Below are 71,144 nucleotides of genomic sequence, written 5' to 3' on the forward strand. Positions count from 1 at the left end.
TTTTGGTGACATGCGCCTTTGTAAGACTGAGGTCTTCAAGAAGAGTGGGGGTGGGTGGTGGAGAATGTTATTTCAGTACTATAAGGCTGTTGAGTCCATTGCAATTGGATATACCTGGGAATCTGTAGTTCTCGTCCTCAGTGGAGGAGGTGTAAACTTAGCAGGATCTGGGAATCTTTAAAAAGCCAACAAACACATTTTTCACCTCCCTTTTCTCCACAAGAACCTATGAGAAATGGGGTCAGGTGATGGCACTGGATGGATATGTTGAAAAAACAAACTTCCCAAGTGATTCTACTTCCTCCCCTCCTTGAGCAACACTGACCTGGGGCGACTCATCTTTGTTCTGGTCTGTCACAGAGCATTAATTAGACATGAAGCAGCTTAGAATATTCCCATTTGCTCATGATTTCATGTGTATTGGAAAATAGCGCTCACATCAAATTCCACTGTTCTTGGGGCGCCTGGGTGGCTCAGTCAGTTGAGCGACCGACTTCGGCTCAGGTCACGATCTCATGGTTTGTGAGTTCGAGCCCCACGTCGGGCTCTGTGCTGACAGCTCAGAGTCTGGAGCCTGCGTCTGATTCTGTGTCTCCCTCTCTCTGTCTGCCCCTCCCCCACTCCAATATAAATATCCAATATAAATATCCAATATCAATGCTCTCTGTCTCCGAAATAAACATTAAAAAAAAAAAATTAAAAAAACTCCACTGTTCTTGCCATCTCTCCCATTGGCTTTGATGAAATTGCAAGCTTGTAACTTGTTGCGATGGTGACCGGATGGATGATGCATGCAAATGTTAAATCACTGTATCGTACACCCGAAACAAATACTACGCTGTATGTTAACTACCTGGAATTTAAATAAAAACTTGAAAAATTAAAATTTTTTTGAAAATTAAAAATAAGTTACAGGCCTGTAGTAGTAGCCCTGCCTGGAGACTTGGGGTCAACTAACATGTTGTCTGCTGGGTCAGTTAACCCTGGTCTTTGATAGAGCGTGTCTTTGATCAGACTTCCTTTCATGTTGGAAACCTGCTTGTTGTTTGAGGTCAACATTTTGTTGCTACTTTTTCCGCCCAAATATAGAGCCATTTGGAGAATAGAATTTTTTTTGCCGGTTGTTCAGTGTATCCAGGACAGAGTTCTGATAGTTAAAGTGTACAATACGCTTGTATACCACAATGATGGCTCTTTTTAAACATTAGGGTAATTTTGAAAAATTGCAATAAAGTCATTGTAATTCATAGAGCATGCTATAATGCAGAGATACGTGTAAAATACAATCTGTGTACCTGATTGCAGGTAACAGAGTTAAATGTGCCAGCAATTTCAAACACAGTTTGATATTTCCTATAATAAAATATAATGCAAAAAAATTAAATATCCAATATCAATGGATTCTAAATGGTTCTGATATTTCTTTTTGTCCTTTCCCATGAAGAGTAATTTATTTCCCTTTTTAAAGTGTGGGCAGAGTGATTACTAGCGCACTGTAATGTAATTGTGTTGCATTGATAAAATAAAAATTGTCCTTTATCTGTGTCCTGATAATGTTCAATTTACAGGCTGGCTTCTCTGCCACCTCTTCAGTGCTTTGAGTATTCCAGCTCTCCTCCCTTCCTGCTCTGAGAGCGCACAGAACTGTTTGAAATCCACTGGTACAATTGTCAAATCAATTATTCATTCTCTGCAATTATGCTCGCACAAAGAACATTTTGCTGGTCTGAATGATGATTAAATTAACAGCTATTCCAGCTGCCTGATAACATCTAATAGAATATTCATAAGCCCAAAATGGAATGAATTATCTCCATTAACTTCATCATGCTCACTTAATTACATGCTTGTTATTGTATTTACACCTTGTTAGATACCGCTGAAGCTGATCCAGTGGCTGGCCGGGAATTGGAAGCGTCTGTCATGGGGCAGTTGGAGCGCGTTTTGTAGGAAATGCTATTTATTTTAAATGCTCCACCTGCTGGGAGCCGAGGTTAGTCAGCAGCACTGAGATGAATTGGGAAACGGGGTGTAAAAAGAAATAATGTGCTTCTGACAGGCTCCGTGGCTTTTAAGTTGCTCTCATTCAGCCACTTCACAAAAAATTATTTTATTCCATCTCTCAGTGATGATGACATGATTGCTTTTGGGTAATCATTTACCATTCTGATTTTATTTTTTGAAGTAAATTGTCTGAAGTAATAGGTTCTTGGAATTACAGCATGCCTTGCTTTTTTCTTAGAACTTTATTTAAGCTTGTCTTCCAGCATTTAACCCGAGTCCCCTCTTTCGTTTGATCTTCTAACTTTATTTATACAACAGTGCTTAATGACCCTGCACAATGTGTTTTTTTTTTCCCTTCTCTGCACCCCCCCAAAAAAATTCTGTCCAGTGTGGTTGACAGTACTTTTTATAACCTCAGCAAGGGGGCTGCATGGGCAATTTTCTTCCGACATGACAAATACAAACACCCCAAACCCAGCCCTGATAGAATCACTTCATCCAGTTGAAAGGAAATTTTTGATCTCTTTCAAGGTGACTCTTTCTCCACTGAAATATGGTAAGGGGTACCACTCTCCCCTTCTATTTTTCGCTGTAGAAGTGGCATTCTTTACATTGGCTTGCCCTGGCTCCTCCCTTCTCCCATCACCCTCTGCTCTTTCCCACACTTGCACTGACCAGCCCTTCCTGGTGGGGGGCCCTGCAGCACCTCAGTCCTTTTGGAGTGTGAAGGGTCACTGTTCACCACCACCAGGCTGTAGCAAGTCTGTGTTTATTGAACATGAACCAGACCAGTGGTGGAGAGAATTATAATCACACTTCTAAATACTTGTCAGATCGGCCTAGTAGAGTACTTGAGCTAAACCATGGATATTTTATTCTGTTTAAAGGCTGTATTTTGGTATCAACAAAAAAGAAGAGAAAAGGAAAACTGGAGATAATTACTTAGAAGTAGGAATGGAGCTGGATAGGGGACTAACAGACTCTTCAGCCCTGAGAAATGCGTTCGCGTCTAACATGTGATTTAACGGGCGAGAATGGACCTCTAGGCGTTGGTTAGTCAGTAAATGCCTCATACACTGAGTGTGCCTGGCATTGTGCCCTGTAAAGTTGTTTCTAAAGAACTGAATGGAAGATGGTATTTTTTATTTCTCGTTTTGAGAAGTGTTTCTATACTTGTTATTTGGTTTGGGGCCCTGAATGTGTCTGTCTTTGAAACATGGCTATCTCCTGAGATCTTTCAGATACCGTGCGTTGCCCAGACTCAGATATCGATTGATATTCAGGAGAGAGCTGGCCAGGCCAGAGGCTCCAACAGTTCTCTATAGGTTGGGTGGTTTTAAATCATGAAGTGGCTTTCTTTCAGACTTCCTAAAGCTTCCGGGGCGGCCTTCCACCCCCCAAGGCAAAGCTCACGGTGCACTGAGGGAGGGAGGGAGGCTATGGATTAGAACCGGTTGGGAAAGCTGAGAACTGTATAGTGGGAAGCCATGCAATTAAAAAACTGACTGAAATTATTACCTGATTTCATAATTGACAGAATATTTAATTCAGATATAGTAAATTGACACACCTCTACACAGAGACAATTATGACTGACTGTATAACACCTGACAGAATCAATTATAACTGACTGTTGTTTGATACCTTTGCACGGAAATAAATGAAACAGACATTCAGAACAGAGACGGCTGCTGCCTGTGTGCCTAAGCCTGCTTTAATTAAAATAAAATAATCAGGAGGCGATGTTAAAATGTCTTTGCCTTGTGGTTTCTGGTTGAGTGTGTTTCCTTAAGTGCAGAAGGGGTTTTACAAAGAGTACAGCCGAAAAGAGATGTTTGGTTTACTGACAGGGAAACAAAATATCCGAAGTAGACACGGTTTCCTTAGATGGGAGAATACTCCCATTTTTTCAGACAGTTCTAACATGTGACTGGATCAGTTAACTTGCAAATAAAATATCTAAAGACAGGTTCGACTGGCAGGTGATGATCTAGGTCATCCCAGATAGAAAATACTATAACTTGCCTGGTTTTGAGGTTTTAGATTCTAATCAGTAGAAACCAACTTTTAAATTAGCAATTCATGTCAGTGTCTGATAAAATATTGTGTGAATAATATCTGGGCTAACTTGTTTTTCATTGTTTTCTTAGGAGTGGGGGCAGGAGGTTTTTGGTAATCAGCATATAACCCTAAGGAATCAGCATGTAGAAAGGACCTACAGTAAGCGTTATTCCCCAGGAAAAGGGGATTCGCTTTGCGGGTGCATTCGGATGAGTGATTTCCGGTGACAGCGCAGCCCTCTGGAGCATATTTTGCTGATGCCCTTGTGTCTAGGGAGAGCATTTCCTTCTTTAGTCAACGAAGGTTGGATTTTTTTGTGCTGGTTGTTGAGACAGCAACAGCCACGGCCCCTGGCATCTCTGTGGACTGGGATGAGATGATCTTCTCTGCCTCTTGCCTGATGGCCTCTTGGAATCTTTTAATAGTTGTCGTCACCGCATGCCTGATGTGCAGTGACTCTGCCCGTGGCCTCTTTGCCGACTCCCAAAACCAGAGCACGGAGAAGGAATCCAATTTTGCTGGCCACATTAACTTGTTTCCACCATTTAACACCGGTATTTCCCCTTGAGTTCTACAGTGGTGGGGGTAGCAGTACAGGAAACAGGATAGTGGTTTCAGGTGAAGCCTAATGCGGGGGGCCTAGGTGCCTGAAGGGGGCTGAGAAAAACCACAAAGAAGGGGCGAGCCCTTTTCCCCCCTCCGCACCCCCGTCTGACGCGCCTGTGCCAGCTCGTGCAGTTCTGTTTCCTAGAAGACCTTCCATGTGTTATTGATTAAATTCTCTTTGGGGAAGCAAGCGGGAGCTTTTATCTGCATGTCTAACTGGCGTGCAATGGTGCCTTGGCCGTATTGACCGGCTATGGGATATGCTGGCGGTCACACTTGTCTTTCACGAAGAAGAGCACCGAGTGACGCTGGTTGTCATTCTAACTCTGCTGTGTGGCAGCGTAAATAGTCCCCTATCTAACCAACCTGGTGGGAAAAGTCAATATCCCATCAGCAGAGGAGGTAAACACATCAGGAGCGATGCCCTCTCCCTTCCTCCCCTGCTCCTTATTCCGGCAGCTCTTTAAATGTGCTCCCCAGTCAGCACCTGCGTTCGTGTCATTCACATGCGCCGGGTGCCGGCCTGCTGCTCTGGCCTGCAGGGAGGCGGCCGCCGCTCCGGGCCATTGTTGTGTATTCCCAGACTCTCATAATTAGAACTTTCAAAGTGTCTTTCTGTAGTCGGTAGTCGGCTACTAATGCCTCCCCTCTCTCTCCTCTCGCCTCTCTTTTTCCACCCCCTTTGGGCATTTAAATCCTCTCCACCAAACTTTTTGCTGTTGTTTCTTAAAAGGCACTTGACGTAATTTAGAAAAGGTTGTGGAGGACGAATGTGAATGTGGAGCTAAGGAACAAAAATCTTGAGCCCCAGCTTTAATCTTGCGGGTGTTCGGTAGATTGCAGTGTTGCTCTGTTGTTTCGGTGGGGTTTTTCTCCCGGTGGTTGACGAGTACTCCCTTCCTCGATGCCTGATGCCATGCTCACCTGTGCCTGTGCCTGTTCCGGGGGCACCGGGGAGGGGTGACGGTAGGGAGAGGGGGCGCACTAGGGTGCCTGACCTTCGAGTAGGGGCTCAGGGTTCTGGCCCCCCCCGGACTCGCATGTCCCTGTCACACATTTCCGGCTCTGTGACCTCGGGTGAGTGGCTGGACCTCCCAGTCTCTTCAGCCAGCAAACGGGGGTTAAAAAAAACAACGTGGACTTCGCCAAACACATCACAGGGTTCCTGAGCAGCTGTGAACCAAAACTGTGTCGCCTTAAGCATCCTGGGCAGGGCTGCCTCCCCTAGGGATCAATCACCCTTGTCCTCAAAAGATCACACCTCAGTGTCTTGGCCCTGCTGCTCCTTGAACCAAGTGTGCAAGTAGCAGGCTGTGGGGCAGGAAAGGAAGGACCTTCTGTGCGGCTGGCAGTGCCCGTCTCCGAGTGGGCAGGCCAGGCATGAATGGGTAGAAGAAGCAGGAAGCGGAGGAACGGCTGCCGCATGCCCGGAGTCCACAGGTACACGGTGTGGATGGAGAAGAAAAAGCAACCTCGCCACCGGACAGGTGCCCTCCAGACAGCCTACCCCTCACCTCTTCCAACACAGGAGTCTTGAGTAGCAGAGGGACACAGACCGGAGGGCCTCAAAGAAGCCGACTAGGCCCAGCTGCTCCTGGGAGTTGACTCCGGGAGGCCCTGGCTTCTTTTGAGACAGTGTTTCCTGCCGCATCCATACTTTGCATTCAGTTGCACGCATATGCTCGACAGCGCTGCGAGAGTGGTGGCTGCAGGTGGAGTTCACCTTGGCTGCTGCACGTGCATGCGCACCTGCAGTTCGCATCCGTGGAGCGTGGCCCTGTCCCCCGCCCCCGGAGTCAGCTAGGTGCTGGGAAGCGGCGCGCAGGGTAGAAGAACCAAGGCTTCCAGAGAGGAACCTAGGGAACTCACCCGCACCCCTGGCGTGGGACTGGCCCCTGGTGTAGACCAGCAACGGGGCACCAGGAGGACATCTGAGACATGGAAGTGCAGACAGGATCTGCGCCCTCTTCTCTGGTGCTTGAGGGATACTGAATGGTCTCTAAAGACGCTACCTCTGAGACTTGTAATCCTTTTATTTTTATTTCTTTTTAGATAAATGGAAGAAGCAGTTTTTTACCCCCAAAGTTCGTCAGGACTACCAAAAACTCAAGAACACGGCAGAGCAGTTCTTGTCCCGAAGTGGCTACTCCGAAGTGAACCTCAGCAAGCTCTTCGCAGATTGTGCCGTGAGGCCCTGAGGGAGCCTGCGATGCAGGCAGCAGGGTGGGCGACCCCACCGCCTCCACCCCTCCACCGGGGTCCTGACGGTTCCCTCTGGCATCGCTTTTCCTTTAGGACTGCGTGCGTGCGTGCGTGCGTGTGTGGCTTGGGAGGGGAATTACTGAGGTGGGGGCGAGTGCAACAGTATTTCATCTACCAAATATCAGAGCATCATAAGAGCCTTCCTATTACAACGTATCATCTACTGCGGAAACACAGCCTAGAGCCAGCTGCGCATCTGGGACTCGATTTCTAGGGGAGAGGTCCGTGAAAGACAAGAAATTAATTGAGAGTGGCTGGAACGCAAGGGACCCCACGCTTTGCCCCAGGGCCTTCAGCAGAGGTGCCCCCAGAAAGAGTTATGAAGGCTGGTAGGAGTGCTAACATTTTATTTTGCCTTTTCACATGCCAGTTAAACCCAGTCTGAACCCCACTATTGCCCCAGTCGCTGGCTCCAAGAGTGGCTGTCCTTTTTAGTCCGGTCTTTTATATAGGTAGCCGAGGGGTGGGGTAGAGAAGCCTTGCGTCTCCTAAATAGGTGAAACAGAGCCTACTTGTTTATTGAATTGCTCCCGCATTGCACGCGCACACGTATACTGGGCAGGTGTTTTATACTCGCATTCCTTTTTGTCCCCTTAAGTAGAAAATCCAGGTAAAGGTTTCTGCAGACAGAAGCACATTGAAAATAATTTGATATCCTATAACATATCCTTTCAACTGTGTAGAGTTTGGGGCAAGGGTCATTGTGTTGTATTCAGAAGAAATTGGGAGGAGGTTTGGTTAATTGGCCCTGGTGCGGTTGTGTGCGTGTGTGTGTTTTCATTTCTTCGGAATGGTGCCCTCTTTGCCAGAAGCCACATCTATTTCAGTATAGCAGCCTTTCCATTCTTACATTATATGTAAGGTTATACTAACAAGATATATTTCCCCTGTACACTATGCTATATTTTTTTAAAAAGTCTACCTGTCTGTTTTTCTAAGAGAAAAATATGCCATGTGTGGTTTTTTTTTTTTTTTTTTCCTGCTTAAATAAAGATTTCTGAAAGGAAAGCAGTTCCACTAAATCTCCATCAGGTGTGAAGAGCTGGCTAGAGGTGGCAGCCCGGAGTAAGGGGTGACCGGAGGCCATCCCCTTCCCAGCCCTCAGCCTGGCTGGAAACCAGCTCCTGGAGGCCCCAGTGGTGTATGTCCCAGTGCCCTGAGCAGCATTCCGGAGACTTCCTGTGGACTTAGGGTCCTTTACAAGATGAAGTATGGTTTCTCATGTGCTTTGCTGACTTGGACAGCCCGAGAGCTAAGCCAAGAGCCCAGTGGTGTCTGTTTTTGGAGAGACTAAGACCGATGGCTCCTGGGAGAAAGGCCCCCCATCAGACCAAGGTCACCCAGCATGGACCCTAGTGAAGGCCGCTTGTTAAAGCAATGCAAATGAACCGTCTTCCATCTTGCTCTGCTTTTTTCTTTTCTCTCCCCCACTTTCTCCTTTGTCTCTTGTATTCAGGTTCTAAGTGGAGACACTTTGGGTGTGGGGCCCTGGGGGTTAATTAATGAATGCCTTGGTACCTCAGGCTCCACCACCTGTCAGAAGTGGAGCAGCCATGTCGCTTCAGGGAACTAAGGGGGTTGTGTGGTTTTCAACGTTTTTATCACATAAGGTTTTAGAGATAGTTCTCTAGTGTGTGCTTCCGGAGCCCGCACCCCCACGTTGCTTTCCAAAGAGAAGGCGTGTTTTATTTGGTTTCTGGAACCTGGGGTTATGGTAAATACAGAGAATTATCCTTAACTTAGTCATCAGGAAACCACGGGAGACTCAGATCACTTCTGACTGCTCTGTTTCTCGTCTCTGCGTCGAGCTAGTAAGCACTGTGAGGGCAGGAACTGTTTCTGTAGATAGAAAGTCCAGCGTTTCATGGTCCAGCCCCCCAAAAAGAGCTCATGCAGCAGTTGATGTGGTCTTACTCAGATTTGTCACTCCAGGTTACTGAAGGGGCTTTTCTGGGAGGCACATAGAGTCCAGAATTTCATACAAAATTGAAACTGCAACTTTCATGAAGAATTCCCATGGGTCTCTCTGTCAGAACGTTGGCACATAGCATACTCCCATTTCTCTGAGAAAGGTTTCGACTCCTTGAGTTTTGTCAGTTGATGGGGCATTGGTTGGGAGGGGTGCAGAAACGCCACCCACCTCTCTCTCAAGGGGAGCCTACCCGAGTGTCTCCGCAGGCTCCCGGGCATGGATCCGAAGTTCAAGTGCTAAAAGTGAACGGCTGAAACAAGCCAGGTTCACACTGAAGAGTGGCAGGGACTGTCCAAAGAGGGAAGAGGCTGCCGAGGGCTGCTGGGAGGGATGGGGCCCAGGGTGGCCACACAATCTGGTTATCAAGAGAAGCCAGGAATCCAGATACTCCATAAAGCGTCTCCATTTCTCAACTTGGCAGTGAATTTTTTAGCATAAAATTTTGAGCACTGGGCCAGACTGACTAAACCTCCGGGCTAAGTTTTATCTGGGCCAGTTGGGAAATGGGGCCCCGGGAGAACCCGGCTCTCTCACGGCCCCGTGCCTCTGCAAAGGGCACCTTTCCTGTTGAATGTAAGCAGGATCTGCCTCTAACAAGGTGCCCATTGATCTCGGACACCACTTGCTAACCCTCCACTCTCTTTCATATAAAGGGGCATAGGGGAGGTCAGAAGTTGAAAATCCTACACAGACCATGTTCAAGATTTTAATTTATCCGGGAAACGGACAGAGTTAATCTTCTGACTCTTGCCCAAGACATGGGGGGCTAACCAGAGTTCACAGATTGGAGTTTGGGAGAGGATGTTGAAAGAGGATGAATCCACTGCCCTTCACCACCACCCCCCTCCTCTTCTCTCCAGCACACAAAACACACACACACACCTCAACACGCTTTTTCGAACGTGTCCTACAATTAGTTTGGTAGGAGGTGCAAACATAAGGAAACTCGAAAAACAGATTTCCCTATCTTGTTTTAAGAAAAACACACCAAGCCCCAGATCCTCTTGTCAGAACCCCCCAGCCCCTCAATTCAGTGCTCCCATCCCAGACTTCAAGCCACCTTGCCTTTCCCTCCCTTCTCTCTCTCAATCCCTCTCTCTCTCTCTCTCTCTCTCTCTCTCTGTCTCTCCTCACCTAAATATTTCTTAATTGAACGGTTTGCTGTGGAGCTTCCTTATAGCAGTTTAATAGATTAACTCATCTGAGCCAGCCTCAAATTTCAGATTAAAATTCCTTCATCCCGAAGGCAGCATTATCAGGTTGTTGGAGGCTGTTTTCAAACCTTGGTTTTGAATAGCAGCGGCTCTGCATTAATTTAACCACTAAGCTAATAAGTAGGTTTCGTTTTGTTATGCTAAGCTTTATTGCTTTTCTTTTGATCAGAATGGTGTTGTTGAGCAAAGCAGCAGACAAGGCATTCTTTGATGAGGGAATTAGCGCTCCATTCTTCCTCTATTATTCATAGCACAGTGGAATATGTAAGTACCTGAGGGTGTCAAAGGAGTGCAGGTTCTATTGCAAAGTGCTCGCCTTGTTTCTCTCAATAGCTGACTATGAGATGATAAACCGCTTAATACACTGTGCTAATTGGATGAGAGCAAAAAGAGATGGGAATTAAGGCGAGGCAAAAGCAGAAAGTGCAACCAGCCTTCAATTCAGTCTTTCACCACTTTACCAGCACCAAAGGAGGCACAAGCTTTCTATAAGCAGACTAGAGGTTTTGTGCGGAGATAAAATGAACGTGTTAGTGGATTCAAGTAATACACTAATTATTGCACAGTATAAATACCACTACTGGTTTTATAACAGGGAGGTAAACTTCTTTTGAGAGGGTTATAGGATTGCTTGGCAGTGGTGTAGAACCTAATAAGGGCCCAGAGTAATAACCCCCTGGATTAACAAAATTGCTGCTTGTAGAAGTATGATTCAGGCTTTTACGAAGATTTCCGGAGAATGAATAAAAATGACTGAATGACATTTCTTAATGTATAACTGGTAATCGCTCTCTTTTCTTTAAAGGGAAAAAAATGTATGCTTCAAACTGGACAGTTAACAACGTCCAGAGACAACACAACTTTTTCCTCTGAAAAATGCTTTTTCCCCTTGTCAGGCTGGCAGCCCCCCCCCCACCCCCGCTCCACCCCCCAGCCAGCCTGCCACTGGCTGTGAAATAACACAGTTGCTCCGCAGAACTCGAGTGTCTAGAATCCCCTCTCCGACCCCGTTGAAGATGCCCTTCATCCAGCCACACTCGCCGTTGTGTATACACGCGCACACGTGCTCACATACACATTATTTCCTCCAAGCGCAAGTTCACCTAACCCGTGTGTGATTTCCTTCCCTCTAACATCAGCCCCCACTTCCCTTCCAGCAAGATCTCCTCACTCAAAACGACACGAAAAAGAGAACTGCGGGTGCCTTGTCCCTCTGGGTTTTACAAATCCAAAACAATAATAATCAATGTTTGCCCCCATTACGGAGGGCGAGGGGGCTACTAGAAGACGACAGTGGGAAACTGACCGGTGCCACTACCCGTGACTTGACGTAAAGTCTCAGTTTCAAGTCCCGAGTCATCCCAAACCTTCTCCGGTAGTCCCTCTCTCTAGCTCATGGACCTCCTGGCTGCCCCACCGCAAACCTACGATGCCCGCCCTGAGTGTCCGCAGTCCAACCCTGAGTCGTTGGTGACAACACAGGGACGTTAGTAGGCCAACTGCTCCCTTCTTGCGTTTCCTTCCAGGGCCTCATCCAGATCTGGCTAGCCTGTCTGAAACGGAGCAAATTCACTTTCCCCTTCCCCTCATCCTTCCCACGGAGGCTCCCAATCACTCCTCATCCCAAGACACTGTAGGGGTGGCCCTGGGAAAGCAGGTGGTGGGGCATTGTGCCCTCAGTGTGCAGGGGACAGCTATGTCCCCATCACAGGGGCTCTCCTGAACTCCCCTGGGCTCCGCACGTCCTCCTCCCGGTGGAAGAGGTTTGCTTAAGGTTGGGGGGGGGGGGTCAGCCGCTCCCAGCATTGTGACCTCGTTCCCAGATATTGGGGCCAAATTGGGTTGCCCATTCATTAATAATGCTCACAATAAGATTAAATCATTCTGGAAAATCTCATAAAATCCCCCTAAGTACGCTCCAGTGGCTCTTTCCAATCCCCATCATTCAGCACTTGGGGAGGTTTGGAAGGAGAAGAAAATTGGTTTCTTTGCTTTTAATGCTGCTTTGAAAAGATACTCAGAGTTTGTCATGCGTGACATGTCACATGTTTAATGTGGACTTGCTGGAAGTCAGGGGTCTTTAGCGTGTGATATTTATGGGGAATATTAAGTGCAGAATGAGGTCCCTCCAGCTGGGGAAAGTTGAAAGAATAGGAGGCCCAGGACCGGGCTTGTTTGCGGCATCAGAATGACATAGGATTAAGAGTTTGTAAAACAAGGCGAGGGGTTCTCATTGGCCGGTAATAAATGTAATCCTTGGAGGTAATTTCACGCAATTTGCTTCTGCTCCATGGAAGGGTCAAATGAGAAAAAATGACTTAAAAAAGAGTTCATTAACAGGAAGAATGGTACTGTTTCTCGTATACCGTCCAACCGGCAGCCTGGAGGGGGAAAAAAGCCGTACCTAAACAAAAAGCCAAAATCGACGGAAAATTGATATTGACCACCAAAAAGAAGAAGAAGAAGAAGAGAAAGCCTCTCCCTCACGCTCTTCCTGCATTCCCCCATCCTCACTTCCCAACTCCAGTGTAACCCTGCCCACCCCCAGGAAAGGGCCTTTCGCCACAGGAGATCCTGTGGAGCCTGGAGGTTTGAGACACTCAGATCTTGGGGCTGTCCTCCAAAGTTCCCGCCGGGCCCGCTGAAGTCCAGGAAGGAGTATGTGACCACGACGGTCGACGAAAGGTGTTTGGCAGCCTGCTCCCCACGCCCCAGGCAAGGAGGGCTCCTGCTTGCCAGCGCCCCCCCCGCGCGAGTCCAGAGCCGGAGCAGGGTGGCGGTGAGCCACCCGACGGCCAAGGGCCGGAGAGCAGCCTCGGCCCGTGAAGCCCGTGAAGCCCGTGAAGCCCGTGGGCGCGCTTCCCAAAGTTCCCGGCAGGCGGGGTCTCCGGCTTTCCCGGCCGCGTCGGCGAGCGGAGGACGCCAGGGCCTGCGCGCGGCAGCTGCCGACCGGGTTACCCACCCCGGAGTTGCCGCCGACCTCTACCCGACCCCGCACCTGCCCCTCGGCCGCGCACACTTGCGCTCCCGAGCCGCACGGGGACCGGCCCCCCCCTCCCCTTCTGCGGGGCGCGGCCCGGGAGCGCGCGCGGAGCCCGACGGCCGGACCGGAGACGCGCCCCCGCCCCCCGCGGCGCCCGACCGGCCCACGGCCTGGCGGGGCGGCGGGCACCCGCTCTGCGAGCCCGGTAGTCACGCCGCGGCAGCACCCCTCCCCCTCGCCTGCCCCTCTCCCCAAAGGTCCGGCGAGCTAATTACTACAAATTGAAACTAATTAAGCTTCTCTTCCCTTTCCCATCACCCTGGGAGCGTCGGCGAGACCCAGCCCCCGCGGGCGGGCTTACCCCGCGGTCGCCGGGAGTGGCGCGCGAAGGGTCGGGGGGGGGGGGCGTCGGGGGGGGGGGGAGAAGCTACGGTTCCCCGCGCGGGGAGGAGTGCGCCAAGGGGGTTACAGATTGCAAATCTGTTCTGGTCTCCTCCGGAAACCTGAGTTGTTTAGATTTTTTTCAAATGTATACATTTCCCAGTGTCTGGATAAGTGATGTAATGACATTTGTCGAGTTAAGATCTGCCACTTGGATACCCCCTTGCTGCCTTTCCATCACTGTTTCTGCGTTCTTCTCCTCCTTTCTCTCTCTCTCTCTCCTCTCTCTCTCTCTCTCTCTCTCTCACACACACACACACACACACACACACATACACCCTCCTCCCCGAGGGTATACCTTGTATACCTTGGAGCCCGCCCCCCTCGGAAGCCAGCGCCTCGGCTTCTTGCTCTCGCCATTACCTGTCATCTCGGACCGCGCACTTCCTTGCTACGTGGCACTTTCCACGAACAATTTCCTTCGCCTTCCTAGCTAAGACTCCCGCTCGCTTCAAATTTCTGTCTCCACGATCAACAACGCCTACGGTACGGCCACCCACCCTCGAGTCCACCCTACGTCCGTAGCCCGGGACCCTCGGCTCCCGCTGCGGAACGACCCGTGGGAGCCGAGACGCGGGAGGAAACTGCGGCGGCGGCGTCCTTAACTTTTGCAGGAAACCCGAATCCCTTTGAGGATCACATTCAAACCAAGGGCCTCTGCCAGGAAAACGCGCATGCAAATAAACCGAGGAGGTGCCGGAGCGCCAGAGCACCCACCCCCCCACCCCCCCCCCCCGCCCCCGGCCTCTGCGGGGACCTGTCCGCTGTCCCCTCAGCGCTTGCATAGAGCATTCACACTTCCTTTTGTTAAACATATAATTTTTTTTTATTTTGAGCGTGACACTTCTCCACTAGATAGCAAGGAAAAGTGATAACAATTACACATTACACAAAAGTACTGTACCATTGCCTTTATCTTGAAGGTTTCGGAAGCCTCTACAGTTAATAAGTTAAATAAAGGGCTTGAGTACATAAATATTTGTCTAGGAACCCTACCGTATCTACAACACAGTAAGAATCTACAGGAGGACAAACTTTTACCATACCACGCTGAGTGCAATTGCGTTATAACATTTCAAATATACAAAGCTCTGTTCTTTTTTTTTTTTAATAACAATGGTATGTACAGAATCAATAATCACAGTTTGGTGACTTCAACAGTCCATATTCTAGCAGAGTATTTCCCTTTGGTTTGATATAAAAACCTTGGTTGGTGTATGATAAAGAAGAGAACAAGAACAAGACGCCCCTTTCCGTTAAGTGCACTGTTAGCTATCTTACAGATTCGCATTCGCTTCCCTGGCCCTGGCTTCACACCGGGGCCCACGCTGGGGGGATCAACTTAGAGCGCCAAAATGCTATTTAAGAAAAAAAAAAAAGCTAAGTGGGGTGTCAGGAGGAAGAGAGGTTGGGTTTCTTAATTTTTTAACTTCAATACCAGGCGTCTTGGAGAGAAAACCTCCCCGATATTTTCAGTAAAGTAAGAGCGAGAGAGAGTGGATGTTCAGAGTCGGAGCGAGGTTGGCAGGGGCAGGGGCAGGGGCAGGGGCGGGTGGACAGCCAGCCGAGGAGGTGCCACGTCCGGTAGCGCCAGGGGCTGCCTTGCCCGCATCCGGGCTGCTGCGAAGGCGGCCGCGCTCTCTCAGTGCCGTCTCGGGAGTGTGCTGGTCCTCTGTTTCCATTTGGTCTTGAGTGGTGCTGAGTGAGGTGACCTTTCGGGGTGCGCCCGGGGCGCGAGGGTGGAGGGCAGCCTTTAGCACACCTCCTTGCCCGTGCTGGTGCCCGGCAGGATGTTGAGCTGCGTGAGCTGCGCGGCGTGCTCCTTGGCCTTGAGCCTCAGCGCCGCTATGCTAGAGGCGCGTCTGTCTGCGGCCGCGGTGGCCGGGTCGGCCAGCGCGCCCGACGCCACCGCGCCCTCCACGGCCGGCGTGGGCTGTCTCAGGAGCGCGGCCGCGGTCGACGCGCTGGTCAGGGGGGCCATGGTGGAAAAGAGCCTGCAGGGAGAGCAAACAGCGCGGTCACGGCCTCGGGAGCTGAGCGCGGCGCCGGGGACGGCGTTTCCCGCCGCCTCTCACCGGGGGAGCGGAGGGCCACAGAAGGACGCAGACGGGCGCCGCCGCAGAAGCCCGGAGTCGCAGGGCTAGGGTGGGCCACGGGCTGGGGAGCATGGGCGCTAGGCTGGGGTGCTCTGAGAGGCCTTTACTAGAGCAGGGAACCGACGGAGGGAAAAAAACAAACAAAAAAAGGCCATGGGGCCAGAGAGCCTGAAGGGAGCAGAGCCGGGGCGGAGGCAGGTCCTGCGACCCAAACCCTCACGGCCCAGTTGCTTGGATTCTGTGGTTTCGCCTAAGAAAGGGTTGTATTCCCAGACCCGGAGCTCCACTTGCCAGAAGAGAGAAGAGAGACAAAGAGAAAAAGAAGAGGAGAGATGGAGGAGTAAAAAAGAGAAAGAAGCGAGAAGGTGGCATTAAAACTGAGCAAGACCTAGGCTGCAGACCTTGTACTCTTCCTAGGGCGCCTTCCGGCCGGGGACTCCTTTTGCCCTGGGAGAGCTGGCCTTCTTTGTCGGCCTTCCCGCCGACAAGGCCGCCCTCCCGCGCCAGACCGAGCTGCCCGTGCCCGGCCAATGACCGCGAGGTGGGGGTGTGGGGCGCCCGCCTGTTGATTTCCGCTCGGTAGGCCGCTCGGACCCGCCCGCCGCCCCGCGTCCGGGTGCAACGACACCCCTTCCCCATCGCCCTCCCTGTGTCCTGCAGCCTCTCGCCCCAGAGAGCCCCCCGAACCCGTGACCCCCGCGGGCGGTGCACGGCGACGCCCAAGCCCGGGACCCTAGTCCGTGCCACCGCCTCCAGTCGGCGCCGGGATTGCTTCTCGCGGCGCCTCCCTCCACCTCCTTCGCACGGCACAGCGGTCCTGCAGCCGAGACCAGAGCCGTCCCCGGCCACCCCACCCCAACTACCACCCCAACCCTACCTGCCCCCCCTCCTCCGCCCCCCCCCCTCCGCCCCACGCCCATGGTTTTGGCTCTGGGCTCCTGCAGGGCTAATTCTCAGTTTCCGTCATTAGAAATGAGCCCACCAGGATTCGAGGAGAGCCTCCCGCTTCTCCCAGGCCACCTTCTACCCCTCATGCCACCCCCACCGCACTCCTCTTCCAGCCTCTCCAAATCTCTCAGGTGCTCCAGCCGGGGTCTGCCGGCTTTTATGAGCCACTTGTCAGAAGGGAAAGGTGGGGGACGCGAGGTACACAGGACTTAAAATTGTTTGCTGAGAAAAAATAAAGGGTGTCCTGGAGGGGGCGTAAGATGCTCTGGTTCCACTAGGTAAACTGAGTCACTAACTACACACTTCGGTGCACTTGCTGTTTATTTTATCGGTTTGTTACGTGAAACTACTTCTCCTTCGTGTCTTTTTTAAAAAATTTTCTCTAAGATGATTTTTTGTTAAGTGGCTGCGCCGTTGGATGAATCTATTATTTCTTTGTTCTCGCAAAGAGAGATCATTGAAGCTGCATTCAGTTTTATTTTCACTGCACTTTCCAACTTAATACATCCCTCCTTTGTTTCTTTGTCTGTGTGATTATACAGACTTTTTATTTCATCATTCGATGTTCATTTAAAGAAAGGGAATTATAATATACGATGAACGGTTTCTTTTATTTCGTTGTCTTGTGCCGCAGTGAGGGTCGGGGCTTGCACATATGGGGGATGGCTGGCAGCGGGTCACTTGAGTGACAGGGAAGTTAGAGTCTGGGGAAGAAAAAAGAGTTCTTTGCACCCAGAGGGCCCCTGGCTCCAGGATTCCTGTAGAAGCCAGGGCTGTGTTGCTCTGCCAGGCCCTGAAGCATGGGGAAGGGTTTTGGCCAAATTGGAAGAGTCATCCCAGCTCTGTAGCCTACACGTGTACACGTTTACACACACACCACCTATGGCCTGAGCTGGTGCTTCCTTCAAATGGTACTTTCACAGCTTCCACTGGACACTCCTGGTTGTCATGGTTGTTGTCACTGCCACCGCCCTCCCCTATGCCACTCGGCCCCAAGTCATTCCCTTCAAGATCCACATTGAGGCAAAATTAGAGAGTATTTTCTTGGACTAAATCTCTAAGAGTTGGCCAGAGAGCAAAGATGTGGTGTAGCCACTACCTGTCTCCTGTCTCCGGCTCCTCCCTGACCCCAGGCTCTCTGTGTGTATTAGAGAGACAGACAAGACAGACTCCCCGAGGCCGCGCGTTACCTGCCGAACGCAGGGCTGATGAAGGCCGGGTGTCGGAACACAGCGGCTCCGAGGAAAGTGCTCAGGCCCAGCGGCGCCCCGCTGGGCGGCAGGCTGGCCGAGCCAGGAGGCGGAGGTAGGCTCGGGAAGGCGGCGGCGGCGGCGGCAGCGGCGGCCGTCCAGGCCGAGTCGAGCGCAGGGTGGTGCGGGGGGAAGGGGCTGGCGTCCAGGTAGGGGCTCAGAGGGTGGGTGGCCGACAGCGGCCCGGGGAAGGGCAGCCCCGGAGGATGGGTCTGAGCGCCCGCCTTCTCCCGCTTGCGCCACTTCGCCCGACGGTTCTGGAACCAAACCTGCAAGGCGGAGAGAGCCGGGGTCGGCGGGGCTCCGGACGCGCGCCCCCTCCCCACCCCCCCCCCGCCCCCCACCCCCACCGCTGGGAACCTTTCCTCCTTTCCACTGAGGCCGGCGCCCACTCGCTCCTCTCTGGCCTCGGGTGATTCAAAGACACCTCTAGGGCCAAACAAGAGGCGAAAAGGAGCCCAAACTTAAGGCCAGCAGGAAATACAGGACAAGCAAACCCTTTCCAGTGCGTATTTCAAATAGCCTCGTTCCTTTCCCAGTTGGAAGAAAATGGTCCCGTGTGTTTAGAGATGGGGACACCGAGGTTTAAACGTCTCCGCTGCCATTTGCTTGCTGTGCGTCTTTAGGCACGTCACTTAAACCTCTCTCAACCTTGGTTTTCTAATCTGTAAAATGGTGATGATAAAACTTCACTCATAAGGCTGTTATGTGCGACGAGTAGCACAAAGCATGTGAAAGCTCGGTTGGATAGGGACTCTTGGCTATGGGCAGCCACCCAGAGATGAGTAGGTATCAGCCTGTCGCTGCCCATCAGCTATTCTCGCGGATTTCAGGTTTACCCAAGAGCTGGCAAAATCTCTGCTGTGCTGAAGAGGGGACCTCAGGAAGGCTGTTCATTTATTCTTTCCAGAAATATTTACTGAACACCTAAGAGCACTAAGCTGGGTTCTGAGGCTTGGGGGAAGCTGGGAGGGAGGGAAGGAACACCCAAGCAAACAAGCCCGCATTGTGGGCGCCAGTCCTCCGTGAAAGGAAAGACGGGTTAGGCGGCCTGCTACGGGCAGGGGCCCTGTGTAGGGCCCGGCTCCACCCAGGAAGGCACTGACTGCGTGGACCAGGTATGCAGCAACCTGGACAAATCGAAATGAGAGTGCAGGACGGCTGTAGACGTTACACGTCTTCAGAGCTAACAGGTCTTTCTTTCTTTGCAGGATGTGGTTTAAATAGGCTATTTAAATAAGATAGTTCTAGGTTTGGGGGAGATTTTTAGTACAAGGTATCTTCCTAATTGTTAATAGAAAGCAGTTTTAGTAGAGACCTTTACCTGAAATGTGGCAGCTACCATAGTCTAAAAATAACTCCCAGGCGCATGAAATTATTTTTACGTGACCTGTTCGTCACACCCACAGCTAAGAAGATATGCTCCTTCTCCCCTGAAGGCATTAATATTTTTAGGTTGGGGTTTATGCCTGCACACAAGTCTAAAAATTAAGAATGAACTCCGGGGCTATACAGAGTTATATTAAAAACATAATGTAAATGATCCTGGAGGAATTTGTTTGGGTTTTTTTTTTTTTTATTTTAAAGACATCCACGCCTTTCATATAGACACATTGGAGGCTGTCTTTACTAGCACTAGTATCTAAGCTTGGCTTGACTTCTAGACAGCCACATATGGCAAGAAAAATCGAGAATCCAAATCGTTTGATTATTTAAAATCCTGCTGCACAGGAGCCCATCCATAACATTCCACAGCCCTGGAACAATCTATTTGTGAATTGGAGAAACACTCTAGTGTGGAAATTCAGAGGCTTGAAAAAGTAAGACTAGATGGGACCAGGCTGGGTGGGCAGCTTTTGTGTATCCAAATCTGTCTAGACGAGAATATCCGCCACTCTTCGATGGCAGTGAAAGGAGTAAAGGAGGGGAGGGGGGCAGGGGAGGCAGAATGCCCTCAAAGAACGTGGAAACCTTTTACAGACAGATCATCTCTCCCGGCTCCACTGCAATTATCAAGATGTCCCCCTGCAATTCCTCATTATTGAATTAATACCTCTGAGGCCCCCCAAAGGTAAACGAAAGGACTCTAATAATTCATATTCACTTAATTACATCTTCTCCAGTGAATAGGGAGAGAGGAGAAGGGGAGGGGGCGCTCTCTTTCTTTTTAAAAGTTATTTAACTTTCCCACGACTCGTTCCCCTGAGCTGAAAACACGGAGTTGCTGTCACATCTCTGTTTGACAATGGAGAAATGTGTCAACAGAAGGGAGGGGAACAGGCCTCATCATTAGCCCTCTAATGCAAGAAGCTGTTGTGTATTAAATGAGCCATATGGAATTTATTGTGCTTTATCAGCGCTTGATTTTGACTGTAAAGTGATTCACTCAGCTCCTAACCCAGGGACATCTGTTTTCTGTTGGCCGTCGGGGCTGCCCAGTGTTGATCGTCTCTCTGGTTATGAGGCCTGGGTTCGGAAATGCACTCTGGTATGGGGCTGCAAACACCTTTAATAGCATTGCACTCACTCCCTATTAGATCAATGTGGGCTCATTGCTATAAAAAATGGGAAATCAAATAGCATTAGCCAGCTCCTTGTGCGGGCGGAGGGGAAATCAAACAGCATTTTGCCTTCAAATGGCCCTGTTTGTTCTAGCACTAAGTGGGCTTTTATGAAGCCCGATTGGAGACTTAATCGCAGCCAAATACCTGCTTGGAGCTGAGCGGATTTGTCTAACAACCAAATCCATGCTCCATCCCATTATTTCAATCAGGAGAAGTCACTCCTCCGATTGTTTCCTACAGGGGCTGTGGAACCAGGGGGCTCCTGACTGCATTTCAGGGACCCTGAAACCCCTCTTCTGATCCCGGACTCCTCCCTCAAGGCTCCCAAACCCAGAAACCTTCCCCTCCAACCTCCCAGGTCTCCATATTTTAATCTTTTGGGGCATGTGTGTTTGGATCTGCTTTTCTGATTCTGCTCCTCTTCATTTTACAAAGGGGGTCTCAACCCACACCAGTTCATCAACTCCCCTCTCTCCCACTCTCCCCCCACCCCTGCCTCCCCGCTCTCTGCAGCGCAGCTCACCTGGACTCGGGCCTCAGTCAAATCCAGCCTCATGGCCAATTCCTCCCTATAAGAAAGTAACACACAGACAGGAGGTCACAGCAGGCTCCAGCAAACCTTCCCAGCCACCTTCCCCTTTCTGGCAGGCTTCCTCCACCAGGGCCTCTCCTGGCTGCCTGCCTGCCCTCACCCCCAAACATATGGGCATCGTGATCCCTTCACCACTCGAGTGCCTACTATTTGATTGAAAACAAAAACACACGACACGTTGCTTGATGTAAGATATTGTAGTGTATCATCCTATATTCAAGAGTGACAAGCGTGGCTTCTTGAGTCTCTAAGTCGAACTGGGCACTCGGATTCGCCCCCACTCTCCCTTAAGCCAGAGTTAGACAAGAAACACACAGGCACACGACGCGCATACCCTGTTTTTGTCCTCATATTACATGCGAGAAGAACTCAGCACTCAACCACAAATTTTTTTTCGTGCCCTTGGTTTCTTTCTGCCTTAAAATTTTTTTTTCTGCCCCCTCTTTTCTCTCTCTCCCTCTCTTTCCAGCTCTCCGCCTTTCCCTTCATCTCTCTCTCTCTCCCCCGCCTCCCTCCCTCCCTCCCTCTTCCCTTAGGTCATACTCCCCATTACCCTCTGGAGATATGTTAAGCTTGTTAAGAGTTCAGTGGGGTAATTTTTTGATTAAACAAAATTCTGCGCACCTCCTGACTCCAGTGCCCACTGCAAACCCTGCCCATCTCAGGGGAAGTCGATTTAACTGAAACCCTACCCCGTCATTGCAGTTATTACTGCGACAATTAAGGCAAATAGGAAACCATTAAGATGCTGTAAAATGCCTTGCGTACGACCTGTTTACCGAAAATCTGAGCTTGAGAGAATAATTGGCTGTACCCCCGCTAATATGGAAGGTCGGGGCTGCCCTAGCCTGGGACCTGGGTCCGCACTGCCGGCAGGCCCCCCAGTCCACACTTGAAACTTCAGGACCAGGAGGAAACCGGCTCACCAAGCAGCACAGCGCTTTCGGCCGCCCCCCTGCTGCAGTGAGCACCAGCAAATCTAAAACCTCACTGTTGGCTGGCTCCCTGCCCGAACTAAGGAGCTCTAAGTAACCCCCAGTTGGAAAGGGGTGGGCACGGGGCGGTGAAGAGGAGCTGCCCCCTTTCACGTACTATGGTTCCCCCAGGAGAAGGTAAAAAAGGGCGGACCTGGGTGCCAATGGACACCACATCATTTTCTTCTTTTGAAACACACATGTGTGATAAATGCAAAAAGCAGGTCGGCCAGTTACCTATTGGACAGCACACACAGATTTTAAATTTTGTATTCTTTTTTAAAGAAAATGAAGGGACTGGATGATATAGGGAGGACCAACTTTAGCTCAAGGGATGACCTAGTTTAGTGTATGCCAGCACCAGATCAACTCTTTTCCATTACTGGTTAGGAGAGAGTCTGGCCATTACTTGCCAGATCAACAACACTTTAGAGCTGGCTCGGGCCTCGTCAGCTCTGAGCAGCAATGTCTCCTGCGGTTCAAAAGGGTGGGCAGCTTTCCGCTTCTAAAATGCATATTGAAAAGCTGCACACGTCTTGAGTGAACAAGCTGCCGGAGCTTGACAAGCCCTGCGCCAGGCAGACACCCAGCCCTCTCTCCCGACCTACTGTAGGAAGTTTGCCCAGACGCTGGCTCCTCGCCTGAGCCCAGATCTTGGCTGTAGGGTGGGAGAGGAAGGCCCCCAGGCAGCCAGCGCTCCAGGTTGGATGGATAAGCTGGGGCCCAGGGGCTCAGTCGTCTCACCTCTTTCCCCAAAACACTCGGGCAAGAGGGAACTGGAGCGTGATCAGGCGGAACACCCTGGCCGGACAGCCGTCCGAAGAGAAAAATCCCCCCAGCTGTTTGGTCCACTGTCTGACTGGCTGCCAGCATTCATGTCCCACCCCTGTAAACCCGTGTGCATGAAATGAACGCTGGGCTTAATGTGGGGGGGGGGGGGGAGAGGACAGCAATGAGAGGGGAAGATTCTGGCTGCTGCCCCCCAGATGTACAGATACCAAATCCTGTCCAGTTCTGACTTCCTGCCGTTATTTTAGGAGTCCTCAAACGACAGAACTTGATTGAGTCTTTTTTAAAGGCCTTCTCCGCAGGCACGGGCTCCAGCTCTACTGTGAACAGCGAACAGCGTAACTGATACCCACCAGTCTCCTGGGGCATCAGGCGGGGGTGGCGAGCGCACCACACAGTGGCCAAAAATAGCCCCTGTTTTTGCCTTGGCCGCGAGGGCCCCGCGGCGCTTCCTGCGCCTCGCCGGGGACCCGGCCGGGACCGAAGCGCCCGGGGTCCTGAGTATGTGCGCTGGGGTACGCGTGCCTCCAAGGTGGTGCGTTCAGGCACCCTTTGGAGAGGCCGTTCTTCTCTAACTAAAACTCGTAATTTGAAAAAATTAAACTGGAGAGACTTTGGGAAGGAAAGAAATCATCCCAGTCCAAACTTAAAGCCCGGAGTAGGGGTGGGGCTGGGTGTGGGTAGTTTTTGGTGAGCAGGGGTGGGTGCACTGGGAGGGCACACCTGGGTAGAGTCCAGGAGCCAAGCCCCTGCCTCGAACCCGGGGCCCCTGCCCACCCGCCTTCCCTCTCTGGGGCCCGCGTGAGCTCTCCACTAGCTACCGCCGTGAAAGCCGCGACCGCCCCCCTCGCGTACCTGGTGAAGACGTCTGGATAGTGCGTCTTCTGGAAGGCCCGCTCCAGTTCCTCCAGCTGGTAGCTGGTGAACGTGGTGCGGTAGCGCCGCTGTTTGCGCTTCAACAGCCCCTCCTCCGAATCGCTGCCCGCTGACAGGCACACGCTGTCCTCGCCGTCCTTGCCCTCAGCGTCCTCTGGGTGCAGCAGCAGCTCCTCCTTGGGCGATAGCTCCCCGCCCTCGGTGGCCACGGCGGCGGCGGCGGCGGCGGCGGCTACCGCGCCAGTGGCGGCCACGGCACAGCGCCGGGGCTCCTTGAGCAGCGCGCGGGCGTCGTCCTCCAGCAGCTCCTCCTCGTCGTCCTCCAGCAGCTCCTCTTCCTCGTCCTCGTCCTCTTCATCCTCCAGCAGCTCCTCCTCGTCGTCCTCGGCGCCCGTACCGCCACCCGCCGCCGGGGCGCCACCGGGGCCGCTGGCCGCGCCGAGGCGCTCGTCCGGGTGCGCGGCGCCCCCCGGGCCACCCAGCTCGTCCAGCGCGGGCGGCGGCGGCACGAAGGGCGCCCCGTTCTCGCGGTACGACTTGCTGCGGCTGATGCTCACCTGCGGTGCCTGACTGATCTTGAGCGTGTCCCAGGCCGCGGCGGCGGCGGCCGCGGCGGCCGCGGCGGCCCCCGCGCCGTCCGGCCGCTCCCCGGGCCGCGCGTTTGGCGGAGGCGGCGGAGGGGCCTCCCCGCGCGGACCCGCGGTGGCCGTGGCCGCCGCCGCGGCCGCCGCCGCCGCAGCCGCCGCCGCCGCCGCGGCGCCCTGGAGGAGGCGGCCCCCGCCAGGGCCGTACAGGCGCCGCAGCTTGGGCGGCAGGTGCAGCTCAGCCTCGAACGGGGCGCCGCTGCCCTTGGGGGAGCCTGCGGGCAAGGGAGAGCGGTCAGCGCGCTGGTCAGCCGGGCGTCCCCGCCAGAGCCGCCGCCCGAGGCCGGCCCGCCACTGCTCTCTCGGCGCCTAGGCCCCGGCCCCCCCTCCCGCGTGCTACCGGACTTGGACCCCCTTCTCTTTCCCACTTTTCTTGCTTTTTCTTTTTCTCTCTTTCTCTTGTTTCTTTCTCTTTTTTCTTCGGTCCTCCTCCGCCCCTCGCCTCTCTCCTTGCCCTCTCCCACTCTTCCCTTTATTTCCTTTCTTCCTTCCTTTTACCTCTTTCTCTCCCTCTTTTTCTTCCTTTCGTTTTTACTTTCCTTCTCTTTTTCTTTCTCTACCGTCCCCCCTTTCTTTCCTCGTCTTTCTCTTCTCCCCCTTCCTTCCTTTTTGTGCGCTTTCCGCGCTCTCTCTCTCCTCGTCCTTTCTTCATTTCTTTTTTCTTTCCCTTTGCGCTCTCTCTCACTTTTTGCCCTCCTCATTTCGGGGCATGGGAGAACCTGAAAACATTCAACAACTTGGGAAAAAAAATCACTGCCACCCTGAAAACTCTGAGCACGACCTCTGCCGCTGCTCCGCCACGCAGGCCCAGGCTGGCGAGAGGGGCGCTGCCCTGTGAGCGACCCCTGGGGGGGCTGAGGAAGCGGCCCAGTGGCCCTGAGCGCGGGCCGTGCCCCAACCGCCCGCAGCTGGAGGGGGCGACGGCTCCTTGCACAGAAAGGCAAAGAAAAATCGTCCTGGAGAAAATTGGCTCCGAAAGGCCTGGGAGGGGGCATAAGGGGGGTACAACAGGCACAGGCCGCTCTTTCCCTTCGAGGAAGCGCCTGGCATAGGTGCCACTGCAGGCTAAAAAAAGAAAAGGAAAAAGTCAGTTTTATTTTAAACGGCCCCTTCTCTGCCATCTGCTCCTGTCTTCCAAGTGGCGCTGCGGCTGGACCGCTGGATTTGGGATTTTGAAAGAAATCAACAATTCTTTCCCTGTGATACCTCTGCAGTCAGCTCAAGGCGAAACTTGAGCGTAACAGGTTCGGGGCAAAACGACGGTTCTTTTGGAATTTTTAATTAAAAAAAAATAAAACCTTTTAAATATTTCAACTCTATTTTTAAAAATAACACAGCAGAGAAAAAATAGTACCCAGAAGCCTCACATTTCATACATTTCAAATACAATAAGGAGCATTTGGGTAATCCCAGCGAGATGTTTTCTGCGAAGCTTGGGTTTAAAAGGTCACAAGTAATCTACAATTAAAAAAAGAAAGAAAGGGCGGGGGGAGGGGTGGGGAGAACACCGCATATAAAGAAATCCTCCAGGGAGGAAAGACCAAGGCTCAGTCTGTCTGGAGACCCCTATTCACAGCTTTAGGGGTTCTTGTCTTCAAGTTGTTGTTACAAGGGTCCACCAGGCACCTGCTGTTTCTGACCTGTCGCCCCTCTTCAGAGCACTCCCAAGGCCACCAAAGCGGGTATTTAAACGACCTCAATACCGAGAATTTAAGCCCCCACCCCCTCCAAAGCGATGCTTGGCCTCTGTTTCTGGAAGCAAAGAGGAAGAGGCAGCCCCTGGCGAGATGTTTGCCGCTCTTTGAGACACCAGGCCTCAGAGTTGTTCTCTGTCTTTCCTCCATGTCCACCTTGACAACCCCAGGCCCCTGGCCCCCGAACATCAAACATCCAAACCAGTGCCCAGCGCTCTGTGTAGGTGCCTGGTGAGCGCAACCTTACCTTGCACGGCCTTTTCCTGGTCGGCGCGGCTGGCCAGTGGGGCGGGCAAGCTCTGCGCGGCTCCCAGCAGCCGCATTTTGCAAGGGCTCCTTCGGCCCAGGATGCTGTCGATGCAGTAGGAGGAGAGCAAAGTTGGAGATTTACTTTTGCACTCGGGCCTCTCCGAGCAGCCCTCCTCCTGGTACTGATTGCTCATGGCTGGGGCTTTTTTCCTGGGCGCAGAGAGCGGGGCCGCTGGCTGCCTCTCCTGAAGGGTGGGATAATGGGTGTGTGTTGGGGGGGTGGGGTTAGATGGCTGGTTATAGTGGATATTACTGCGGTCTCTGCGCCTCTCTGTCTCCCTCGGTTGCCGGCTGTTGCCTCCCGCCCTGCCCGCGGCCGGAGCTCGCCCTCTCCGCGCTCAGGACAGGCAGTAACAAGTGTAGTGAGCAGCGAGCGCGGAGCTCTGGAGTCTCTCTCCTCCACGTGCTGAGAGGCGCACTGTGATTGGCTCTCGCCAGAGGCCGGGCTGCGCCGGGCTGCGGGCTCAGCGCAAAGCCTGGACTGGAGTCCGGAAAGGCCGGCGAGGGGTTGGGGGGGGCGGTGCGGAGGCTGAGGGGACAGCAGGCTGTCACCCAAACCATTTTTTTCTTTTTTTGTTTTTAACTAACAACTTTCTAACTTATCCATCTTCGTCCCGCAGCTTCCCCTTTAACCCTTCAAGACTGGCCCAAAGCTCTAGCTTATTCTGATGTCAGGCCTGTGGGTGCCACTTGGGCGCCGTGCGCCCCTTCCACCAACCAGGGGACCTTGCTTCCTGGAGGCGAGGCCTGGAGGCTCGCGTTCAGACTGACTTGGTACTTTTCAAAGCCAGGATTGCGGTCCCAGGACAGCGCCTCGACCTCAGTGGCGCCCAGTCGCCGTCCTCTTTAGGCCGGACGAGCCTCCGAGGTGTCAGGGGGATGGCCGCCAGCAAACAAACGCTGTTTGAGCGCTCACTTTTGTCTTGTGGCCCAACGCCTTGAGCAGTTAGTCTTCACCCTGAGCCGGGAGGCTGCTCTCTGGTTTGCAGCGTCCCCCGACTTCTCTTACCTCCGTCTTTAACTCTGGGAAAAGTCCGCTTTAAGACAAAGCTCGGCCAGTGGAGCGCGGCCTTCACTAGAGCAGTTACGGGGCAAAAAGGGACAGGCGAGTGTCGACTGCGGGGTCTGGGAGTCTCCCTCTTCTCCCCAGACTCGCTTCTCTCTTCTTTCCGCAAGTTCGCTTCCACTAGTTAGGCTGTCACCCCGAGGTCGGACGCTCCCAAATCTCATGCAAGGAGCGGAACTGTGGGGGCCCTGAGTGCTCCAGGGTGGGAAAGACCCAGGTTCTGCTGCTACCAAGTGTGAGCGCCTACATTTCTGAATTCTTAGGGCCCGGCTCCCATTAGCAAAGGTAAGAGAGTGAGCCTATGATTGAACGAACGCGTTTCTTCCCAAACAACTTACTGCGCGTCCAGCACTGAGAATCGAGACCAATTGGGACTGAAGTTGGGCCAAGCCAGTGCGAGGGTTTGGCACGAACGCCCACTTTTTCTGGGTGCTGGGCTCAAGGGACTGCCAGGGGCCCCGACGCTGGCAGGGTGGGGGCAAGGGTGGTGGGTGGGACAGGGACCGGCGAGGGGGAATCCACGCCGGGTTTTCCTCTCTCAACCCCCTTCAATATGTCAAAGAGAAAAGCGTTTTACAAAGGATTATACTTGAATCACTTACAGTCAGTATTTAAAAATACAAGAATGCATAACTGGGATTTTTTTTTGCAGCCATAAACATCTGCATAACTCTTGGATGCGGGTGGGTGGGCGGCCGACAGATTGAGCTGGCTTGGCTGGAGCATTCAGGATACGACTTGAGGAGGATGAAGGGTTGGGAATGGGTATATTAATATTGTTAATACTAATGCTGATATTACTACTACTATTAAAGGCAAGAGGAAGAATATGTCTCTCTGTGTCCTTCTCTCTTTCTGTCTTTTAGCTTGATTCTCACCAGTTTTTCTGACACTTGGATGTTCGGACCCGGGAACGGAGGAGTCCCTGAGCTATCTCTGACATTTGATTTTCTTTTAAGCCCTGCCTGCTGGTCCAAGGCACCTGGGATATTCTGCCTTTCCTGCATTCCTCCTTTTTCCATCCTCATCAACAGTTCGGCGTTTTGATACCGTCCCATTCAGCTTTCGATTAACATTCGGCACGCCGATTTCTTCCCCAGCCGCGAGAGCCCACTCCTGGGAAGCGGGTCTGGACGCAGCTGTAAAGACGCGTCGGTTTCCTCCAAGCCTCCAGCCGCGGACCCTCGCGGGCGTCCCAGCGGCTGGTCGCTGGGAGAAACAGAGGCACTTTTCCCTCACGGGAGGGCCCTGCGTCGGAAATCCACAAGACCCGGCTGCTGGGTGGCTCCGTGACTTCAGAGTCGGCTCCGCGCACGCAAGGAGTGGGCTGAAAATGAGTCCAAAAAAGATCGTGTTAAACAAAAAGAGACACAAATGTACAAATCATTTCTGAGAGCCTAACAGTGTTTCAACTCTCTCGGTGGAAGATTTCTTTGCTTCCGTCTCTCTCCTCCCCCTTCTGCAGCTGTTCTCCTTTTTTTAAAAAAGAAGTCGGACTTTCTGCTGGGGTGTATTCTAATTTTAATCATCCACTGTAAAAGGGGAGGTTAACATAGACTTTCTGATTCTGACTTAATGACCCCTGGAATTTAATTCTATTAATAGAATATAAATGTGTTTGTTTGGGAAACCTGTTTGGAAACACTAGATTTGTTATTTTATTTTGTTTATTTTTGGTATTTCTAATCAATCTTCCCCAGTGAGGCCGCTATTGGGAAGGCACATCCATTCACTTTGGGGAGAAGGGCCTGACCCAGTTCACTTTACACCCAGCAGCCCTGAGATAATCTTTGTCACAATTCAATACCAACTTCAAAATCTACAATTGACTCTTGCTATTCCCAAAAGATTAAATTAAACAACAACAGAAAACTTTTCTAGCATACCCCCTGGAAGACAGAATCTGCTGTCATCCCCAGAGTGTCTAACCAGAATATGGGTTTAAGGTGTACATGTTATCCTATTTGTTATTTAAATTTTTTTTAGATAAGCTTTACACCCAACATGGGGCTTGAACTCACAACCCTGAGATCAAGAGTCTCATGCTCCACCAACCGAGCCAGCCAGGCACCCTTCCTATTTGTTATTTTAGAAAACAAAAATGATACTTCTCATATCTAGGAAGAATTTAGCTGATTTGTTGAGTAGGTAAACGTGTAAGAATTGGGCTATAGGATGTGTATAAAAACTTTTAGTTCAGCCAATTTCATATTTACTGTCATCTCTCTTTTACCCACGAATCAAAGTAATTTCATTTTACTGGCAACATTTTTCACATTTGTACTTTGAAATTCACAACTCCTGGTTCCTCTTGTATTTGAGGTCTGTAACTGTTGGTCACCACCACCACCACCACCCCCCCCCCCCGGGGCTGCCTAGAAAACAATAGTTTGCAGTTCATTTGCCTTTAAAATCAATCACTAAAATAAAAATGACAGTTATGGTCAGAAGTGAGGGTCAGAAGTGTTTAAAACTGTTGTTTATGGTGAAAGACGAGGCTTGTCCCCATGACTGGAAATAATAATTACCTAGAAGAGGCAGATGGAAGAAACTCCTTTCTTTTCCGTGGTGAGAACTAATTCTACACTGCAGTTTCAAAATTATATTTGCAAGAAATGCAGGCTAAGGGGCTGGCAGTTTGATGTCATTATCCAGGGGGAAAATGTTTGCAGGAGAGTTAACCTTGCACACTTCTCATTTCAGATGTTTTAATTTACTGTGCAATATATGCATAGATAAATAAAGCAGTGATGGGCTTTCAGCCTCACCGGACACTCAGGTCCCCTTAAATTATGCTCAACCTCTTCAAAACATATATTTAAACAATAGAAATAAACTTCGTTGGACTCTGGCGACCAATTTGGAAGCCATTGGAAGGGAAGACAATAAGTCCTGATTACACTCGAGGATTCTCTGTGATGTGATATCCCCTTTGCCAAGTCATTTTGCTGTTTTATTTATTTAATTTTTTTTAACAAACTTTCATTCATTTATGGTCTTCCGCAACCTGCTAATTTAACACTGGAGCGCGTTATTGCAGTGTTAGGAGGAGAGAAAGAGGGAGAGAAAACAACAATACTGCAATGATCCAAATGATACAGTAGAATTATAGCAATTATAGTTCTACTTGTGGAAGAAAACCTTGCTGAGATCAGGCAAACAAACTGAAGCCTTGTGAGGATAACAAGCGTCGGGATTGACAGCCGGTGCTGGGAAGAGCCGGAGGGCATAAACAGAAATATTTGCCTCCCCCCCCACCCCCCCTTAACTCCAACCAGTTAAGGTTAACCTCCTCAAATGCTGCCTTCAGAGTCTTATCCATTTCAGGGTATGCATTTTATATACAAATCGAGGTCTCTCCTTCTGGAAGTCTGGTAATAGGCGGAAAATACAACATAATCCGCTTGCCTAGCTCTTGGTCCTCGCCTTCTCTGCCCCCTGCTTGCCCTCCACTCCCTACCCCTGCCTCAGTTCTCCCCAAGGCTGCTGGGATCTGTCTGCGGACGGTGTTTGTTTGTTGATGTGTTTTCAAAGAATCAGCCTGCGGAAAGGTCCAAAGGCACTGGTAACTTGGATTTCCAAGGAAGACTCCTTGGTGTTTGCTGATCCCCCCCCCCCCTTCTACGCGCCCTGTCGTCCGCCTGAACCCTGGGTTCCACCAACAGGGCTCAGCTGTGAGAGGTTTGTGGGGAAGCAGTGCTTTTGGAAGCGCCCCGAAAACCATGGCCAAGCTCTAAGGTACCGACGTGTGGGTGTGATCACTGCGTTAGGACAGCTCCCCTTATTTGCAAACCTCGCCACTTTTGGTTACCCATCAGCAGGCAAGGATGGGGGTGGGGAGGGAGAACTAGAGAGAAAACAGACCCACCCCCATCCCAATCATCCACCCAGGCGGCCAACCGAGGCATTTTTCAGCCTTGCTCTAAGCACAAAGCCAGGCGAGATGGTCGCAGGCTCACATCTGCCCTCGGAAGGCGGGGGTGGCTGGGGGTGAGCAGAGGAGCGGGAGGTCCCCCCCTTCCCACCGGCGAGAAGCAAGCGGTGGGGCTCTCACCCTGAGTCCCTCGGCGGGAGCCCCTCCCATCTCCTGCCGCACCATTCCCCAGGTTTCCAGACCAGAGAGGGAAACTTCTCGGCGCCCTGTAATCATCACCATCAGGTTTCTCCTCTCCAATGCCGCCGGACTGCGGGACCCTGAGTGCGTCCAGGGTCGAGGCGTCCCGGGTGCAGCCAGCGTTACTCTGTAGCTGTTCCTGGCGTCCCCGGACGTGGGGGGCGGGTGAGCGGAGGGCATGGGTGGGAGTTCACGTAAAGGAGCAGCGAGGGACCCAATGCCGGCGTCAGTCCGGAGGCCCAGCCGACCCCGGCAGTCGGCGTACTCTCAGGGGAGTCCCCCTGTCGGGCTCGGCTCGGCTCGGCGCCACGGCCAGAGCGCGCCCCCTAGCGGGGTCTCCGGGTGGGCCGGGCCCTTCAGCCGCAGCCTCTGGGCACTGAAGTTGGCAGATCCTAGTGATACGGCAGGAATGAATGGGGGAAGAAAACAAAAGCCTTGGAAACATTTCCAAGTGTGCAATAAAAGACCCATCTGTACCTTTCTTCTCCAGCGCGTTCGTGGTTAATGTCCCCCCATGCGCGCGAGAGGGGAGATAATTGCTGGGTGGATTCTTGCTGGCGAACCTCAGGAAACACTGGCCCGAGAAGTGGAATGATTGGGGGTGGGGGGAAGGCAAGCATGCGGAGGCTGCAACACCAGCCTGAGATCTGAATCTGCCCGCTGGGGTGTTCATGGGGTCTTGGCCGCCTGTGCCCTCAGGTTCCTCAGTCCCTGGTAAGGGGTCATCTGAAGGTAGCTACTCTAATATTTCTGTAACGCCACATTCTGGCTCTGCGACCCCCTCCCACCTTCTGACTCTAGCATACTCCACCTTCGGATTATAGGATTCTCCAGTTTTTGCCTCCGTGATTATCACCCTCCCTTCTGTCTTCATGATTCCTCCACCCTTCTGACTCGGTCCCACACCCGTGACTTGACGGCCCCCTATTTTCTGACTCTCAGGGAATCTGACCACCGCCCTGCTCCCCTTCCCCAGGCACCACTTCCCGCCGGCAGCATCTGCATCGGGAGATCCTCAACCCCAGATTCCACCACTCTCCGCTACTCCCAAATCACCTACTCCCACTTGGTCTGGCCAGAAATGCAGAAAAGAGAAATGCAGGGTTCATGTCCATCCCCTTTGGATCAATCTGAAAATGTTGAGTTTTCTCGAAGCTCTTAGAACCTCTGGTGAAAAGTTACTAATGAAGACTTTACAAAGATGAAAAATTATTCTAATCAATCCATAACTTGGTATTTCTTTTGCACTAGTGTGTTAAGCCTCACCCATCAATCAGAAAAACACAAATCGAGCTTCTCAAGATGTGGAGTGTCTACATGCATACGTCCTCAGCCCTGCAGGATTTTAAAGTCATGCTAAGGCCACCAAAACATTTAATGGGTAAGGCCTAGAAAGGAGGGTCCAAAAATAGGAGTGATGATGGCTCTTTACAGTCTCTTTTTTTGCGTTGTGTCTCGCTAATTGGGAAGTTCAACACCAGGTTTTCCCTGCCTAGAAAAGGCTGGTATTTCAGAGTGGGGGGAGCAGATGGAAGGGGTCCTATGGGAAGGGAGGTGTGGGTGTCCCCGTGTTTAATTAAGAGTTGCATTGTGTTGAAGGGAGGAGGGAAGATGCCAAGGCCGAGCAGCGTTCTGTTCCCTTCGTCACAAAATAACCTGCAAGAAAGAAAGAAAGAAAGAAAGAAAGAAAGAAAGAAAGAAAGAAAAAGAAAGAAAAGCCCGCGAGTAAGACAGAGCCGGCTCTCTGCAATAGATACCATTAGAACCACACTGCCTCTGGAATAAAGCTATCTAATTTCCTGCCGCAAATCACTTACCCGATCAGAAAACACAAATAGCTGAACAGAAGGGGGAAAAAAATAGAGGAGGAGGACGAGGACGAGGAAGAAAGGCCCCCGGAATAAAAATAACTGCGCAAAAGGGCTTGCATTCCACGCGTTGACAGGCGTCTCCTCCAAATCTGGGGCAGTCGCGTCCTCCCCCAACGGTCCCCCTTCTGCCCCCGGATTTGCCAGCCCACCCGGGATCCGTTTCGGGGACACTCAGCATCTTTGGGGGGAAAAGGGCGGCTCCCCAGCCGCGAGGAGGGCGATGGTGGGGCAGAGAGCTGGGACCCTCCCGGCCTAGGGGCCTCTAGGGGCGGCGGAGGCCGGGTTCACCGGCCGCGACTTTGCGTTCAGGCGCCCTCCGGCACCGCTCGGCCCGGGCGGTCTCGGTTTCCCCGTCGGGAAGGAGGCGCCCCCACGTCGTGTCGCCTCCGGGCTCTCGGGGACCGGGGGAGCTGAGCCCCATGGCGCTGACAATTGACGGGGGGGGGGGGGGGGGGGGAGAGGGGGGAGGGTGTGGGCGGTCAGCGCCCGGAGCGGGAAGGGCGCCCACGAGAGGGCGCGGGCGGGGGGTGGCCTGCGGGGAGAGGCGCCGGGACCTCGGGTCCCCGACACCGCCCGGCCCTCGAAAACGTCAGCGGTGGTGGATGCGAGCGGAGAGTCGGGGCAGGAAATGGGGGACAAGAGCAAAACAATCTGCCCAGAAGCAAATGCACACCGAAAGATAGCCTTGGCAGTTTTTCTTTGGGGATCCAATGAGCTGATCTCAGATTTTTTTTGAGTGGGAAATCGCAGATTTCTCACAATCGCCTGAAATGTTGTGTTGCATGCCTCTGAACATCACATTCTTCCCTCTGAACATCACATTCTTTCCCGCACTTTAGACTTTGCGGTCTTAGCACATTTTCTGGCACCCGGGAGCAGCTTGGTATAGCCTTTCTGTCCCGAGAACTGCATGATGGCTGTGGGCGGATACAGGATATTTGATTTGAGCAAATGGCAATTGATTTTTCATTCTCGTGAGGGTGGGGGCTGATTGATCTCACCTCCCTCCCCCCTCTCCCCTCCTTTTTTTTTTTTTTTTTTTTTTTTAATCTGGGCCTCATTTTCTTTCCTCAATTCCCCTGTTACTGCTATTGCGGCCATTTCATTGTTTATGATTCGCCCAACTTAACGCTCGCAAAAGACGAAGAAGAAATTAAAACCAATGTATTCTGCTCAGAGAATCCCAAAAAGGCTGCAAAGATTGAAACCCACAGTTCAAGTGAATTTGAGACCTAGGAGTGATTTGTACTTATTTCTTTTCATGGATAATAGAGAGTTGGTGTTATCTGTCACTGTATGTTCTCTCTAATAGCTCCAAGACTATAATCTAACAGGTGTAAAATTTCCCTTTTGTGAGAAGGGAAGAGACCACCAACACTATCTTTTAAATAGTACAAATAGAAAATGCAGTTGTAGACAGTCTTCCACCCAGGAGAATCAATTCCCAGCCCAACTTGCTTTCTCTCTTTCTTTCCTATCCAGGCCTGGTTTGGGGAGTAGGGTGGTGTGTACCCCACACAGAGGGTTGTAAACAAAGAATGGCTGATTGGAATTCTAGGGCCCCAGGCAAAAATATCCAGAAAGGGCTTTTCAACTCTCTGCCAACTGCAAAAGGGACTGCTCATCAAAGAAAATGCCTGTCGTTTATTTCACCCACTTCCCTTCATCTCCTCCAAAAATACGGCCCACTTAGGTATTAGGCATCACAGGATAGGGAGGGAAGAGGCCGAGACTTGTTCCGGGACTCTTCTTTCCCCACGAGGGCCTCTCTGCAGCGGGCGTCTGGTGAGCGCCTGTTTTCTTCCGGGATGGGCCTCGTTCGCAGAGGCTCATGGGCATCCTTCGTTCTCAGGCACCCCTTCTACAAGTTCCCCTACCTTCCAAGCACCCCATCAACCAGGCCTGGCTCCCCCAGCGTAGAACGCAAAAGGATCTCAGCCAGAATGTTTTGTGGAAGATGGGAGGGAAACTGGCCCAGGAGACGGCTGCCCCTTGATCTCCTCGTGGACCAGCTCCCGCCTGCTTCTGCTAACCCTCCTCATATCTTCATCAGCTTTGGGGCGGGAGCATTTTGATGTTATTTATGTAAAAGAAACGACATCAGAGTAACCTTTTTAATGCACTACACTAAAGGGAGATTGAACTATAACTTTGAAAATTGTGACATTCCAATGAGAGCTATATTAAATTGCTTGAAAACATTTTGAAGGCATCATTGGTCTTGTCTGTAGTGGTAAGTGAAACAAAGGATTTCACAGCATGTCGGGTTTAATACTAACTATGCTCCTAGTTAAGACTTTCAGCTATTAAACAGAAGAGAGGAGAAAGGGAGATGGTGACACAGTAAATGAGGGGGGTGGAATAGAGAAGGTGGAAGACACCTTGGAGAGGACAATCCTGAGTATTGACTGTGTGTGTCAGCCATCATCCTAAGTGCTTTTCACATGGACTGACTGTTTTCCTGACAACCCGATGAGGAAGGTTCTGTCATAATCCCTCTTTTACAGATGAGGAAACTGAGGCATGGAACGTGTGACCAGATGGTCCCGGTTTTCCGGAGGTTTGTCTGGTCTTCACACAGAAAGTCCTATGTCCTAGCCAGTCCCTCAATCCTGGACAAACTGGGGTGGTCGACCACCCTAGGCACGGGAAGGATTAGTTTGCCCAGAGACACAGAACTGGAGCGAGGATGTGAACCCAGGCGATCTGACGCAAGTCAGCAGCCCTTCCCTCTGTAAATCTTGTCCATTTTGCAGATGAGTAACTTGAGGGTCGGAGAGAAATTAACTGACTTGTCCACAGTCACAGCTAGCTAGTGACAGGCGGGATGCTACAGTTTGGGACTTGGGAATCCACCCCCTTTCTACTTCTATAAAAAAGAGTTTTTGTGGGGGTGCCTGGGTGGCTCCGTCAAGAGTCTGACTTCCGGCTCAGGTCACGATCTCGCGGTTCGGGAGTTGGAGCCCCGCGTCGGGCTCTGTGCTGACAGCTCAGAGCCTGGAGCCTGCTTTGGATTCTGCGTCTCCCTCTCTCTCTCCCCCTCCCCTACTTGTGCTCTCTCTCTCTTTCTCACAAATAAATAAACATTAAAATCATTTAAAAAAAACGAGTTCTTGTGGAAAACAAGGTGACTTTTTAACAATCTTGAAGATAAAATTAAGGGGGCAAAAAGAGATAATATCCAAGATAAAAATGTATACCATATTCAGACACGCATATCATCACTACCTGGAAGTAAGAGAACATGGAGAAAAAGGAGGTCACCTATATTGTAAACACAATTTATAATGAAAGACAATTTAAAAATTGCAATAACCAAAGAAAATAATTATATGGAACATGTGGCCATTAGGCAGGGAACATTTTAACTCTCAAAAGCATTTGGGGTATTGTTCTGATACCATAATTGTTCAATCATGACGATCATTGTTCTACCTCACACCCTCCTCAAAACTGGCAGCCCCCTGCAGTGTTCAGTGTTTCCAAACAGCTTCTCATGGGCCCTTCACAGAAAAGTTTGAGAATGGATTCGACTCCGCGCGTACAGTTTGTAAGCAGCTTCAGCTGGGCCCTGGCCAGGAAAGAATGCTCTCTCGGAACACAGCTCATTGTAGAGATGCAGCTTGACATCAATGAAAATAATCACTATTTGAAGTATTTCTTATAATTATAGGTCATCTCTCGGCAGGGCTTTGCGGTTAGCAAAGTTGTGATTTGGCCTCTGTCACGCTGGTGCGGGCGAGAGGGAGGCCCCAGTGGCTGTCAGAGTCCTGGCGGGCATCCTGAATGCCATCAGCTTATGCACAACTTCAGAGAAGAAAACATTTTGGAAATGACGAGAAAACTGTGAAGGAGTTGCAACCGTAAACAGCAAATGTGCTAAAGAGTGGGGACTTATGCAGAGCGAAAAGAGGGCAGGTGGAGCTCGTTCTCAGTTTTTTTTAATGTGAAGAAAACATTGGGCTGACTTCATTCTGGTTCTGCAGAGCTAAAATGTGCCTTACTGATTGCTCTTGTTGTTTTATTTAACACAAGCACCCGGGGCAGTGTGAGGATGGGGGCTTGAAGAGCCACAGGATTCTGAGATAAAAGGTGAACAGCTGTGGTTCTTGTCAAACGCAAAGCCTTAATCATCGTTGAATCATGCCCCCATATTGGACATTCCGGTTAGTTTAGGTGTCTTTGCTGTGATGAATAACAGTAGAATGAGAACCTCTGTGCACCTTACTCTTTTGCATTCTTTCCCTTAACTACTTTCCTAAGAATGGCATTAATGGTTAAAGAACGTGAACATTTTAATGTGTGTTTTGAAATAGTGCCAAAAATTTCTCTAACTGATTGAATCAATTTACACCACCACTAGCAAGATATGAATGTACCAGTTTTGGTGTAATCTTGCCAACATTAGGTATTATAGCTGCCCCCCACCCCAATTTGTTAATTTAAATAACTGTGTACTTGAGTTTAGTTCTTCTAACTCCACACTGGGTAACGTGCCGCCCTCGACCCAGCAGTTCTATCTCTTGACCTTGGGAGTGCCTTGAAATACCATTAAGATGGCAAAGATATGGGGCGCCTGGGTGGCTCAGTCGGTTAAGCGGCCGACTTCGGCTCAGGTCATGATCTCGAGGTCCGTGAGTTCCAGCCCCGCGTCGGGCTCTGGGCGGACAGCTCAGAGCCTGGAGCCTGTTTCCGATTCTGTGTCTCCCTCTCTCTGACCCTCCCCCGTTCATGCTCTGTCTCTCTCTGTCTCAAAAATAAATAAACCTTAAAAAAAAAATTAAAAAAAAAAAGATGGCAAAGATAAATGGGAAAAAAAGGTAATCCTAAACCAGGGCATATCAAGCCACACTGGGGAAGGCTTTGGAAGACATCTGTGGCAGAAGGTAGTGTCTAAGACCTTCTGCTCTGGAATCGGTGAGGCCTGGCTTGGATTCCATTCCTTCTACTACTTCCTGGCTGTTTGGCCTTGGGCAATGAAATGAACCTCTTCAAACTCAGTTTCCTTGAGATAGCACCTAATAGCCATTCAGAATGGCTCAAGTCAAAAAGACAAGAAACAAGCGTTGGCCAGAATGTGGAGAAAAAGGAACCCTTGGGCATTGTTGGTGGGAACGCAAACTGGTGCAGCCCTTGTGGAGAACCGTATGGAGTATTTCCCAGGGAGTTAAAAATAGACCTCCCCTTTGATCCAGTAATTTCACTCCTAGGTATTTACCTAAAGAATACAAAAACACTAATTTGAAAGGATATATGCACTCTGAGGTTTATTGCAGCACTATTTACAACAGCCAAATTAGGGAAGCAGCCCAAGTGTCCATCCATAGATGAATGGGTAAAGAAGATGTGAGATAGATATAGATATAGATATATATAATGGAATATTATTTAGCCATAAATAGAATGAAATCTTGCCATTTGCAACAACATGGATGGATCTAGAGGGCATAATGTTAAGCAAAAGAAGCCAGTCAGAGGAAGATAAATACCATATGATTTCACTCATGCGGAATTTAACAAACAAAACAAATGAACAAAGGAAAAAAGGGGAAGACAAACCAAGAAACAGATTCTTACCTACAGAGAGCAAACTGATGGTTGCCGGAGGGGAGGGGCGGTGGGGGGGGGGAATGGATGAAACAGGTGATGCTGATTAAGGACAGCACTAGTCGTGATGAGCCCTGGGTGTTGTATGGAAGCGTTGAATCACTATATTGTACCTGAAACTGACATTATACTGTATGTTAACCATACTGGAGTGAAAATTAAAAACTTAAAGAAATTTAAATTATGAACACACACACACACACACACACACACACACACACACAAGACTCAGTTTCCTCACCTGAAAGGGGGGAATTAGAGAAGGACCTGCAGGCACACTATAAATGCTAAGTAAAAGTTGGCTTACTTCATGTGATGTATGAGTACTAAAATGCACATTACTTTATACACATTTTTGAATACTCATACAATTATGGAATACAGACTTGGGACTGGAATTGCCCCCATTAAAAGGTGTGTACAATTTAGGAGTGCCTGGGTGGCTCAGTGGTTAAGCGTCTGACTCTTGATTTTGGCTCCGGTCATGATCTCACAGTTGGTGAGTTCAAGCCCCACATCGAGCCCCACCTCGGGCTACACACTGACAGTGTGGAGCCTGCTTGGGATTCTCTCTGTCTCCCTCTTCCTCTCTCTCTCTCTCTCTCTCTCTCTCTCTCTCTCTCTCTCTCTCTCTCTCTCTGTCCCTCCCCCACTCATGTGCTTTTTCTCTCTCAAAGTAAGTAAACTTTGAAAAAAAAGAAAAGGTATGTACAGTTTCAACCTCATAGGTATTGACAAAATGCCCCTTAAAAAGATCGTTCAGGAGGCACCTGGCTGGCTTAGTCAGTGGAGCATGTGACTCTGGATCTCAGGGTTGTGAGTCCAAGCCCCATGTTGGGTGTAGAGATCACTTCAAGATAAAATCTTTAAAAAGATCATTCCGCTTTATACTCCTACAAACAACAGTGAGAACACTGGACGTTTTCTTTCCTTCTTTAAGACATTTTTTGAGTATAGTTGACACAATGTTACATTAGTTTCAGGTGTACAACACAGCGATTCAACAAGTCTCTAGGTTATGCTCTGCTCACCACAAGCACAGCCACCAACTGTCCTGACACATCGCTGTTAGGATGCCACTGATTGTATCCCTTACCTCCTACCTTCCATCCCTGTGACTTACTTATTCCGCAACTGGAAGCCAGTATCTCCCACTCGCCTTCATCCATTTTGCCCCACCTCCACCCCCCTCCCTTCCGGCCACCATCAGTTTGTTCTCCGTATTCCCAGGTCCAATTCTGCTTTTTGCTTGTTTATTCATTAGTTTAGTTCTGTTTTGTTTTTAGATTTGACATAGGAGTGAAATCGAATGGCGTCTGTCTTTCTCAGTCTGACTGATTTCGCTTGGCACAATACACTCTTGGTCTGTCCATATTATTCCAAATGGCAAGATCTCATCTTTTTTGTTATGGCCGAGTATATTCCATTGTGTGCGTACCACAACTTTACTCATTCATCTCTCGATGGACACTTGGGCTGCTTCCGTATCTTGGTTCTTGTAAATAATACTGCAATAAACATAGGGGTGCCTGTATCTTTTTGAGTTAGTGTTTACGTTTTGTTTGCATCAATACCCAGTAGTGGAATTCTATTTTTAACGTTTTGAGGAACCTCCATACTGCTTTCCACAGCGGCTGCACCAATTTGCACTCTCACCAATAACACCGGGTATTTTCAATCTTATAAAACCTTGTTAGTCTGATGAGCAAAACCTAATAGCTTATTATTGTTTTATGTGCATTTCTTTCATTATTAGTGAGATCGAGTACTTTTTCATGAGACAATAGGCAATTGCATTTCCTCTCCTACGAGTGATGTTCTCAATTGCTTGTTAATGTTGTACCCAGATTATTTTACCCACAGTTAATGTTTTAAAAGTTTGCTAGGGCTTTATGAATAGCTGGCATGAGGGTGACTATGAGGATGGCCACTAGTCTTACTCCCTTTTCCTTTACATTCTAAGCCAGTGTTTCTTGCCATGCATTTTATGTAGCAGTGGTCCTCTCTTATTCTGGTAGATGGTTCGCCTTGAAGGGACACGAGAGGAAGACTGCTAATCGCCTCCAAGTAGCTACCTTCCTAGTGGTGGGTTGAAGAGGGCTGCGAATTCTGTGTCATTGCCCTCACGGAGAAGTTTCTTTCTCTTCCTCTTGGATTTGGACTTGGCCCTGTGACTGCTTTGACCAGTGGAAGGTGGTGAAATGACACTATGCCCAAGCTGTGAGGCTCTGAGCTTCTGCTCTGTGTTTTTGGCTCCCCCGCGGGAGAGTGATCATTCAGGAGGAGAGGCTGTGAGGCCACAGTGGGAGGGAGAGAGGCTTGAGCGCCCAGCATCTTCGTTGACTGCGGTGAGACCGGCGGAGGAACTGCCCAGCTGAGCCCACTTAACCCCCAGACCCATGAGAAATAACTAAATGCTTATTGTTGTTTTATGGTTCTTTTTAAGTTTTTTTTTTTTTTTTTCCTGAGCGAGAGACAGCGGGGAAAGGGCAGAGAGAGAGGGAGAATCCCAAGCTGGCTCCGCACTGTCAGCACAGAGCCTGATGTGGGGCTCAATCCCACGAACCACAAGGTCACAACTTGAGCCAAAATCAAGAGTCAGAGGCTTAACCCACTGAGCCATCCAGGCGCCCTCATGTGTGTTTTGTAAGTAGGCTCCGTGCCCAATGCAAGCCCAATGTAAGGCTCGTATTCATGACCCTGAGATCAAGACCAGAGCTGAGATCAAGATCAAGAGTCAAATGCTCAACTGACTGAGCCACCGACCAAGCCCCTGGTTTTATGTAGTTTTTAATTGTTATTTCAAGCCACTAAGTTTTAGGGTGCTTCTTTGGCCTTTAATAACCAAATCCTGATTCGTACCTGGGCACACTGTAGTGCAATTGAAAGGCCCCATCTCTTGGCTTGTCCTTCAGGGAAGACTGGCCAATCTGAGTAAATTCTGGATGAGGACATGTGTGGTGTTTCCAGGAAGTCACTTTAAAAGAGACAGGGCGGGGTGGGGGGGCATGGGGCACCTGGGTGGCTCAGTCGGGTGGGCGATTGACTTCAGCTCAGGTCATGATCTCGCAGTCTGTGAGTTCGAGCCCCGCATCAGGCTCTGTGCTGACAGCTCGGAGCCTGGAGCCTGCTTTGGATTCTGTGTCTCCCTCTCTCTCTGCCCCTCCCCTGCTCAAGCTCTGTCTCTATCTGTCTCAAAAAATAAATAAAAACATTTGAAAACAATTAAAAAAAAAAGAGAGAGAGACGGGGCAGGCCCTTTACTCCATTCGTCAAATTTGTTGCCTGGAGCGGATGGGATGGCTGGAGCTCTAGTGGCCAGATTGAACGATAAAGACACGAATCACATCCTAGAGTGGCAGAGTGGCAGGCCAGAAGGTACCTGGATCACTGGCAACTTTATAGAGCTGTTATACTCCAGCCATGAACCTCCTACTTTCACGTGTGTTTTATATAAAAGGAAAGTACACCTTTTATCTAATTTAAGCCATGGTCTTTTTCCTATTCTGTGCAGCTGACCCTAAACGTATGTGACATAGGGCAAGACTGAAGTCCATTATGAAGCCTGTTACCTGCCTTTGCAATAGGAGCCTGTGTCCCAGGGATTCGCTGACCTACTTTTTGGGAATTCCTGTATCAGGATACAATTATGAGCAAAATCAGACAGCTCCCTATGCCCACACACCTTACGGCCAATCAAATAGTCACAAAGCACGTGGAAAACAATAACTATGACCAGCCCTTGCCAGACAGCCTCACGATGCCGGGAGAGCCCAGAGTGCGGCCTTTGCCAAATCAAGGAGTCAGGGTCTGGAAGTGATGGTTGAGCTAAGGTCTGAAAAGCAGGTGCGAGTGAACTCAGCGATGAGGGTACAGAAGACCATTCTGGGCAGAGGTCACAGCACGTAGGGAAGCACGGCAAGTAAAATGGGAGGAAAGATGATGTGAGTGGAGCCAGAAGGAAGTGAGTTAGGTGTGAACGAGGCTGGAGGGGGCAGCACGTGACAGAATGAGCAGCTCACATTTGTGAGTCTTGTCTGTTTTCAAAGCCCTGGGAGCCACTGAAGCTTTTGTTTGTTTGTTTGTTTGTTTGTTTACCTTTCCCCCCATTTTTTAGAGAGAGAGAGCACAGGGAAGAGGGGCAGAGGGACACAGAGAGAGAAGCTTGAGCAGGCTCCACGTTCAGTGCCCCCGGACGCGGGGCTCAATCCCACGACCCTGGGATCATGACCTGAGCCAACATCAACAGTCAGATGCTCAACTGCCTGAGCCACTCATGCGCGCCCCCACCAGTGAAGTTTTTAAGCTGCCAAGTGGCAGTGATCTGAAGAGAAGATGGTAGCAGAGAAGTGAGACAGAAGTGCTACTTCTCACTCTCACTCTTGGGCTGGGTCCTTGACTTTGTTTTTTATTTGTCACTGAGAGGTTGAATTGAAGTAACTCCTTAATGTTTGGTGAAATCAGGCACATTTGTTAGGATGTGTATTGGAGTGCATGGGACTCAGTGACAATAGTGGTTTGAACAAGTTGGAAGCTTATTTCTCTTTGAAACAAAAATTGGAGGGTGTTGTATGTAAGCCAATGTGACAGTAAATTATGTTTAAAAAATTGGAGGTGATATAGTAGATCTACTCTAGGAAATCATCAAGGTCCCAGTCTCCTTGTATCCTGTTGCTTTTCTGTCCCTAGGATGTTGCCTTTATCTGTATGGCCCAAGACGGCTCTCAACCTTCCAGGCAGTGGGAAGGAAGGAAGGGGAAGAAGAGGTCACATCTCTTCCCTTTTGGGGCATGGGTTAGTGGTTGCCCATACTGCTTCTTTTTATATCTCAGTGACCAGAACTTAGACACATTGTCACACCTAGCTCCTGTGAGCCAAGTCTAGCTATGCCCATTCCTCTACATGTGGTCAATGGCTGTTTTTGCACTAGTAAGAGCCCTTGGTTCCTCAGAAAGTATACAGTCGGATGGCCAAAAGGACCCCCGGTACCTTAGTGTGTGGTCTGGCTGGTGGCCTTAGCTTCCCCCACATCACCCAAACAAAAGGCTGACTGAGGGACTGATGGTGGCCCTGGAGAGACAGCAGGAGGAAAGCTGCTTCCCTATAGGGCTCGAGATTCCACAGCAAGTGGGCTGGCCCCCGCCCCAAGGGCTCCCATTCACCTGTGATTCCAAAACATGTGCAGGTGGTAAGGGGCCCCTGAGCACCATCTTGCTGGTAGGTTTGGGGCTGGTAGGTGGGAAGGCCCTCCCATGGCTGAAAAGGACCTTCATTCCTTAGAATACATGTGCTGACAGCCAGAAGGATCCTTGGGTCTCCAGCACACGTGCAGGTAGGCGCCTGGACAGGTGGAATCCAGGAATGTGGGCAGGCCGGTGACCCAGAGGACCCAATGGCCCCAGCGCAAGGCCAGACAGTGACTGGAAGGGCCCCTGGGTGACCAGTGCACAGTAGGGATGGTGGTTGAAAGAGCTGTTGACTCAATAGGTCACGGGCAGGTTAACAGCCAGAGAGGCCCTGGGTTTCCCAGTGCCGAACACCTGTGCAGTTGCCAAAGTGCTCACCAACAGCACATGGGCAGACTGATGGCCGGATGACCCTCTGTTGCCCAGCACACGGCAGGCACGTGCGTGTGTGTGTGTGTGTGTGTGTGTGTGCACGTCAGGGGGTGGAATGGAACCAAGTGATGCATGGAACCCTCGTGGGTGGCCAGGTTTCTCATGGAAAGACTGCTTAAGCACATGAGTGGAATAGTAGCCAAAAGGGCTCTTGCTGCCTCAAAACAGAGTTGGTGTAAAGGCACAAAGGGCCCTCGACTCTACTGCATGTGAGGCTAGTATGGTGGCCAAAAGGGCAGCAGAATTACTGGAATAGCCCATGGTTCCCCATCATGCAGAAAGGCTGTGTGCAGGGTCGACCCGCAGAACCCACACAGGAAGCCAAGTTGGTGACCAGAAGGCCCTCTGGAACACCTAGAAAGAGGGTCACCAAAAGGCATTCGTCTTCCACAACACTCTGAAGCCTGAGGCAGGAAAGTGTTTTGTTCTGTCCACTGCAGGCTGGGGTCCTGAAGCATCCAAGAATATTGGGATTTCAGGCTGGGTGTGGTCAGAAGGGCTTCAAGTCTTGTTCTCTGGTGATGGCAAGTGGGGAGTAGGAAGGGAACGGGATGCACCAGCAAGATGTAAAGATGGTGGCCAAGAGAGCTCTCACTCCCTCAGTATACTGGCAGTTTGCTAGCAAAAAAGTTGATGGCTCCACACTGTGCCGGGCCTGTAAGGTGTCCAAGAGGGATCTCATTTCCCCAGCGCGTGGGCAGACTGAAGGTCGGTTAGCTCTCTGTTCCCCAGCACACAGGCCGGTTGGGGGACCAAATGACCAATGGAACCCTGGTGGGTGGGTCCGTTTGTGACCGTAAGAGTCCTTGCAACCAACGCAGAAGGATGGTGGCCCAAAGGATTCTGTCACAGTGAACATGTGGCCTGGGGCTACAAGGCCTTTCGGCTCTGTAGCTTGTGAGGCCCATATGACAGGCAAAAGGGCTCCCACTTTCAGAGCTAGTAGTCCCCCGATGGCTGGTTTGCTCTATGTTTCCCAGGACAATGGGGTCAGAATGACTGGCGGAAGCCCAATGGGTGGCCAGGTTTCAGACGGGAAGGTCACGTGGGACACCTTGCGAGGACGGTGGTCGAAAGGTCTCGTTTTTTCCTCAAAACGCAGCAGTTGTCATGGCACGTTGGGCCATCGGCTCGGTAGCACTCAAAGCCGAATTGGTGGCCAGAAGGGCTTTCAGTTGCACAGTCACGTGGAGGAGAATTGCTGGTATGACCCATGGTTCCCCAGTACAGACGGAGGCCGGGGGCCTGAAACGACCTGCAGAACCCTGGTCGGGAGTCAGGTTGGTGACCGGAAGGTCCTGTAAGACACCAGAGGGCCGGAAAGACCATCACTATAAAAGGTATTAGTTTTTCATAGCTCTCTAGAGGCCTGAGGGCGAAAGGCCTTTTAGTTTCCAGTTCCGCTGCAGGCTGGGATCCTGAAGAATCCGCAGGTAGGTGGCTTATGGGCCGGCTCGTGGCTGAGAGGGCCTCCAATCGAGTTGCGCCCATGAGGAGCATCGGGTAGCCGGAAAGGTAGTGGATGCACCAGCAGGCTGGAAGGATGGTGGCCGCGAGGGCTCACACTACCTCATCGCATGGGCGGGTTATCAGCGCCGAGAGTTCCTTCCCCGCTATGCCAGGCCAGGCCTGTAATACCGCCCGACGGGATCTCATTTTCACAGCGTGCGGGCAGGCCGAAGGCGGGTTAGCTCTTGGTTTCCCAGCAGACGGGCGGGCTGGGGCACCAAATGACCCGCGGAACCCTATCAAGTGGGCATGTTTGTGACCGGAGGAGTATCTGCAAGAAGTGCAGGAAAAGGATGGTGGCCCAAAGGTGCCCATGGGGCCTGGCGCGGGAAGTGCCCTGGGTTTCCCCCTGTGCCAGGCCCTTAACGTAACGTGACCGAAGGGACCGTGCATTTCCATAGCATGCAGGCCGGCCGACGTGGTGGAGCCTCTGTTCCCCTGCACGCAGCAAGCCACATCACACTGCTGTGTCTCCGCCGCTAGCCTCAGTTGGTGATTTCAGCTTTGGTGAGTCGCTCCTTTGAGCTGTACTTTCTGTGCACTCAGTGTAAAATAAGACTTTGGGCTTAAGCTGCCATCGGCCTAGGCGGAGAGCATGCCTAGACCGATATTTTAAAAGCCTTGAGGGATTGTCAAAAGGAGAGTGTTTCCTTGTTCTTGTTAGTCTCCCCCGCTCTATTTCTGCATTTCTCCATGCATTGTGGATCAAAGGACATAAGACCAAATTGGTCTTTGGCGTCCAAGAGATTACCATGTGTCGTGGAGACCTGAACCAGATGACGACACAAATAATTAGGTAGTAGTTAGCATACCTGTTGTGCAGGGGAAATAAACACCAGGGGGATCTGACCTATTGTGAGGGTCACAGAAGACTTCCTTGATGAAATGAGAGACTTGAGAGCTGAACAGGAGTTATCTACAATGCTATCTAGGCCAGTGGTTCTTAAAGTTGGGTGTGAATCAGAATCACCCAGAGCACCTGTAAAACACGGATGGCTGGGCTTCCCTCCAGAGTTTCTCAGTCAGTAGATCTGCGGTGGAACTGATGAGCTGCATTTCTAACCTGTTCCCGGGTGATGCTGATGCTGCCTGCCATTGGGGAACCACACTTTGGGAACCCCTTATCTGGGCCATATCTCCCAACAGGTGTGGCAGGGCACGGTGCTGAAGGTGGGTTATAGGTCAGCTGAGGACTGGTTCTCTTCAGCTCTCAGGGGCAGTTAAAATTGGGGGCCGAGGCGGAACCCACGGATGCTCATCTCTAGCGGTGGATAGCCTTGTCCGTTCCCCCAGCATGCTCTGCAGACATTATGCTGACTGACTGTGATGGGGAAACAGTTGGGAAGGACTGGCCTGGTCAAATGGGGAGGGGCAGGTGGTTAGCGTCAGGTCAAGAGAAGAGTTTATCTGAGGACTCTGCAGCAGGGAAGATGGCTGCGTGTTCGGAGAACTGGAGAGAAGGCCAGCGAAGGTGTACAGGAGAGGGCCTGAGTAAGATGGTACTAAGAGAATGTAGAGGTTCAGCTGGTGAAGGATTTGGAAGACCTCATTAAGTATCCAAAGCAGTGAGAAACCAGTGAAAAATGTTCATCAAGGGAATGGCTTGGCAGCGTGTAAATACGCGTGTGGGAAGACCAACTAGGCAATGACTGAATGGTCTATAGGATGGAACTGATGGTGGTATGGTCCAGGGTGGATAAAGTGAACATGGAAGCACTGGAAAGATGCTTTGAAGGCAAATCAATAAACCTGGGTGATTATTGAATGTAGAGGTTGAATGATCAGGAGGTGTCTGGTAGGATTCTCAGCTGATTCTCCGCTTGAAATCATTATTTTTATTCTCAGATAAACCATCCTGGTGGTCAGATTCGGGAGGAAGTGGTTTTGAAGATGCTGAATATGAGGTGCTCTTGTTTTTTATTGTTCAGTTGGAGGTTTTTGGAAGGCAGCTGGCTATGTCCCTGGATTACAGAGGACATACGTGAGTAAAGTTAACTGCAGGGGCCATGTGGTGTGTGGCCTGGACTTTAGAGGACATGCAGATAAGTGATCTGGACCTCAGGACGTGCAGATGTGTGGAGCTGGACTTCAGAAAATGTCCAAATGGATTCTGTTAGTGTGTGGAGAGATGGTCCCTGAAGCCACGCTAGGTACATGGAACAGAGATGGCAAGCTCCATTGCCCATAGGGGCCAGGCAGGTAACATATGAGAATGCAGGCCAGATGTATATTTTCTTTGACTCAATGATTGAGACTGCCTTCTCTTTTCCAGACGTACAATGTCATGTGGTTATCGCGTGGATTTTCAGCTGAAGTCCGGGTCTGGCTTTTACTACAAAATGTCTCGGTTTTAAATGTTGGCTTAATTTTAAGAATTGACCTGGGTCAAAGAGAACACAAATGTACTGTAAGTGGCTCCCATGCTGCCAGTTGATAGCTTTTGTCGATGGGTGGGAAGGGAAGAGTGTGTCCGATCAAGCCTCTGAGGAATCCAGCGGAATGAAATTCAAGGTCTGGTAGAGAAGGATGTGGAGTGACCAGAGAGGTCAGAGCAGGGGAGCATGGTGTCCGGAAAACCAAGACAAGAGGTCGTTCAGGCTTCAGAGTTGGGTGGTTTACCAGGACCCGGTGCTTCTAGAATGGACGTAAAGCAAATACTATTAGGTAGATAATGTTTTTGGAAATGCCCATGGTGGAAAATGTTTGCGCTGTGGTCCCTTTCTCTTTAGAGGACAGAGCTTCAAGACTTTAAAGACTTGTTTGCATTCTAATGGAAAGCCTTATAAACTCTGTCATAAATTCCTTTCCTTCCACTGTCCCAACCTCATTGACTTTATAATTAAAAATATCTTGTTTTAGGGGTACCTGGCTGGCTCAGTCAGTAGAGCATACAACTCTTGATTTCTGGGTCGTGATTTCAAGCCCCATGTTGGGTGTAGAGATTACTTTAAAAAAATTAAAAAAAAATCTTGTTTTAATATTTTTAAATGTTTGTTTATTTTGGAGAAAGAGAGAGAGAGACAGAGCACGTGTGTGTGTGGGGGGGCAGGTAGAGAGGGAGACACAGTGTCTGAGCTGTCAGCACAGAACCCTATGCAGGGCTCGAAGTCGCAAACTGCGAGATCATGACCCGAGCCAGACGCTCAATTGACTGAGCCACCCAGGCGGCCCCCAAAAATATCTTGTTTTAATCTTGGATTGTAATTTGATTTCATCCAGAGATACAGGAAATTCAGTCCCTCTTGTGGAGGAATTATTGTCAGTGCACAAAACACTGTAGGAATTGTTTCCAAGGCCTCCTTTTGCTAGGAAAGTAAGCTTGAGTTAAAACTTAGAATAATAAACCGAATGGTGTAACAAATAGCGTCCCATCTCGATTCTATAGGTTTCTATTAGGGTTTAATAGAAAGAGTACTTCCAGAATAGGAATAAGGAAGCCTTATGTATGGTCTCAGGCAAATCATTCATCTTTTGTCTTAGCTGTAAATGAGGATACTAATATATCTATTCACACTATATGGCTTGTTTGTACAGATCCAAAAAAAAAAAAAATGAAAGTATTTGAAAGTGATATAAAAATGTCAAAGTGTCAATATGAAATATGGATATGAAATAATTGGTATAGTAAAGCCTGTCAATATAAAGTTGAATTGCTGCTGTAAAAGTTGAGAAGGACCCTCACCGCGGATATCCACAAATTAGGTTACTCAGTACTTGCTTCCATATGCTAATGATGAGAAAACCGCTTAATTAATTTATCATCCAAGCCCGGACACTTTTTCGTGTGAAACGGGGCACTATTAACAGTTCTTTGGGACAACAGGCCAAACCCAGGACTGTCCTGGGTGCAGTGGAACCCGTGATCCTCCAGGCACAGGTAAAATGTCACTAGATATATCATGGATTCGTTAGATGGTGTGGTGACATCAAATCTATGTATGCAAAATGCTTTCTTCTCCTAAAAACTCGTTCACTTGGCTATGTTCTAAGGACATAGCAGTTTCACAAACAGGAATCCTGGCCTCAGTGAGAAGCAAGAGAATAATAAACACACAAGGGACCATCTCTAGCTCCCATTCTTGCTTCTAAAGGGCATTTAGAAAATCATCAGAAGGATGTGCTTTGAGCTAGTGTTCTCAACTCTAATGAAGCAATTTGGCTTTTGACTCTTAGAGGAGACTGTGGCAGGTGCAAAGATTGGATAAGTCTTCCCCGACAGGAGGGGAAAATATTAAATAATGGAATTAGCACGCAAAAGATGGTAGGTTCAGTGGTGCTGTAGCCCCGGCAGACTAATGTACGGTGCGTTCATATCCTCAGGCAAGTAGGTGAGGTACAATGGTATGCACAGAATTTGAATGTCTCGGGGACTCATTTGGAGCCTGGCCGCGGCTCTAGCTGGCCCCTTTGGGCTGTAGCGATTTGGGGATAGGTGGGTGAGATTAACAGAACAATAATTCACACATGTTTTCATTTGGTGAGTTTTTATGTTCTCAAGTGCGAGTTGGGTTTCGTACCTTTGTGAGAAGTCTTGCCGGAATGTGATTGCGTCGCGGTGGCGGCTGATGTACCATTAGAAGACACTGCTAAAGGTGGACCTTTCTCAGTAATCAGGTAAGTAGGCAAGCCGGCCTTTGTTCTCTGCATAATCTGAAGCGCTCTGGGATCTGCAGCATAGCACATGAAAAGCAGCACGTCTGAGTTGACAAAGAGATCTTTATTTCTCTTCCACAATGTACAGAGAAAAAAGGTAGAAAGAGAAGTGGAGTGTGAATTTATTTCTTCGGGAGTGTGTGCTATCAGTTTGAGCAAAGGAAATGCTAATGGAAGTGGTGTTCCTGCCTGGCGACAGCCAGCGTTTCCTGTCTCTCCTGTCTCGCGTTGCTGTATTCTGTGTTTGTGCTGGGTCTGGGTCCAGACCGCAGCCTCCCACTCCGCCGAGGGGTGGAGCAGCCTGGGAGGGAGGAGGGTTCCCTGCTGGCTGCGGCTCTGCCCGGCTAAAAGGAATATGCCCCTAGGCAGGCTGGGCCGGAGTTGACCCATTTTGAAAAGCCACATACAGAGAGAGATAATTGAGAACATAATAATATGATTTACGTGCTAAGCCTTTGAGTTTGTTGAAAGAAAGTTGTCAGCTAAATATTTCCTTTGGATAAGCTATTAGTATAGCATTTATTTATTTTCAGGACCAAAGTTCTATCTTCTTTTTAAAAAAAATTTTTTTAATTTTTTTAATTTTTGAGAGAGACAGAACGTGAGTGAGGGGGAGAGAGAGAGAGAGAGAGGGAGACACAGAATCCAAAATGGGCTCCAGGCTCTGAGCTGTCAGCACAGAGCCCTGTGAGGGGCTCGAACCCACTGACCCACTGACCCACTGACCGTGAGATCATGACCTGAGCCAAAGTCAGATGCCCAACCCGCTGAGCCACCCATGCGCCCCAGCCATCTTCTTCTTTTATGTTAGGTGACCCTGCTGAAGTCAGCGGAAGCATCTTAGGCACATTCAGATACTGACTTTGGCTTGGCAAAATAGCAGTGACTAGAGACACTTATCACCATTTTATGTCAGTTTAGTAACTGAGACGTAAAAGCAATTAATTCTTGTTTCATTGTGATATTTTGAAATTTTTCTAACTACCCTAATTTGGCATCGTGATAATGGCTCTGTTCAGAGCAGTAGCATTTTTTCGTTCTTTTGTTCTGGGTCCTGTATGGTGGTTCTTATACCAAGCGGCAGAGAGTTTTTTGCTACTATTTGTTGAGTTTGAAATCGATTTGAAGGGTTATGTTGGGAAAATCAAAATTCGTTGGAACTCCTTTGTTCACTTTGACGAGCATCACGTTCTATTAGCCTTCCAGTCTTAAAGATGGTTCCCCTCAAATACTTGTAGCAGTTTCAGGCAGCTCCTAGAACACTTGATCAGATAAAGATGATGGTCATGTATTGGCGAAGCCACATCTGGGGTGGGGAGCGGGGCAGGGCATCTCAGGGCCAGCGTTTCCTGCACAGCGTTCAGTCATTTGACAAGTGGGCATTGAACTCATTCATCTATTGAATCAGGTATTTTGTAGGCTCTGCAAGGCCACGGGGGAAAGCTGGTGAGTCCTGGTCCATACAGGCTTGTTAGGTAAAAGGCACCTCCTTTCTAACCTGGTCCTTGGTAGTGCTTTGGAGCTCTGTGAAGGGAGCATCCGCTCTTGGGAAGCACGGGAAGGTTTAGAGCCTTTTGTCCTTCAGCAGCGAAGTGTTCTGCTCTTTGACTCGAAGCGCAGAACACTCAGCACGACACCAGCACAAATCTGACCGGATATTGACGTGTCCAAATTTCTACCAGGTGGCTCTTCATTTGATACTATGTGTGGAAGGGTCAGAGTTAACCCCGGTGGTGTTCAGTTCAATTCCTGGGGCTTCCACTTTCTCTTGCCTTCTTTAGAAACCATTTCCTGGTGTTCTAATTCTGTATCTTGCCAAGGAGCGAAAGCTGGGAGGAAAACCCCGGAAGTAGCTTGTGGTGAAGTTTCAAGTTTTTTGGCTCTTATCCAAACGCTCGTGAGCTTCATTTGTGTTCACATATAAGAAAAGCCAACCCAGATCTCCTAATAATGTTTTATTTAGTGCTTAAACTTTAATTGCAGGGTATAAATGATACCATTAGGAACCGATATCAATACTAATGCCACCTATATTATTATTTACTCGGCTGAAAACTAAGCTTGTTGAAATATATTTATTAACACTGCACCCTCGAACTACACATTTAAAGCTTAATTCTGTGGCTGTTCATGAATTCTCAGCACACTACAGTGTTGGGGCTTCCCAGCTTGAGATAAATCCATTATGAAATTTGAGTGATAAAGTGTGTTAGGGTATTTCTTTTTTCAGGTAACAAATGCAAGCTGCTTTTTTCAGATGATGAGGCACCCTTTGTGGAATTCTAGCCCTTTTAGCCCACAAACAGTTAAATTTGGCATTTATGATGTATAAACTTTGCTCCTTAGCATTAAAATGTACCTTATTCATTCCTTAGACTTCTCTTTCAACCGTGGCTATTGTTTGTCACTAACAGCTAGCTTTTGTGAAGTTAATAAATGTGCATAATAAGGACATAAAGGTATGGAGAAGTAATACTGTAATCCTTTTGTTTGGATAATCAGTCTAATGTATGCAAATTAAACCTTATTAGTACTAGGGTTTTGTGTCTGCTTATCAAAATGTGCCATTTTCATGAAAATTGGAAGTCCATTATATAAAGTTATTATTAACAATCATTTAGGAATTATATACGGTATGCAAATTAAAGTTGATTACAACTAATTAAGGGCTTTCTTTGTTATTTGACCTTGTCTGCTTTTTATGTAAATATGTTTCTTTTGGTCTGGCATATTTTTAGACTCAGAAAAGTATATTAAGACAAGTTACATTATGTATTTTTTAATATATCTTTGTGTTGCCATTGTCTGTGCCCCTCATTTTACAGAGGCACACATGATATGTAGATCCACGCATCTTGCTGTTTGCAGATGGTTCTCTAGGTGAGTAGAATTTCAGAAATAGAAAACAATCAGATTTCCAAGTCTCTCCAATAAGTTTAATGGAATGTGAGCACAAATCCAGTATAACATATAAACAGTCTTCATGCCAGAATGCCCTTTTTTTCCACTATTTATTGACTTCAGTGAGTCTTGGGTTGCAGATTTCCAAATGGAGCTGAGTAATAAGTGATCATTACTTGCTTACAAGGTGCCCTGCAAACCTAATTGTTATCCATGAAGGCATTCAGCTAAAGATAAGTAACTTCACCACTGAAAGTATCATAGGTCTAGTACCAGGGGCCTTTAGGAAGAACTCTGTGCTCCCTGTGAAAATAAGGGAAGAACTTCTCTTCTCATCTGGCAAAGAGGAAACATTTGAGGTGAGGCTTTTTAACACTTATTGAATTATATTTTTCCTTCAGTGCAATTGTTCTAGTTTTCTGTGAAGAAGCTTGATACAGTGGCTGCAGCAAAGGATCCTGGGGCCCTAGGTTTAATTGTGTGATACAAAAGACGTGTTAATCAATAGCTTTCCATTTGCCTTAAAATATATGGGTAGGAAAAAGAATAGGGAAGATACACAGCCCAAGAAATGAGACCAGCGTATTGCGCAGTATCTAGATATTTAAAAGGGGCCAAGTGTTGAGAACTCTTTAAAAGAGAAACCATGAACCAAATCACCATTGAATTCCTCCAGATTTTGAACATTTTCTTTTATTTTTCTGCTTTGAAGAATAAGTTTCTTTATTTTTTTAAACAACTCTTAAATTTTTGAAAAATGTCATTCAAACTCTCAACCAAGGAATTGAAAACAAACTTGTAGTTGAACGTATGATATATAAACAGAGAAGCGCACATGGCATAAATACACAGCTTGTTAAAGTTTCACAGACTTGTCACTCTGATGCAACCAGGACCCAGATCAAGGAACGGCACCTTAACGGTACTCCAGTAGCCCCTGTGTTTTTCATAAGTCAGATGACAGTATATGTGTGGGTCTGTTTCTGGCCTGTCTTGGGGAGAATTGACATCTCTACAATACCGAGTACTTAAATCTATGAACATGGTATATCTTTTATAAAGGGAAACTTTATGACTCATTAGCCTCCCGGGAAAACACAGGAAAATCAAGAAAAGAGAGACTAAGTTCATATATTTCTCTGGAATTTTGGTGGTCCCTGCGTGGAGTAGATGTCCCCCTCCACCATACTGCCTGGGAAAGATGTGGGTGTGCTGCTGGACTTCATGGAGTGGTGAAGCTTTCACGTGGAACCTCCAGTTTTCTAGGCACTGCATGCTTTCCTCACCCTGTGTCTGCAGGTGTTCCAGGTCTTCTTGCACAGGTACTTTGGCTGTCATTTCTTGCCACTTTTGCTCCAGTTCTCGTGTGGAGAGTGTTCAGTATAACACAAAGCACAGTGCCTTTTATAGCCTTCCACTTAAGGTGCAGGGCTCTTAGCGAACGTTTTCTTCTTGTTCCAAAGGGAAGCAAAATTTGTCCTTCTCGGGGTCAAACTGTGCCCTGCTAAAAGGTACAAACCATGATTGGGTTTTTATGTTTGTAGAGACCAAGTTTTTCTAGCAGTTCCAGATATTTTTCTTTCCCCAGAGCAAGATGTAGAACCCTGGAATTCCTATCTCCATGGGGAAAAAAAGGTCCTCATTTGCACCATGGCTCAATAGGTACAAGTGGAAGAATGATCTCATGATAGTGGCCTCACAGATAATACAGGCTGTGTCTGAATTGTACCATAATAAAGGTGCTGCTGTAGGTGCAGCTTTCCGCCTTCTCAGAAGATCCTTTGCTCGCAGAGGAATTGCTGGGTGTGCCTGGAGAAGCTCCAAAAAGGTTAATAAGTGCCTGTGGTAGTAAGAGAAGGAAGATTGAAAGAGAACCCAGGAAATTCTCACAATGGTGTGCGGAAAAGGAGGCAAGCGCCAAGTCTCTAGTCTGCCTTTAGAACAATGTGGAGAAACAGGAGCACGGGGAGAGGTGTGGGTGACGCCCCCTGCTGTCAGGTGACTGGCTGTGTACTCCCTGCTTCCTTTCCCACGCACTGACTGCTTCCTAACGTGGGGATGGGAGAAAGGACACAAAACGCTCTCTCCTCTCCTGGTGTCGTGCACATGGGAACAGTGGGCTGGGCTGACTACAGCCAAGCGGTAACAGCCCCTAAGAACAGGGTCCTGGAAGTTAACCGGTTTTTTTAGGTTTATTATTTTACATTTCTCAAAATAACACAGTAAAATTACAGGCAACACAAACAAGATTCAAGCCATGTGAGTCTTTTAATTCAGGCAGAATTTAATGTGTAATTAAGATTAATTACACCATAATGGCATTGTAGACACATGATTATTGCATCATCTTCCTTGCAGACTTGTATCTTCATCTTGCTTTCGCATCATTCTGGCTTCTCCAGCCGAGCAGTGTGCTGAGAGTCAGAGCCGGGGCAATTCGGCTGCATTTTGCAGGGTGTGTTTGTTACAAGGTCATTTTGGAAGTTAATTTTTGCCAGTGCTCATTTCACAAGTGTTTAAAATATGCTCAGGTATCATGGCCTTAAAAAATACTGCCTTTTGGTTTGAGAAGAAGCTAAGCCTTAACATATCTCTGCTAGAAGCTCAAAGCATTTGTGTTCATTGAGTTTAGAACATCAGTTGAATTTGGTGTTCGTGAATTGCGTGTGAAGTGTTTGGATTGTGCGTGAAGGTAAAAAGAATTTATTTCTCAGTCATAAATTCGAAATGTGGGAGAGAGTCTGGAAATGATTTAGCATAGGCCACTTCCTGAATCAGAGGGGAAGATGGGCTAAACTTTCAAAGCAGTTTTGATTTTCCTGTTAGAAAAAGGAAAAGAAAAAGAAATTTGGGGCGCCTGGGTGGCTCAGTCAGATAGGCGTCTGATTTCAGCTCAGGTCATGATCTCGCTGTTCGTGAGTTCGAGCCCTGCGCCCGGCTCTGTGCTGACAGCTTGGAGCCTGGAGCCTGCTTCGGATTCTGTGTCTCCCTCTCTCTCTCGGCCCCTCCCCCACTGGCTCTCTCTCTCTCTCTCGCTCTCAAAAATAAATACACATTAAAAAATGAAATAAAATAAAGAAAAAGAAATTCAAAGAAGGAAATTTCATTTTATACTCTAGTATATTATTTAAATATATAACAAATACAACGATTTTCTTTTTCTTTCTTTTTCTTATTTTAGAGAGAGAGTGTACAAGTGGGGGAGAGAGAGAATTAGAGAATCTCAATCAGATTTCACGCTCAGCGTGGAGCCCGACCAGGGCTCGATCCCACAACTGTGGGATCATGACCTGAGCTGAAATCAAGAGTCGAACACTCAACCCACCGAGCCACCCAGGCACCCCAACAACACCTTTTTAAAAATAATTTTTTAAATTATTATTTTTATTTTAGAGAGCACACAAGCAGAGAAGAGGGGCAGAGGAAGTGAGAGAGAATCTGAAGCAGGCTCCATGCTGTACATCGAGTCCAGTGCGGGGCTCGATCCCATGACCCTGCGATCATGACCTGAGCCAAAATCGAGATTCAAACGCTTAACTGACTGAGCCACCCAGGTACCCCCGAACAACTACGTTCAATCAATACTTCATCCTGCATAATTAGGCCTAGACAGAGAGTTTTCTTTCCTTCAGTTTTCTTGGCTGTGGTTTCAATACTGAGAGGAAATAATTCTCAAATGTGAGTAAATTACAGTTCCTTTTGTTATATAATTAGTTATATACTTTTTATTATGGAAGCTTTCAGATATACATAGTCCTTTTTATTTTATGTTATGCTATTTTATTTTAAAGTTTTATTTATTTATGTAATCTCTATACCCAACGTGGGGCTTGAACTCAGGACCCCTAGATCAAGAGTTGCATACTCTTCCGACTAAGCCAGCCAGGTGCTCCAGTCAGACCTTTTTAAAGGAAAAAGTTATCAGGGCACCTGGGTGGCTCAGTCGGTTAAGGGTCTGACTTTTGATCTTAGTTCAGGTCTTGATTTCAAGGTCTTGATCTCAGGGTTGTGAGTTCAAGCCCTGCATTGGGCTCTATGCTGGGTGTGAAGCCTACTTAAGAAAAAAAAATATTCTCTTGGATTCTAGTGTTGACTTAAATAATTTTGGTTATATGCTATCACACTATTAGTTGTTAACTCCTGCTTTTACCTCTTATACAAGTATAAAGCAAAATAAGCAACATACATGAAACACTATCAGTTGTATTCCCATAACATTTTCCCCTATAACATTTAAAATAACAACAGTGATTTAAAGTAAAGAATGTTTTTCTTTTTTTTCCATATGAAATTTATTGTAAAATTGGTTTCCGTACAAGAATGATGTTTTTCTGAAACTACTTTTTAGGTATTCTTTATTCACTAGTTTATAATTCAGACAGTCTTATTCTGGCTGAAATGACTAGAAGTTCATCTGAAATCTAGTGTAGTTAAAAAAGAATAATAGCCTTTCCTATAAGGCAGACTGTCCAGGGCATTTGTTTGGATGATCGTCTAAATCAAGGATCAGTAAACTGTTTCTGTGAAGTATCTGACAGTAAATATTTTAAGCTTTGATGGCCAAACAATCTCTTACAACTCCTCAACTATTGCTATTGTATTGTGAAATTAGCCATAGACGTATAAGAGAATAAGTTTAGCTATGTTTCAGTAAAACTTTATTTACAAAAGTGGATGGAAGGTGGCATTTGGCCAATGGATGTAGTTTGCTAATCCCTGATCTAAATGAAAATACAGCGTGAAAAATTCTTGGGACGTCTTTGCAGACCTCCATTTGAAAAACAATTATATCCCACATTTCTGGGAGAATTTTTTCTTAAAAATTTTTTTTAAAGGCTTATTCATTTATTTTTGAGAGAGAGAGTGTGAGTAGGGGAGGGACAGATAGACACACAATCCGAAGCAGGCTCTGAGCTGTCAGAAAAGAATCTGATGCAAGGCTTGAACCCAGGAATCGTGAGATCATGACCTGAACCAAAATTGGACGCTTAACCACCTGGAGCGACTCAGGTGCCCCCTCTGGGAGATTCTTTAGGGTGCGTGTGTGTGTGTGTGTGTGTGTGGTTTTAAAAATTTATTTATTTATTTTGTGAGGTAGGGACAGAGAGGGAGAGAGAGAGAATCCCAAGCAGGCTCCCTGCTGTCAGCACAGAGCCCTATGCAGGGGCTCGATTTCACAAATGGTGAGATCATAACCTGAGCTGAAATTAAGAGTTGGACGCTTAACTGAGTCACCCAGGTGCCCCTGTGTGTGTGTATTTTAAATTAGATTGTCAAAAATTATACAAGTAAAACCTTCTTAGTTTGACAAGTGAAACAGTTCTGAGATATATAGTGACAATGTTCTTAATCTTTCCTCCACTTCCTCCATTTTAACTACCATCAGATGGACAATATTAATAGCTTAATTCTCACGAACACTTTTTTTGATGGACAGATCTATGAAAACATAAATTGTTTCTCTACTCATTGTTGAGCCTCTTCTATATATGTTTCCTAGCATTAAAAAAAAAACCCTAGATAATATATTTTCTATCCATCCAGGCCAATAGACATAGAACTGTTTTTTCCCTTCAATTTTTATTATGAGAAGGTGAAATAATAGTAATGAATACTTATCTAACCTCTGTCTAGATTCATGCATTGTTAACATTTGACTATATTTGTGTTCATGCTCCCTCCTACCCCCAGTGTTAGGTTGAGCTGTGTAAAGTTGCCAATACTTAACTGCTTTGACATACAAAAAATGGCAGTTTGATATAGTGGAACCTAATATTTATATTTTCCTATATCATCTGTGACAGAATAAATTGAACATTATGGCATTTCACCCATAAATACTTCAGTACGCACTTTCAAAAGAAAGTACCTTCTCAAATATCCCCCCACAGTCCTCTGCAGAGGACTGACCAGTGGGAAAGAGCAGCCAAAATGCAGCTGTAGAGTGCACACAGCATACACCAGAAACACTTCCTGGAATGCCAGGCCCTGGACAGTGTATGACTCCTTTCTGATATAGCATTTCTCTCAGGTGCAGGAAACATAACAGACTTTCAAAACACTCAAAAGACAGAAGATTAGCCAAAGGACAAGATGGAGGAATTCTCCCCAGAAGAAAGGTCAAGAAGAAATCACAGCCAGGGACTTGCTCAACACAGATGTAGACAATATATCTGAACAAGAATTTAGAACAGTCATAAGATGACTAGCTGGCCTTGAAAAGAGCATAGAAGACACCAGAAAAACCCTTGCTGCGGAGATCAAAGACCTAAAAACTACTCAGGATGCATTTAAAAATGCTATAACAGAGATGCAAAATAAAATAGATACAGTGACAGGGAGGATTGAAGAAGCAGAGGAAAGAATAGGAGAAATAGAAGCTAAAACTATGGAAAATAAGGAAGCTTAAAAAGGGAAAGGAAATTACTGGATCATGAGAGGAGACTTAGAGAACTAAGTGATTCCATGAAACTAAACAATATTTGTAGCATAGGACTCCCAGAAGAAGAAGAGTGAGAAAAAGGGGCTGAAGGTCTATTGCGACAAATTATGGCTGAGAACTTCCTTTATCTGGAGAAGGAAATAGGCATCGAAGTCCAAGAGGCACAGAGAACTCCCTTGAAAATCAACAAAAGCAGGTCAACACCAGGACAAATCATAGTGAAATTGGCAAAATACAAAGATAAAGAGAGAATTCTGAAAGCAGCCAGGGACAAAAGGTCCTTAACCTACAAGGGTAGACACATAAGGTTAGTAGCAGACCTGTCCACTGAAAGTTGGCAGGCCAGAAGGGAGTGGCAGGAAATATTTAATGTTTTGAATAGGAAAAGTATGTAGTTAAGAATCCTTTATCCAGCAAGGCTGTCATTTAGAATAGAAGGAGAGATAAATACTTCCGCAGACAGACAAAAACTAAAGGAATTCCTGACCACTAAAAAAGACCAAAGCAACAGAGACTGTAAAGGACCAAAGACCATCACCAGAAACACTAGATCTACAGATAACACAATGGCACTAAATCCATATCTTTCAGTAATCACTCTGAATGTAAATGGACTAAATGTTTTAATCAAAAGACATTGGGTATCAGAAAGGATAAAAAAAACAAGATCCATCTATAAGCTGCCAATAAGAGACTCATTTTAGACCTGAAGACACCTGCAGATTGAAAGTGAGGGGATGGAGGGGTACCTGGGTGGCTCAGTCAGTTAAACGTCTGACTTCAGCTCAGGTCATGATCTTGTGGTTCGGGAGTTCAAGCTCCACATCAGGCTCACTGCTGTTAGACAGAGCCCACCTTGGATCCTCTGTCCCACTCTCTCAGCCCCTTCCCTGCTCTCTCTCAAAAATAAATAAACATTAAAAATATTAAAAAAAAGAAAGGGGATGGAGAACCATTTATGATGCTAATGGAGGTCAAAAGAAAGCTAGAGTAGCCATACTTAAATCAGACAAACTAGATTTTAAAACAAAGACTGTAACAAGAGATGAAGAAGGGCATTATACCATAATTAAGGAGTCTATCCATCAAGAAGATCTAACAATTATAAATATTTATGCCCCCAACTTGGAACACCCAAATGTATAAATCAATTAATCACAAATGTAAAGAAACTCATTGATAATAATGTCATTATAGTAGGAGACTTTAATACCCCACTTACAGGGGCGCCTGGATGGCTCAGTTGGTTAAGCATCTGACTTTGGCTCAGGTCATGATCTCATGGTTTGTGAGTTCCAGCCCTGCACTGGTCTCTGTGCTAACAGCTCAGAGCCTGGAGACTTCTTTGGATGCTCTCTCTCTCTCTCTCTCTCCCCCTCCCTCCCTTGCTCACTTGCTCTCTCTCAAAAATAAATAAACATTTAAAAAATACTCTACTTACAACAATGGACATATCATCTAAGCAGAAATGTAACAACTCAACTTTGAATGATACACTGGACCAGATGGACGTAACAGATATATTCAGAACATTTTATTCTGAAGCAGAAGAATACACATATTTCTTGAGTGCACATGAAACATTCTCCAGAATAGATGACATATTGGGTCACAAATCAGCCCTCAACCTGTACAAAAATATCGAGATCATACCATGCATATTTTCAGATCACAATGTTAATGAAACTTGAAATCAACCACAAGAAAAAATTTGGAAAGCCCTCAAATACATGGAGGTTTAAGAGCATCCTACTGAAGAATGAATGGGTTAACCAGGAAATTAAAGAAGAAATAAAAAAAATATGGAAACAAATGAAAATGAAAACATGAATAGTCCAAACCCTTTGGGATGCAGCAAAGGGAGTCCTAAGAGGAAAATACACTGCAATTCAGACCTTTGTCAAGAAGCAATCAAGGTCCCAAATACACAGTCTAAGCTTCCACCTAAAGGAGCTAGAAAAGGAGCAGCAAATAAATCCCAAAGCCAACAGAAGAAGGGAAACAACAAAGATTAGAGCAGAAATAAACGATACAGAAACAAAATGAACGGTACAACAGATCAATGAAACTAAAAGCTTGTTTTTTGAAAGAATAAACCAAATTGATAAAGCCCTAGCCAGACTTCTCAAAAAGAAGAGTGAAGACCCAAATATATAGAATCACAAATGAAAGAGAAGAGATCACAACTAATGCCACAGAAATACAAACAATTATAAGAGAATACTATGAAAATTATATGCTAACAAACTGGATAATCTAGAAGAAATGGACAGGTTCCTAGACACTCACATACTACTAAAACTCAAATAGGAAGAAATACAAAATTTGAACAGGCCAAGAGAGTCCTGGGCCAGATGGCTTCCCAGAGGAATTCTACCAGAAGCTTAAAGAAGGGTTAATACCTATTCTTCTCAAACTGTTCCAAAAAATAGAAATGGAAGGAAAGCTTCCAAACTCATTCTATGAAGTCAGCATTACCTTGATTCCAAAACCAGACAATGACTCCACTAAGAAGGAGAATTACAGGCCAATATCCCTGATGAACCTGAATGCAAAAATTCTCACCAACATACTAGCAAATCAAAGTCAACAGTACATCAAAAGAATCATTCACCATGATCAAGTGGGATTTATTCCTGGGCAGCAGGGCTGGTTCAGTATTGGCAAATCAATCAATATGATTTACCTCATTAATAAAAGAAAGGAGAAGAACCATATGATCCTTTCAATAGATGCAGAAAAAGCATTTGACAAAATACAGCATCCTTTCTTGATAAAAACTGTCAAGAAAGTAGGGATAGAAGGAACATACCTCAACATCCTAAAAGTCATATATGAAAAGCCCACAGCTAATATCATCCTTAATGGGGAAAAACGGAGCTTTCCCCCTAAGATCAGGAACATGACAGGGATGTCCACGCCCACCACTGTTGTTCAACATAGTACTGGAAGTCCTAGCCTCAGCAGTCAGACAACAAAAAGAAATAAGAGGCATACAAACTGGCAAAGAAGAAGTCAAACTTTAACTCTTCACAGATGAGATTATACTCTACATGGAAAACTCAAAAGACTCCACCAAAAAACCGCTAGAACTGATACATGAGTTCAGCAAACTCGAAAGATATAAAGTTAATGTATAGAAATTGGTTGCATTTCTTTTTTTTTTAAACATTTATTTTTGATAGAGCACGAGTGGGGGAGGGACAGAGAGAGAGGAAGACAGAATCCATAGCAGGCTCCAGGCTCTGAGCTGTCAGTACAGAGCCTGACGTGGGGCTTGAACCCATGAACCGCGAGATCATGACCTGAGCCAAAGTCGGACGCTTAACTGACTGAGCCAACCGCGCGCTTCATTCGGTTGCATTTCTATACACCAATAGTGAAGCAGCAGAAAGAGAAATCAAGGAATCAATCCTATTTACAATTGCACCAAAAGCCATAAGATACCTAGGAATAATCCTAATCAAAGAGGTTAAAGATCTGTATGCTGAAAACTATAGAAAGCTTATGAAAGAAATTGAAGAAGATATAAATCAATGGAAAAAAGCATTCCATGCTCATGAATTGGAAGAATAAATATTGTTAAAATGTCTATACCACCCAAAGCGATCTACACATTCAATGCAATCCCAATCAAAATAACACCAGCGCTCTTCACAGAGTTAGAACAAACAATCCTAAAATTTGTATGGAACCAGAAAAGACCCTGAATAGCCAAAGTAATGTTGAAAAAGAAAACCAAAGTGGGAGGCACCACAATTCTGGACTTCAAGCTGTATTACAAAGCTGTATTCATCAAGACAGTGTGGCACTGGCACAAAAACAGGCACATAGATCAATGGAACAGAATAGAGAACCCAGAAATGGACCCACAAATGTATGACCAACTAATCTTTGACAAAGCAGGAAAGAATATCCAATAGAATAAAGACAGTCTCTTTAGCAAATGGTGCTGGGAGAACTGGACAGAAACATGAAGAAGAATGAAACTGGACCACTTTCTTACAACATACACAAAAATAGACTCAAAATGGATGGAAGACCTAAATGTGAGACAGGAAACCATCAAAATCCTAGAGGAGAGAACAGGCAGCAACCTCTTTGACCTTGGCTGCAGCAACTTCTTACTTGACATGTCTCCGAAGGCAAGGGAAACAAAAGCAAAAATGAACCATTGGGACCTCATCAAGGTAAAAAGCTTCTGCACAACAAAGGAAACAGTCAACAAAAGTAAAAGGCAGCCTACAGAATGGGAGAAGATATTTGCAAATGACGTATCTGATAAGGGGTTAGTATCCAAAATCCATAAAGAACTTATGAAACTCAACACCCAAAAAACAATCCGGTGAAGAAATGGGCAGAAGATACGCATAGACACTTTTCCAAAGAAGATATCCAGATGGGTAACAGACATGTGAAAAGATGCTCAATATCACTCATCATCAGGGAAATACAAATCAAAACTATAGTGAGATACCACCTCATACCTGTCAGAATGGCTAACATTAACAACACAAGAAACAACAGCTGTTGGCAAGGATGGGGAGAAAGGGGAACCCTCTTGCACTGTTGGTGGGAATGCAAACTGGTGCAGCCACTCTGGAAAACAGTGCGGAGGTTCCTCAAAAAATTAAAAATAGAACTATCCTATGACCGAGCAATTGCACTACTAGGTATTTATCCAAAGGAAACAGGAGTGCTGTTTCGAAGGGGCACATGCACCCCAATGTTTATAGCAGTGCTATCAACAACAGCCAAATTATGGAAAGAGGACAAATGCCCATCAACTAATGAATGGGTAAAGAAGATGTAATATATATACACAATGGAATACTACTTGGCCATCAAAGAGAATGAAATCTTGCCATTTGCAACAATGTAGATGGAACTAGAGTGTATCATGCTAAGTGAAATAAGTCAGGCAGAGAAAGACAGATAACATGATTTCACTCATATGTGGAATTTAAGAAACGTAACAGATTAACATAGGGGAAGAGAAGGAAAAAATAAGATAAAAACAGAGAGGGAGGCAATCCATAAGAGACTCTTAAATACAGAGAACAAACCAAGGATTGCTGGGGAGGGGAGCTGGGTCAGGTGATGAGCTAAATGGGTGATGGGCATTAAGGAGACCACTTGCTGGGATGAGTGCTGGGTGTTATATTTAAGTGATGAATCACTGGGTTCTACTCCTGAAACCAACACTACACTGTATGTTAACTAACTTGAATTTAAATAAGTAAATAAATTAAAAAATCAATTCACTATCTTCTAATATTTAGTTTATATTCACATTTCCCCAATTATGCCTAAAATCTGTTTTTTTAAATATTTTTAAAGTTTATTTATTTTGAGAGAGAGAGACAGAGCAAATGGCATAAGGGCACAGAGAGGGAGAGAAAGAGAGAGAGAGAGAGAGAGAGAGAGAGAGAGAGAGAGAGAGAGAATCCCAAACAGGCTCCACTCTGTCAGCGCAGAGTGCGGGGCTTGAACTCCCAAACTGTGAGATCATGACCTGAGCCGAAATCAAGAGTCAGATGCTTAGCCGACCGAGCCACCCAGGCGCCCCTGCCTAAAATCTCTTTATAGCTAGTTATTTTAGAACCAGATTCCAATCAAACGTCACACATTACAATTAGTTTTATGCCTCTTGAGTCTTTTTTAACTTAGAATAGTTCCCCCCCCTTTTTTTTTTAAACTTAATCCTGACCTTTGGAAAAGACTAGATCAGTTGTCTTGCAGAATATACCACATTCTGTATTTGAGTGATTTTCCTTGGAGTGTTGTGTAACTTGTTCTTCTGTTCCCTGTGTGTCTTGGAATTTGTTTTTTGGCCAAAACATTGGCCCCAAATTTGGCAATGACTGTACATAGAAAAACTCCTCCATATTTGGTAAGAATAGTTTGTAGATGATTCTGTGTGTTTCTATTGTATAACATCAGACTGACCCACTCTTAAATAATTTGATAACTTGGTTAAAGTAGTGACCACCGAATCAAAGTATGCTTTTTTCTTTGTGTTCATTTAAAAAAAGGTGTAATGTTACATTGGATAGCCTGCTTATGTGGATAAAGAACTAGGGTTTATTCAAGCATTCCTTAGTTGGTGGCGATTCAATTTGCTTCTGTTCTTTTGCCATTGAAATGTCTCAATGAGGGGCACCTGGGTGGCTCAGTTGGTTAAGCATCCGACTTCGGCTCAGGTCATGATCTCGTGGTCTGTGGGTTCGAGCCCCGCATCGGGCTCTGTGCTGACAGCCCAGAGCCTGGAGCCTGTTTCAGATTCTGTGTCTCCCTCTTTCTCTGACCCTCCCCTGTTCATGCTCTCTGTCTCTCTCTGTCTCAAAAGTAAATAAATGTTAAAAAAAATTAAAAAAAAAAGAAATGTCTCAATGAGCATTCTTGTGTTTAAGTATTCTGAAATATTGATACTTTTCTTCCTCCCTCCCTCCCTCCCTTTCTTTCTTTCTAAAGTTTATTTATTTACTTATCTAAGTCACCTCTACACCCAACACGAGGCTTCAGCTCACGACCCTGAGGTGAAGAGTCACGTGGTCTTCTGACTGAGCCAGCCAGGTGCCCCTGATGCTTTTATTTCTGACGAATAGATTGCCCGATGTAGATTGAGAAGGCTGTATATTTTTAATTTTGACATTTTTTTTTTTTACTTATTTGACATTTGGTTACTGACATTTATTTGACATTTAAAACACTTTCTTAAAGATTTTATTTTTAAATAGTCTACACTTACTGTGGGACTTGAACTTACAGCATTGATTTGAGATCAAGAGTTGCCTGCTCCACCGACTGAGCCAGCCAGGTGCCCCAAAATATTTTTTAACATTGCACGCTTTCCAAAAAATTTGTAACATGTTTCCACCAACAATATGTAAGAGTGCCTGTTTCTCCAAATCTTCAGTGGTACCAGATATAAATACTTTTTAATCTCCACCCTGCCCCCCAATCTGATGAGTAAAAACGCATTGTATTTTGCATTTCTGTGACTACTAATGAGTCTTTGCAACCTGTTATGTAATTTTTGGCTATTTAAATGTCCTATTCCTATTCTTTGCCCATTCCTCCCAATATTTCACCTTGTGTATGGTCTCATTTGCTATGTAAAAAATTAAGATTTACAGGGGCGCCTGTGTGGCTCAGTTGGTTAAGCATCCAACTTCGGCTCAGGTCATGTTCTCATGGTTCATGGGTTTGAGCCCCGTACCGGGCTTCGCGCTGGCAGTGCGTAGCTTGCTTGGGATTCTCACTGTCTCCTCTCTCTCTGCCCCTCCCCTGCTTGCGTGCACTCTCTCTCTCTCAAAATAAATAAACTTAAAACATTTAAAAAAGTAAGATTTACAAAATGTAGTTATGTCTATTTTTTTCTTTATGGATCCTGAGTTACCGATCTGCTTTAGAAGGTCTTCTCTACCTAAGATAATGTAAAACTATGTTAAATTTTCTTTTATTAGTATTCTGACTTGTGTTTATTACATGATATGAGGTAAAGGTTTAGTTTTGCTTCCTTTTGGTTAGTTAGCAGTACCATATATTAAATCCACCCTTTTGGCAAATATTTGAAATTCCATCTTTGTGGAAATTGAAGTGTGTGGAAATCTACGTTTAGGGGATTTCTGCTTGTGTGGTGAGTTCCTGTATATGTTTGGATCTATTTATGCTCCACAGACCTATATATCTATTACTGTATTCATACCAGACTATTTTTATTTTCTTGTTTTTCCAGTAATTTTTAATATTGGGTAAGATAAGTCCTTCACTAATTTTCCTCTTGAAAATGACCTGGCAATCAGTTTAGAGCCATTTATTCTTCCGTATAAACTTTAAAGTCATTTTCCAGCATTCCCAACATAGTTGCTTAGGATTCTGATTGGGATTGTATTAACTGTATATGCAAATATATGTAAAAATGTGGGGCGTGTATAATACATTTGCATGGATTTAACATTTTAATGGTTAGATAAATATATATGTGTACAGTTGACCCTTGAATGTGATGTAAGTTATAGGTGCCAACCCCCCACTCAGTCAAAAATCCCCATGCAACTTTTGGGGTTATATGCTCAGTCGGTGGAGCATGCAACTCTTTTTTTTTTTTTTTTTTTAAAGTTTTTTTTTTTAATGTTTATTTATTTTTGAGACAGAGAGAGACAGAGCATGAACGGGGGAGGGTCACAGAGAGAAGGAGACACAGAATCTGAAACAGGCTCCAGGCTCTGAGCTGTCAGCACAGAGCCTGACGCGGGGCACGAACCCATGAACCGTGAGATCATGACCTGAGCCGAAGCCGGACGCTTAACCGACTGAGCCACCCAGGCGCCCCGAGCATGCAACTCTTGATCTCAGGGATGTAAGTTTGAGACCCATGTTGAGTGTAGAGATTACTTAAAAATAAAATCTTAAAATCCCTATATAACTTTCGATTCCCCAAACGCTTAACTACACATAGCGTACTGTTGACCAGAAGCCTTACCGATAACGTGAATAGTCGATTAACACATACTTTGTAGGTTATATGTATTATATATTGTATTGTATTCTTTAAGAAAGGTTTTTTTTGATGGTTTTACTTATTTTTGAGACAGAGAAAAAGCACAACATGGGGAGTGGCAGAGAGAGAGGGAGACAGGAACCGAAGCAGATTCCGAGCTGACAGCAGCAAGCCCGATGCGGGGCTCGAACTCATGAACCATGAGATCATGACCTGAGCCTAAGCTGGATGCTCAGCTGACTGAGGCACCCAGGCACCCATATATTGTATCGTATTCTTAAAGCAAGCCAGAGAAAAGAAAATATTGAGAAAATCCCAAGGAAGAGAGAATATATTTACAACCCTGTATTTATTTAACAAAATCTCTGTATAAGTGGCCCCGTGCAGTTCAAACCCATGTTGTTCAAGGGTCAAGTGCACACATAAATGTATATTATTTAGGGGAAGGATTAGCAAGTTACTAATAAGCCACATGACATTGAAATGATAGCAAAAGAAAGACTTGATCTTGGTGAATTCTTGTCAAAAATACTTTCCCTTTACCAATGATGCCCCAAACTGGCAAAAATTTAGTTTTAGTCCAGAGGACAAAATTAAAAGATTTGGGTGTCATTGGAGTGCAGTTTTCTTTTGGATTGTAAAGTTAAAGTGTTGTTCTGTATGCTTTGGGAATAAAAGCGTGTCGGTGTATTCTCGTAATGTGTCAGTAATGTATTCCCAGGTGTGCCGGAAAACTTGTCTAGATACTATTAATGTCTCCGTAAATCCATTTCCATCTGTCACACTATCATGTACCTTTTCTGTGTCGCCCTCAGCATACCCATATTCATTCTTACTTCCGGTGGGACACTTTTAGCCCCGGTCAAGTCGCATTACAGCAAACTCTGCAGGTGTATCAGCTGCTCTCTGTACCCTTTGGTGTGCGGTTCAGAATGGCCTTCCCAGCTCACACACCCTGTTGCTCCTAGGTCAAGGGCTGGGGATATCACAGCACGGGTGCAGAACCCTCTGAGGGAGCCAGGGTTTCTGTCATCAACAGCAGAGCTTCTCTGGCTGTAGGTTTTCTAATTCCAGCTGTTTGACCAGCAGGGCCCTTGACTTTGAATAAAGCCCTCAGGAGCCTTAGGAATTTACCAAGGGTGGGTTAAGCTGGATTTGTTAGAAAGTGATATGAAATGTTTTTTTAATTGTTTAATGTTTATTTATTTTTGAGAGAGAGACAGAGCATGAGCAGGGGAGGGGCCAAGAGGGAGGGAGACACAGAATCTGAAGCAGGCTCCAGGCTCTGAGCTGTCAGCACAGAGCCCGACGTGAGGCTCGAACCCATGAACTACGAGATCATGACCTGAGCTGAAGTGGGATGATTAACCGACTGAGCCACCCAGGCACCCCTTGAATGTTTTATTTGTGAGAAATACAGGTCACCAATATGGGGGAAAACCAAGGAATTTGGGTCTGCAGTATGGGGATCTGAATCCCGACCTCACCCCTCCCTTAGCAGCACTAGCTCGGGTGTATGACTTAACCCAGTGAGTGCCTCAGTGTCCTCATCTGCAAAGTGGAGTTTAAAATGGAACTAAAATCATAGGGCTGTTGTGAAGATGAAACACCCAGTAGATAATGCATTTGAGACTTCCTGCCACACAACGAGTACTCTTTCAGTGTTACTATTACTATTAGCTCTTGGAGAAATTGAACACAAAGGCTGGGATTATAAGTTTTTTTAAAGTTTATTTTGAGAGAGTGAGAGTGAGAGAGAGAGAGAGAGAGAGGGAGGGAGGGAGAGAGAGAGAGAACACCAGTGGGGGAAGGGGACAGGGAGAGAGAAAATCTGAAGCTGGCTCTGCATTGAGAGCAGAGGGCCCAACGCGGGGCTCTAACTCAGTAACTGAGATCATGACCTGAGCCGAAGTTGGACACTTAGCCGACTGAGCCACCCGGGTGCCCCCAGAGGCTGGGATTATAAGGGAGAAGGTAGGAATGAGAAAGCGTGGGAAGGTCTCAGGTAGGTAAAGCTTTAGAATAGGCTTCTATTCCGGGAGAGAGCTAGGGTAGCAAGAAAATGAGATTACAGGTACCTCTGTATGGATGATTCTGCAGGGATTAGGGAAGGACTATCCTTAGAGCTGGGTGTGTCCAGTTATTACCAGAGTTACTCTGGATCCTGGTGTGATAGCTGCATGCATAATTCCAGGCCTTATTTCCTTAGGATCCTGATGCCCCCATAGACTTTCAGCCCCAGCCAGGATTGGCAGAGTTACTGGCTGAGTGACTCAAAGTGAAGGGCCTTATTGGGCTAACCTGGACATCGTATGGCAGAATGTGCATCAGTCTTCTCTTCCTCCTTCTCTTCTTCCTCTTTCTTTTTTTTAAATGGAAATTTTCAAGCGCATCTAAAAGTAGAGAAACTGGGGGCGCATTGCTGGCTCAGTTGGTAGAGCACGTGACTCTTGATCTCGGGGTTGTGAGTTCAAGCCCCACTTTGGGTGTAGAGGTTGCTTAAACCTAAAATCTTAAAAAAAAATGTAGAGAAACTAGAATAATACATTTTCACGAACCCATTACTTAGCTTCAAGAG

General features: G+C 47.5%; 2 protein-coding genes across 3 annotated transcripts in view; one reads left to right on the forward strand and one right to left on the reverse strand.

The window, feature by feature from the left end:
* The window catches only part of POLA1 (DNA polymerase alpha 1, catalytic subunit), a 300,131-nt gene extending 292,228 nt beyond the window's left edge, over positions 1–7,903 (forward strand). For both annotated transcript variants that reach the window (XM_007087856.3, XM_042974042.1), the window contains exon 37: positions 6,724–7,903. In XM_007087856.3, coding sequence (XP_007087918.2) covers positions 6,724–6,869 — 146 coding nt within the window. In that variant the 3' untranslated portion in view covers positions 6,870–7,903. The remainder of the gene's footprint in view (positions 1–6,723) is intronic.
* A 6,478-nt stretch (positions 7,904–14,381) lies between these two features.
* ARX (aristaless related homeobox) lies at positions 14,382–26,620 on the reverse strand. Its single transcript, XM_042975077.1, has 5 exons — positions 26,218–26,620; positions 23,612–24,491; positions 20,925–20,970; positions 17,778–18,106; positions 14,382–15,537 (listed from the first exon to the last, which is right to left on the reverse strand). The coding sequence occupies exons 1-5, from the start codon at positions 26,411–26,413 to the stop codon at positions 15,297–15,299; spliced, it is 1,692 nt and encodes a 563-aa protein (XP_042831011.1). The 5' UTR covers positions 26,414–26,620; the 3' UTR covers positions 14,382–15,296.
* Between the last annotated feature and the right edge of the window lie 44,524 nt (positions 26,621–71,144).

Source organism: Panthera tigris, chromosome X, assembly GCF_018350195.1.
Source record: "Panthera tigris isolate Pti1 chromosome X, P.tigris_Pti1_mat1.1, whole genome shotgun sequence".
NCBI lineage: Eukaryota > Metazoa > Chordata > Mammalia > Carnivora > Felidae > Panthera > Panthera tigris.

Excerpts from the sequence above, each read along its gene's own strand:
- ARX (XM_042975077.1), bottom strand. The coding sequence starts at position 26,413 with ATGAGCAATCAGTACCAGGAGGAGGGCTGCTCGGAGAGGCCCGAGTGC. Across the intron at positions 20,971-23,611 it reads TATCCAGACGTCTTCACCAG|GGAGGAATTGGCCATGAGGC; the intron begins GTACGCGAGGGG and ends ACTTTCTTATAG. Across the intron at positions 18,107-20,924 it reads TGACTGAGGCCCGAGTCCAG|GTTTGGTTCCAGAACCGTCG; the intron begins GTGAGCTGCGCT and ends TCCGCCTTGCAG.